The sequence below is a fragment of the Sinohyriopsis cumingii genome, chromosome 4 (genome assembly GCF_028554795.1).
Source record: "Sinohyriopsis cumingii isolate HCF-2022 chromosome 4, ASM2855479v2, whole genome shotgun sequence".
Classification (NCBI taxonomy): Eukaryota; Metazoa; Mollusca; class Bivalvia; order Unionida; family Unionidae; genus Sinohyriopsis; species Sinohyriopsis cumingii.
Window position 1 is genome coordinate 65,828,587 of NC_142964.1, and position 72,089 is coordinate 65,900,675.

General features: G+C 37.9%; 1 protein-coding gene across 4 annotated transcripts; it reads left to right on the forward strand.

Annotated features, from left to right (window-relative positions):
- Positions 1-21,491: 21,491 nt before the first annotated feature.
- LOC149801362 (uncharacterized) lies at positions 21,492-59,155 on the forward strand. 4 transcript variants are annotated; one of them, XM_089955426.1, is made up of 9 exons: positions 21,502-21,585; positions 28,328-28,467; positions 38,385-38,493; positions 40,870-41,029; positions 43,543-43,824; positions 44,283-44,813; positions 46,625-46,725; positions 46,972-47,967; positions 51,731-59,155. In XM_089955426.1, the coding sequence occupies exons 3-9, from the start codon at positions 38,413-38,415 to the stop codon at positions 53,063-53,065; spliced, it is 3,486 nt and encodes a 1,161-aa protein (XP_089811552.1). In that variant the 5' UTR covers positions 21,502-21,585; positions 28,328-28,467; positions 38,385-38,412; the 3' UTR covers positions 53,066-59,155. The 4 variants fall into 4 exon arrangements, with proteins under 4 accessions (XP_089811551.1, XP_089811552.1, XP_089811553.1 ...); XM_089955427.1 differs by lacking the exon at positions 28,328-28,467 and adding an exon at positions 22,875-22,899 and having other exon boundaries at positions 21,507-21,585; XM_089955425.1 differs by lacking the exon at positions 28,328-28,467 and having other exon boundaries at positions 21,492-21,585.
- Positions 59,156-72,089: the final 12,934 nt, after the last annotated feature.

The window sequence follows — 72,089 nt, forward strand, 5'->3', positions numbered from 1 at the left end:
CTCCCTGAATAAGAACACTTTCATTAGAAGAATACTTCTCTGACAAAGGCGAAGTACCTGACAATAAAAGACTCTGAGAAGCTCCTGTGTCCCTTAAAATGTTAATAGGGATAGCATTGGACGAATCAACCAAGATTGATATAGAACCCTTCGATATGAATGGTTCATAATTCTCCATAATAAAATCAGACTGGGGATTATTAGACCCAACAAAAGTATTGCTTTCAATACATGACAGTAGTATATGGGGTAAGATTAGCGACAATGGGAATTAGCATTAAAAACACCCCCTGGGTAAGATTAGCGACAATGGAAATTTAACATTAACCACCCTGGGTAAGATTAGCGACAATGGAAATTTAACATGGGCAAAAAACCCTGGGTAAGATTAGCGACAATGGAATTTAACATTGGAGAAAGGAAAAAAAGGAAATATCCATTTTAGCGACAAAGGCATTCGAACAATGGAAAAAAAATATCGATTCTAGGGACAAAGGCAATTGAACATGGGGCATAGAGTTTGAGTCTGTCTAGGGACAAGGGGAATTGAACATGGGAATAGAGTTTGGGTTTGTCTAGGGACAAAGGGGAATTGAACATGTTAGAAAAAAAACTACTTTAGGGACAAGGGGAATTGAACATGGGATTTTAAAAAAAAAAAAAAAATAAAAAAGGGGTAGGCAATCGAAAGGCTATCTCTTTTCGAGAAATGTGGGTGGCCCTGAAAAGGGCCTTTGGGTTTCTTCTTCTTCTTCTTCTAACTCCTCCACTTCTTCCACCAAGTCCTCACTTTTTCCATTATTCCTTTCTTCTTCTTTTTCTCCTCTGGCATCCAGTCTGGATGGCCCAAGGCTCTAAACTTTTCCTGGACTTTGATCCAATTCTGATTTAGCCTTTCAAAATCAGCCTGTTTCTTTTTGTTTTCCTGATCTTTTCTTTCTTTATTCCATCTCTCTTTAATCTTCTTTACCTCAATCTCCATCACTTTTCTCATCAACTCCTCTCCTTTACTCAGTCTTTCCTGACCTCTCTCCACAAAAGAGCACTCTGTCCCATGTGACATATTTTCAAGAAAGCACCTGACTTTGCTTGCATTGTCAAGTGCTTCCTTTAGGCTTCCCACTCTGACATAGGTGGGATTTATCATACCTCTCAATCTCTTTTCCTCCTCTTCTATCATTTCTGCTATCACTTCTTTTGCTACGTTTAGGCATTTAGCGTAGTCCAGATACTCTGCTATCTTCCATTCTTTTTCTAGTCTCTCCACTACATAGATACCATCCATTATCCAATTGTATATATGTACTAAATTGTTGAACAACTCACTTGCAACCACCATCTTCGTTTTTATTATTCCGTAGAATCGATTGAACATCAAACCTTGTGGGTTCTTATAGTTAAAGTACGGACGTGAAGGAAAACATCCCCTAAAAACATAAAATTGATCTTACCTAGATCATGACCAAACAACGCGCGGACGTGAAGGAAAACATCCCCCTAGTTTTCTCATTTCATATAATATACTATCCACATAAGTGAAGCAACAATAAAAAAAAACCAAATCTACTATTTACACACGCAAATCATTAAAACAAAATCCATAATCTACTATCCACACAATTGTACGTGAGCGGTTACAAAACCCAAACTATACTCTCCACATACGCTAAGAAACAATAAACAAACCACAAATCTACTATTTACACAAGCAGATCATTAAAACAAAATCCATAATCTACTATCCACACAATCGTACGTGAGCGGTTACAAAACCCAAACTATACTCTCCACATACGCTAAGAAACAATAAACAAAATCCATAATCTACTATCCTCACAATCGTACGTGAGCGGTTACAAAACCCAAACTATACTCTCCACATACGCTAAGAAACAATAAACAAACCCATAATCTACTATTCACACAAACACAAACACACAAACACATACACTCGCACTATGAAAAAAGAGTCAGTGTTTATATTCACACTACCCTACCTACACACATTGGCAAATTGATGGTTATTTCTTTTCTAGAGTATTGGGTAGCCCTGAAAAGGGCTGTTTTTTGGAACTTCATGGACACCTGGTTAATGATGGCACCTTCCTGGCCTGGCGCCACATACACATCTTGTTCTCCAGTTGCTTTTTACTTTTTGGGGGGAGAGAGCAGAGGGAGGATAAATAGCTTCAGAATCCCAATTTTCTGTCTCTGGGATTCTGAAATTTCTTCTCTCCTTTTCCTCCTCTTCTTTGTTTCTTCTCTCCTCCTCCTCTTCTTTGTATCTTCTCTCCGCCTCTTCTTTGTATCTTCTCTCCTCCTCTTCTTTGTTTCTTCTCTCCTCCTCTTTCATCCTTCCCTCTTCCACAATGGCTTCCGCGGCCAGTTCGTTCAACAGGCGCCTGGCATAATCCAGATGCACATGAAGTTCCAACAGTTTCGCTAGTCTGGTGTTCATTCTGGTGTTGATCAATCAACAAGGGTAGCTGGACTGCCGAACGAGTTTCAATTTATACTAAAAGTGCGGACGTGAAGGAAAACATCCCCCTAAAAACATAAAATTGATCTTACCTAGATCATGACCAAACAACGCGCGGACCTAAAAGAAACACTCACTTTTTTATACTACCCATTCCTATTCTAAAAAATTTTTTCATTAATCACTTCAATATACTATTCACATACGCAAAGCAATCCAATCAAACCCCCCAAATCTACTCTCCCCACACCTCAAACAGCCATAAAAAACATGATCTTCATCTACTATCCACACCAACGTACGTGAGATGTTACAAACACAAACACACAAACACATACACTCGCACTATTAAAAAAAAGAGTCAGTGTTTATATTCACACTACTCTACCTACACACATTGGCAAATTGATGGCTATTTCTTTTCTAGAGTATTGGGTAGCCCTGAAAAGGGCTGTTTTTTTTTGGGGGGGGGTTGTTTGCTATGGCAATCTTTTAGTTTCTAAGAATGCGATGTCCTCTGAGGATAGACTTTCTGGCGATAGGTCTGCTTCTTCGGAAAGAGAAGAAGAACTCTTTGGTGTCGATACGACAATCGACAAAGCCTCTGTCAGGTTCAGGTTGCTGCTGCTGCTGCTGTTGTTGTTGTTGTTGCTGTTGCTGCTGTTGTCTCTGAAGTCTGTACTTCTCTGTCCATTCTTCTTTCTCCCTGTTCACTTCTTCTCTGAAGAGCTCTTCTATCAGGTCTTCAGTAACTTTTAACATTCTCACATTCTCTATCTCTTCTGGCTTCGGTATCAGACTGTGTCTGACCCTATGCAAATTCACGTAGGCTTCGTTTAGCTTAGCTAGTTTGGAGCACATCTTCGTAGGAGGATGAGTCGACAATGGATGGTTAGACTGGAAACAACCCGGTTCTTAAAGTCAAAGCGCGGACGTGAAGGAAAACATCCCTCTACGGTTTTCGAGCCGCAACGTTCAATGAGTGTCATGAGAGGGATAGTAATCATGCTTCATCCATATCGTAACTGTGTCTGCCAGGTATGTAGCACAGTAGGAGACCAATTGCTGTTCTTGTTCTGGACATCTCGACTTGATCATGATGTCCTTTTCGTCTTTGTCTTGGGATTCTCCTTCCACGGTCTCCTCACATTTCATGTCTAAAGTTTCTCCACTAGGCAAAGAGGGATAACAGTCTTCCATGGCTTCTAATAGTCTAGAATGACTTCTCTCAAACTGTTGATTTCTATGGTATTGTCAAATTCTGCATACAGGAGGACGTTCACTGTGTGATCTGGAGGTGGATTTGCAAACTGAAGTTCCACACGAATCTGGCCCGATTTTATAGGGTGGAAATGTCCCTCGTCGCTGCCTTGGTCTGGAGTGAAATCAAAACCCCACAAAGCATAGCCTCCTGCATAATCGTCGTACGAAATACCGTGACTGGTGTTGGTTCCTAACTGTCCCGTGGCTTCGTACAGGGACAAGTACGATCTCAAATAATTCTTTGCGACACCAAAGTTGGGCTCCAAGGGTCGGGTACACAAGGTCTTGCCGTCGCGACTGACTTCGATCTTGGACACATTGTAATGTTGAAAGTCAAAAGGATTTTGATCGTGGGTTCCGTTGAAGGCTGAATTCCTGACGATACCAACAATCAAACGCTTGGGTAACTGTCCTTGGAACAGATGATCTTCGATCATAGATCGCTGTTCAGCGGGAATGGTGAACGTTTTCACTTCTACGCGTCGTATCGGCTACTTGGCGGTCGTTCTGCTCAACGTCTGATTGACGTCGTTTCCCACTTTAGGTAACACTTCCACACGACGCACGTAAAGTCGGGCTTCTTGAATGATAGTTTTGTATTCGTTGGCATGGGCCATCAAATGGAAAGCGGCACTGCTACGATTCAGTCTCAGACGGATATCCACCCCGTTCAGCAAATACTTTTCTTGTAACCACATGTCCAAATGCAAACGATCCATTAGTTCTAAACTTCGCCCTTACAGAATTTTCTTACGACGGTCGTTAAACCCCACATTGTGAGGATTGTCATCTTCTGTCAGGACTGTGTCGCTAAACGTGCCTACACCTGCCGTGTCAGGTTTCCATACCACGCAAGAATCCAGATGAGTATTCTTGGCTTCTTTTCCGCACGTCAAGAGATTTTCCAAGTAGGCACGATATGGGTAAGTATCCATGCTGCTGCTGACCAGTTTGTTATTCAAGTACAAGTCCATTTCGCTGAACAAGGAATGCATGAAATTGTTGACAGGAGCTACTCTAGCATCGCCTCCTGGATTGGTGTTGTCCGTTTTGATCACTTTCACTTTCAAATACAGGTAGCTGCTATTCAGATCGATGTAATCTTCGGGTTGTCCTTTGATTTCAAACTCGATGGGAGCGGAATCCGTCAAAGAGGAGACGGGATGAAATTCCACCCATTGGGATTCTTGCATCGTCATCATGGTGGGGGGCATGGCAAAGAGATCCAGTTCCGACTTGGAACAAGCACAAGACTCTCGGTGCATCATTTTGTTCTGTGTCTCAATAATCGAAAACGTCTAAGTCTCGAACGGTTCTTCTTTTCTTTGTCTTTCTCGCTTTAGACGTGTGAAGTCTGGTGAAAGGGTGTTTTCTTCGTCGTCTCTTTCTGCCTTGTCCTTGCTGAATGCTTGACTCGGTAGCGTGCAGGGCATTTATAGGTGTTTCGCGTCGGTCCGAAAGGTCTTTGCCCGTTTGCAGCAAGACATTTTTGCCTGCCCTCATGAAGGCTTCTTTAGGGTTTTGTTTGTCGATGATGACATTTTGGAGAAATTCTTTGCCTTGCGTCAGTACCGCATCTTTCAAGGCGTGCAATCCGCGTGTCACCATCGGTTTCAACACCGGGGCCACCGAACGAAAGGCCGATTTTAACATATCTCCTAAACCGTGTCCTCGCTGTCGAGCAACCCCTCGGTACACTGGATACATGACTTACGGGTCGTGAGAGAACCGTTTTCGAAAATGGAGTTTCACCGTGACTTTTCCTTTGGTGAATGGAATATTTTGTCCCAAATCTCCTTTTATAGCAATGTTGACCGTGTCCAAATACGACTTGCTGACAGGCAAATAGTGAGGATGGACAAATTCGTGGTGAACGTGATAAGTGTTTCCACCTTCCTCGTCAGTGACCGTGGCAGAATCCACTTTGAAAGGAATGACACGCAGTAACGGCACGGAGGTGTGTCCCACCACGTTGTACTCCACCACATCGGAGTACACAAACATCAAATTCAGTCCTTGGTTCAGTTCTACCGGGGCACGAAATATCTTGCTAAAAGACTCGTTGTCGTAAACGATTGGTAATTCGTTTTTCTTGAGCATGGCCATTATCATGTCCATGTCTCCGCCCAACATGTCAAACAATTCAGGACAAAATAAAATGGACAGGATTTTACTCCCGTCAAATTTCATCAAGAAGCGACGAGCTGCGTTGTGGTATTCCATGGTGACACTTTTTTTGACACTCTCCAAAGCTTTCAGAAACACGACATTAAATCTGGAGGTTATGGTGCTCACCAAATGTTGACCACTAAAATAATAGCCTGGAGGAATGAACAAGTGATAGGTGGTGTACTTTTGACTTTTTGTGCCAGGGGTTTTCTTGTCATTTTGCCATAGGTATCCAAGTACTGTTGCAATTGTTCGTCATGAACTTCCACATCAAAAAAATTTTGATTGGGAAGGACATTGAGGACTTGCGTCGGGTGAATGATTTCTACTAAAGCCACTTCCCAATGGGCTTCGTGATCTAAGGGGATGGTCTGAGGTAATTTGGCCGTGTAACAGCACAACGTGTTCTTGGGAAACACCTCCATGGAACTGTCACTGGGTTAGGTTAAGTAAAATTGGTTTTGGTGACTCATAATTCCAGAGTTCTGTGGCTGTCCGAGGGGTTACTGGACGTCAGAGGCGTGTCTCCGCCCAAAATGGGGTTCTGGTTGTGGTTGTTGTTGGAGTGGTGACTGGCACTGGCACTGGACACAAGGTTCCCGTGGTTCCCGTTCGAAGAGAATTTCAGGGATGGATTAGGAAGCAGGTAACCAATGCAACTGCTCAATAAAATGGTCCACAATTGTTTGTCTCCTTGTTGCAAACTCAAATTGGCAATGGCTGCCCCGATGACACAATACACCACGAAGATTTGGCAGAAAAAGACGATTTGCGTTTTAGGCACACGTTCTCCACACCACACCCACAAGGGTTGTTTTTGTAAATCTCGCACAGAAGAACTGGGTGAAGGAGGAGTGGTCGACGTAGCTGCGTCTGTGTGAAAGGGCATGATGGTCACTTCTTTTTATAGTCGATGACTTGCGAAGCGTCGATCCAAGAATCAAAACTGGGTGGATATCCTTTCCAACGTACTTTGACTTCTTTGACACGTCGTTTGCCTACTTTACGGGTTCTGCGTTCGAGAATGCGTTCGATGTCGTACACGTCGTCTTCTTTTTTGGTGACACGTTGTAACTCGGGCAAATAAAACGTTCCTTTGAGCACTTCTCCGTTCATGTCTTCCAATTTATAGGCGGCAGGATGACGGCCATGCACTCGTCCAGTGACACGAAACAATTCGGTCGTCCAGTTAGGTAAGTAACCTTTGTCGAAAGTGCGTTTGGTTTTGCCAATGCGCACCCAATCTCCTACGGTCAACTCTCCACTTTTCTTGGGGACAGCCCTCGTCGGGGACGTACCAAACAGGCGCTCAAACACCAACACTTCGTTGTCGGAAGTCACTTCTTGCGGGGGCACGTCCGATGCTTCGATGGTAAGATTGGTTGTACGCTTGCACCAGGTGCGGTAAGATGTCGATGTACTTCAGAGTGTGGTGATGCGTAAAATATTTCCACATGCGTTCTTTCAAAGTGCGTTGAAAACGTTCCACGATGCTGGCTTTGGTTTCGGGATTCTCGGTGGTAAAAAAATGAATGTCACGTTTCTTTAATTCTTTTTGGAAAGCTTGGTTCAGAAATTCGGTGCCTTTGTCCGTTTGCCATCGAAGAGGGTGACGACCACTTTGTTTCAACACTCGTTGCAGGGCTCGCACTAACTCGCTGCTCGATTTGGAAGTCAAGGGCACGACCCAGGCAAATTTGGAAAAGACGTCGATGACACAAAACAAATATTTGTAGCCACGATTGTAGCTGGCCAAATGAGAGACATCGGCTAAATCGGCTTGCCATTGATGATCGATGCCTTCCACTCGGGTGCGACTTCTGGCAAACTTGCGTCGAATGGGTTTGTGTAAAGTGTAGGTAGCTTGTTCTTGTAACCATCGTTGCACTTGAGGTAAACGGAGACTTTTCAATCGAGTTTTGGCAGCACGATACAATTGTTGAACTCCTGCGTAACCTCCAGGATGAGGGGGATCGTAGAAAATGCTGGCTAAGACTTTTTCCATTGTTTTGTGTTTGTGTGTTAATAAGACACCCACTCTTGTAGGATGCTACTCTTTTTCTCTTGGGGTACTTTCTTGGATTGCAATGCTTTGCGTGTGCGACCGGCAATAGGTGTTGAAGAGGAGGATGTCTGAGCGGGGGATATCGGTTCTTGTTTCACTTCTGTCTTCACTTCTGTCTTCACTTTCTTTTTCTCTTGTGATGAAGAAGGGGTGGCCATCATCTTTTTAATCCATCCAATTCTGGAGGTAGGTGGTGTTGTTAACTTGCGTACTTTTTCTGGTGGAATTTGAAACCCTTCTTCTTCTTCTCCTTTTTCTGTCTTGGTCACTGGTAGTGGTGGTACTGGTACTGGTACTGGTACTGGTGATGGTGCTGGACTTTTCATCAAGGTCTTAAAATCTTTCAGAGTGGGTAGAGCTGTTTCGTCTAAAGCTTTCTGGTGAAAGAGTTGCAGTCGTTGCAAGAGTTGACCGTACTTTTGCGATTTTTCTGTTTCGGACAAATCTTGGCGATCCATCAAGGACTGCAATTCGTGTTGCAACCGGGACATCTCGCTCAAATGGGGATTGGGAGGTAAATGCGGGGTGCGTTGTTCTTGCCAACGATGGTATTCCATCCATCGTTTGTAAGGCACTAAAGCTAGTTTTCGTCCTTCCATGGGGTTGTCAGGGGTCAATTCTGAGATCTTGGGACTTCCGAGGGCCTTCTTATCTTGCTCCCACCAGTCCTCCCAACATGGTTCCCAAGACTCCTTTCAGTAAGGGACCTAACAAGAGGGGTAAAATGCTTCCACGTTGGACCAACATCTTCTTTTGACGAATGGGAATTTTCTTTTGAACCATTTGGCGAAGAACGTGACGATGTTTGCCTAAGCATTGTTTCTGGTGTTTGGACAAAGGGATCGTGCCTTTCAAGACGTTCAAACAGCATTCGCACACGGTATCGATGACCTCTTTGGAGGCCGATTGAATGAGTTTTTTTCGTAGGGGTGGAGAAGCTTTGGACAGGACAGATAAAATGTTCCCATGTTTAACTAAACGAGGAGGCAGACCTTTTCTTTTCTTTCCTTGGGGCTGTTTAGCAGAGGGATGTTTTCTGGAGGGTGACATCTTTGAGTCTTCAGCAACAAAAACACTGATACCCCTACTTGGTCACAGACCTTTTTTATACTGGAACGCGTCGCCACTGATTGTCTTTACGTCGTATCAGTTTGAGGACAGGCATGACACGTCGTGCAGGGGTACGTAACGGACTAAATCGAGCCAGTTCTTGCTTGGACAAATCCAGTAAACTCTGTAACATGCCCGATCTTTCTTGGACTTTGATTTTGGGAGAAGGTACTTTGTGAGCAGCAGCCACTGCCACTAAATTGGAGGGTCCTGCCACTGGGGAAGTTCTTCTTGGGGTCATCAACGGAGATGTTCTTGGTGTGATCAACGTCTCCACGTACTCTTCAGTTCTGGGTGTCATCAACGGAGAAGTGGATGAACTTGAGGCTGCCGAAGACGCAGTCACCGCCGTGGCAGGTCGTGGTTTGCGAGTGTAAAGTTGCGTCCTGGCCGAAGTGCCTCTCTTGCGACTAGTTTTCTTCTGTGGACTTTTCTATTTCTGGGGGCTTCTTTTCTTTTTCCGGGGTGGCGTCTGGTAAGCGGAGGGTCCCGCCACTGGAGAAGTTCTCCTTGGGGACCTGGTCTTTTTCTTCTTCTTGGAGCTTCGTTTGACTTTTTTCTTGGGGAGAAGTTTGGGGGCATTAGGATCCCATCTTAAGAGAGAGCGAATGATGACCCCTCCTAGAGTACCGCTTCCTCCAGGTTTCAAAATGATTTGTTTTTTGGTTTGAGTGTCGATGCTGGGATCGGCCAGTTGGGTCAAAGCGACTTTGTTTAAATAAAAAAAAAGCGTTTGGTTTGATGAGGAATCTGAATGATTCCTTGGAGTAATTGACGTGCCGTCACCGTGAACCATCGTAAGACTTCTTTGAGACTAGCTTCTAAGACACGAGCTCGTGTTTGTGGATTTTTTTCTCGACTGATGCCATACAAGGCACGAATCAATTTGACGGGAAGATGCGACTGAAGGAACGTCATGTTCAAAATGTGTGTGAGAGAGACGAAAAGGGTCTGATGTTTTTATAGATTTTTTTTGTGGAGTGAAATTAAGTCGAGGAAGGAGACGTGTACAGGACAGGCCCTCCGTCTTGGCATCAGTGGTGAAACAAGTGGGTACGAATTCGCAAATCCTCGGGGGTCGTAGGTTTCAAATCGACGAGTAAATAGGCGTGTGGAGTTTGAGTGGCATCGTCGTACGCCTGAGTCAGCCAAGGTGTCCCTAACTGTTTGGGTAAGACTTGCACTTGCGATTTATCTCGAGGGCTTTTAAACAAGACCACGTAATGCGCATTGAGACTGATGGTGCGATGGGCTTTACTTTGTTGAAACAAATTTTGGGTGATGTAAACGACACTGGCATTACGATGATGCCCTTTGCGCGTGAACCACAGTTTAATTTCTTCTTCGTCTTCTCCTAACATGTCGTCAAAAATGACCAAATGGGTTTGACGGGAGTCAGAGACGATGCCGTCGTCTTCTTTAGGAATGCCTTCCACAAACACGATGGAATCGCCTTGACTTTCTCTCAAGAGGCTGTACGCCGATTGCCACTCTTTGTAACACCACACGATCCGCTGAGGAGGTCGATCGATCAAATGATGTTTATGTTCGATCAAACGTTTGACGAATTTGGTTTTGCCTGAACCGCTAGGTCCTGCAATGAGCATGTTAAAGGGATGGCGAAGATACAAAGCCTCCCAACTGGCACGATCTAAGTGTTCGTCGATGACTTTGACAGTAGAGGAAGAGGGAGCAGAGACAGCAGAGGTAGCCATAGTGTCTTGAATGTCACTTGTGACACGAAAACAAACAAGACGAGAGTTTATATACTTTTTTTCAGAACACGTTTATTGAATGTTTCAAACATGAATACGAAAGACAAAAAAATACATAAAAGCCAAAGGCTTAAGTACAAGGATAAAAGGCACATGATAACCATCAACGTGGAATAAACACAAGTGTCTGTACAACATGTTTTGGGTAATGTTCTGACCAGTTCTATAGGGGGTAAGGTCACACAAGTGTCCTCCCGAAAGGGTCTTTCAGGCCTGTCCACGACAGTCCTGTCCTGGGTGACGGGTTCTTCTGGCACCGTCACTAACACAGGTTGAAAAGTCGCAAGGCTCACAATCGCATTCCAGTTCAGAAGCCCCACACTTGAATTGTGCCTGTCTAAACTTGTTTTGTGTTTCTCTGAAAGTAATCATCTTGTTCGCTCGGTCATGGTAGTCACAATGAACTATTGATCTTGCCTAGGGTTCCTTTTTATATACAGACCAATACCGACGTGTCCATACGGTAAGGTGAAATGATTGGAAAGTCGCACTCGCTTCTGGTACACGATTTGATAGACTTTTTCCAAGGGTCGACTGACGATGTGGTGAGTGGGTAAACGTACAATCTTGTTGGGTTGGTAGGTGGTCACTTTAAAGTTTCCATCCTCTCCCGATTGCAAGGCTTCTTTCAATACCCCAAAGTTCACCACACGACTGGTACGATAATTCAGAGTCAATCCTTTCACTTTACACGTCGTGTGCAATTCTCCTTGTGGGTCCCGGTATTCGTAGCCGTAATTTTTGGGACCACCACTGACGAAACTTAGAATCTTGTCGTCGGGATGCTCGTCTGTCCAGGCTCCTAAACGGTCTCCTTCGCTGTCAGGGTGCTGTTGACTCGGGTGATGGATGTAAATGCAACTGTCCGTGTCAAAGTACAGGACACGTTCCCCTAACAGTTCTAAAGCTTCGTACAATTTTAAGCGAGCATGAGCTGTCACGTAAGCCGCAATGATGACATTTCCAAAGGGGTCGTCTTGTACAAAGTCCAGATCTTCTTCGTAATTGACCAAGATCAAATCCTCGCGAACGACGTCCACGTGTTTCATGTATTTGGTTTTGTCGTGAATCATCTGAAAGTAGCGGGAAGGTTCTGTCAAATATTCCGTCTTGGGTAAACACGGTCGTTGTGCCATTTTACCCCACAAGCAATTTAACATCACTTTGGCAAACGACCGCCTGCCTTCGTTTTTCTCGATGTGGTCTAAAGAGATGCCTTCTTGTTCATAGTATTTCTCTTTGAATCTCTTTTCATCTTCGGAAGTGTGACACCAGAAAGGCACGTTCTTCCTGGGTGTGCTGACAAGGTTGGTCTTGGTTGTACGTTTCGGCACAAGTACGGCACAAAGGAAACATCAGTTTGCCTTGGCAATGGAGAGGTAAGACGGGATGGTATAGGTTCGTGGGAGGCAAAACTTTACACTTGATCAAGCCTTCGTATTATCGAATGTTTTTCAGGTCGATGTGTTCCGTGAACAATTGTGGGTGCCCTGCAGGAAAGCGACAATATTTGCACACGTAAGGATACAGCGAACACACGTCCAAGTATTTGATTTCTTCTCCTTTCTCTTCGTCGGCTTGGTACAGCAAACAGGTGGCATTGGTCCTTCCTCCGTACAAACTATCCCTCGGGTTTAGGGGGTCCATCAGCTTGTAACTTTCCACGGCACGTTTAAACTCGGGATCGGTTTTCATACGGTGATCGTACTCGTGTTCCCACATTTCCACCACTTGGTATCCTTGCTGTTCTAACTTCAGGCGTCGCTGACAAGTGTCCTGGTACAAGTCTTCCATGGTTCGTTGTAAAAACTGATTTTTAGTGCTACGATCAGGGTAACAGACGGGACATCCGTGAAATAAGCAACCGTTAAAGTCGTACATGATCTTGGGGTTTTCTAAGTCCCAGCCATCGACCGAATACGTTCCGATGGTCTTTTCGCCTCCTCCGTTGCGGGCATGCTGAATCCATTTCTCTTCCTTGTCGCACAAGTAATGTAACCAGCGTAGGGCTTTGATCGAGTATTGACGTTTGACAAAGTGGGTCGTTTGAGGACTGATGACAGCCACGGTGTTTTCAGGCATGAATCGTTGTCGATACACTAAGGAACACGCTTTGGCAATGGTGCAAGCTTCTTTCAAAGGATCGACCCCTCCGTGTTCCATGAACAGTTCTCGAAATTTTCCACAGCAACGCCGTAAAATGTCCACGTCAGAACGACAATACTTTAGCATTTCTTCCTGAAAGTCGAAAGGGTCGGAGGCGTGAGTCTGGTACCAAGCGTAGAAAACTTCTTGTTGTTCGGTACGCATGTTGTCGGGGTCGTAATAGTGAGCCTCAGGCAAATGGGGTAGAACGGCGTGTTGATTGGCTTCCGTATTGAAAAAGTGTGGAAAGTACCCTTTAGCCATTTCTGTCATTCCAAAAGTTTTAGGCATTCGACTCAAAGGCATGGCCAAATAGCTCATCGAATCTTTAAACTGCACTTGTCCCACTTGCATGAAGATGATTTTGGCTCCGTTCAAAGTGACTTTAGGACGTTCGGTGCCTTGTTCCGTATAGTATCTGAGAAGAAACTGTCCATCGTATCCGGAGAAATTGTGAGCCATCACTGTGGCATGACGATGACAATCTCCGTAACGTTCGATGTCCTCTTGGCTCCACGTCTTGTCGATGGGATCTAAGACCCATTGGGCAAAATCGGCTAACGTGTTCGGTCCTCGAAAGATTTTTTCACGCCCTCCGGGAATCTTGCTGCAGTGAGGGCAATGACTGAAGATAGGTTCTTGAATGCACTTCTCGCACGCTCGATGAGCCACGCAGAAATTAGGAATGTGAATGCCAGTCTCTTGCATGCATTCGAAATCGATAAAGATGAAATTGCCTTTCTTCTTGTGACCGTCCTCTTTCTCTGGTGGGGGTTGGTATTTTTGCACGTAGCATTCGTGTTGCAGGTCCACGATGTGGTGACAAATGTGACATTTTTTTTTCCTGAACATACGTGTGTCTTGGTACTGTTGGTACGTAGGCCTTGTCGACACGTAGGGCACAATCGCAGCAGTTGACAAGCACATTTCTGCTGTGAACCTTGCGTCTTCAGATGTTGTTGGTAACAGGCAGGGCTGACAAAGGTGCGCAGACAAGCAGGACAATGTACTCTTTCTTGTCCTTCGCTCAGACAGGGTGGAGAGGCCAAACATCCTGGGCATTTCCATCCGCAATGTTTGTGTTGCTCTCGATTGTTATAGCCATAGTCACATTTCTCACAGTAATAACTGTATCCCAGGAATCCAGTGATAATGGTAATGGTATCGAAATGGTCATCATGATAATAGACATGAATGTATTTTCCATCCTTAAAGTCTTTCCCTCGAAACAACAGAGGTCCGCGCATTTCTTGAGGGTGCACTTTCAAGATGTAGAGTGGAACTAGGACATCTTGCAATTTCTGCATCTCAGGAATGCCACAGGGTGTGTCTTTGGACAGTCCGGCTTGTTGTAACAGGAGTTCTGCTTCGTTTCGTTGTTTGGATCGGTCGGATCGTTGAATAGTTTTCCAGGTTCTTTTCCATTCTACCGTGTCGTTCTTGTTGGCATAGGTTCGTCCCACAACGATGGCTCGGGCTAAACACATCTGGTCTTGAGAATTGTGAATTTGGACGAGACTCTTTTTGGTGTTGCGAAGGTCGTTCACCAATAACACCTTATTGCGTTGTCCGGTCCCTTGAGGAGGAGAGACGTGGGCCATTTTCAGTGTGGCTTTACCATCGGTGATGTCAAAGTGGTCATTAGATTGTTGTACGTGTTGAATCTTGTCCATGACTTTGGAAGGGGTTAGTTCTGCGGGTCTGCTAAACTCGATCCAAACAGGGGATTTCAAACTGTCGTGATCTATGGATAGTGTCAAGTGATCGTCTTCTTTGGGTTGACATTGTCGCTTGAGTGCGGTGAGCAAAGAATCCCACATCTCGGTGATAAACCCTTCTGCTTTCTCCAAGGGTACGTCGGACTTGAAATCTTTAAACTTCACTGTGTAGGTGTAAGCCGTGGTTCTAAATTTTCTAGAGGAGCGCTTTTCCGTCTCTCGAATGAAATAGTACTTTTCAGGGTTGACTAAGGGTGGTGAACTTGGTTTAGAGGGTTCGGATTCTGGTTCACTCATGTCCTCTTCAAAATCACTGGCATGAATTTGTACCAAGACTTCAACTCTGGTACGAGGCGATAGATCACGTTTCTGCCTCTTTCTTTCTTCTTCTTTCTTCTCGAATGAATAGGATCGTTTCATCTTGAGTGCAAAACGTCAAATGACTCAAGTTTAAACACCATAGACTAATTTATAGTCATGGCAAACCAGCGTATATAAAAAGGGTGTGTGTCTTGTCCTTTCACTATTCATTTCACTCTCAAACCGAGCACAACGATGGAAGAGACTACCCAGATGGAACGTTTCATCAGAGCTTTGCGAGGGGTCATTAGAAAATTCTCTTCAGACCACCCCACGGACTACTCTCCTTCCTTTCGAGATAAAAGTCAAGATACTTGCTATATCTGTCAGAAGAAAGGGCATTGGTCTTCAGAGTGTCCAGACCGTCAAAAAAGAACAAAAACAGGGGCTAGAAAAGACAAAAGTCAAGATACCTGTTATTATTGTAAAGAAAAAGGACATTGGTCTCCAGATTGCCCAAAAAAGAAACAAGAGGAGTCGGAAGAAAAGAGGGATTCTTCAGAAGAAGAGAGAGATTCTTCAGAGGAAGAAAGCAGCCAGGTGAAGAAAAAGAAACAGGAGAAGAAAAGAAGAAGGGAAGAAAGTGAGGAGGAAGAGGAGGAAAAGACTGTGACGGTGAAGAAATTGAAAAAAAGAGAGAGTAAAAAAAAGAAACAGAAGAAGTGAATGTAATTTATAAAGTGTTCTGTTGTGAATTGTGAATTGGATTGTAACTACGGAGAAAAGAATACATTAATTATATAAGGTAAGTGTCTTTGAGTTTTGATTTTAAATAAGAAGCTACACTCACGCACTCATACACAGATATGTACTATAAGGGTAAAATGGGGGTTTTTTGTTGATTTTTTAGTTATTGGCAAATTGAAAGGCTATCTCTTTTCGAGAGAAGTGGGTGGCCCTGAAAAGGGTCTTTTTTGGTGTAGGGGTGAGTTTAAGCAATCAACTTTAACTGCCTTAAGCCTTTGCCACGGCCGAGGCCTACTTCTGATGATGATGATTGGGTTGAAATCACTAAGGGTGGTACGATAGGCTTAGTCACAGGGTTGGCGTGTTTAGCTCGGGAAGGTCGTATTCTCTTCGGTCGTGATAAAGAAGTCTGATACATTTGTTTCAGACTTCTTAACTCCGCTAAAATGTCCAACAGTACCGTGGCCGTTTGATTTTCACCCTCTTGTTTCTTTGCTGCTACTTCTTCTTCTTCTTGTTTTTTTTCTTACCTCTTCTTGTTGCTGTTGCTGTTGCTGTAGGAGAAAAGCTTGTTCCGCTTCCTTTTGTCGTTGCATAAATTTCTCCAATTCTTCTTTCTGTCTCTGTCTAAAATTCTCCACTTGCGGTAATGAAGAATGAGACGAAGGTTCCGGAACAAATTCTTGCGAGGTAAGAAAATCCACAAAATCCCAATGTACCTCTTCTAAAAGTAAGTCCGGGTTCCCTTGGGCGGTCTCCACTGCTGGTGCACCCCAATGAATCGTTTTCTGAGTTTCCGTCATGTTGAATCACTGTCTCGCATCGATTGACTGCACACAGGCGCTAGCGAATCTATAAAGACCACGTGACGTCACAGACTGCTCTCTTCGGATTGGATGCGGGCTGACTGAATGTTGTCACGCGTGTTTGGATTGGTCAATGAACTCAATCCGTTTCAATCCTTCCTCTCCCTATAAATAAGCGCAGTTCAGTGCATTGATTCACCTGTTCTCGGAGCCTCACGATGTGGACCACAGTTGAATCATCCACACTTGTGTCTTCAATGATGTTTAGGACGGACATACCCATGTATGTCCGATCCAAGTGGACTGTTGTTGATAGGACAGATACTAGTCTATGGATGAGAAGAGTTTACATAGAAAGACAAGGATGCCTCAAGAGGGTACTTGTGTATGGACCTGCAGTTAGAAGGAGTTTAAGAAGAAGAAGATGTGACAGATGCCGTCTATGTTAATATTAATATTAACATAAAACCAAAGGCCCTTTTCAGGGCCACCCACATTTTTCGAAAAGAGATAGCCTTTCGATTGCCTACCCCTTTTTTAATTTTTTTTTTTTAAAAAAATCCCATGTTCAATTCCCCTTGTCCCTAAAGTAGTTTTTTTTTTCTAACATGTTCAATTCCCCTTTGTCCCTAGACAAACCCAAACTCTATTCCCATGTTCAATTCCCCTTGTCCCTAGACAGACCCAAACTCTATTCCCCATGTTCAATTGCCTTTGTCCCTAGAATCGATATTTTTTTTTCCATTGTTCGAATGCCTTTGTCGCTAAAATGGATATTTCCTTTTTTTTTTCCTTTCTCCAATGTTAAATTCCATTGTCGCTAATCTTACCCAGGGTTTTTTGCCCATGTTAAATTTCCATTGTCGCTAATCTTACCCAGGGTGGTTAATGTTAAATTTCCATTGTCGCTAATCTTACCCAGGGGGTGTTTTTAATGCTAATTCCCATTGTCGCTAATCTCATCCCATATACTACTCATGACCGTGACCTTGCCCTCTTAGAAATATGAGCATTTGGAATAGGTAAGTCTTGATTCTGATGCCATTTTTTAATTTGTAGTAATCAGCAATAACGTGTCCTATTTTCTTGCAATAGGTAAACGTAGGGAGAGACAATGATCTTGAATCAAGCTTATCAGAAGCTTGATTTTTAGAAATTGTGCCAGTATGAGTTTTATAAGGGCTTGTATTAGCCTGAAATACCTTTCTTGCAGAAGACTGTTGGGTAGAAGTCTTATTTACAAAAGGAACTTTATGAGTTAAAGAATACTCATCAACAGCTCGAGCAGCATTTTCCAAGGTTTCAATCTGATGCTCGTCACGATAAGATTTAATGTCACTATGGACACATTTGTTGAAATCTTCAAGTAACACAAGTTGTTTGAGACTTTCATAATCTCGTTCTACTTTCTTGGCTAAGCACCATCTATCAAATAACTGCTCTTTTTCGCTAGCAAATTCGACGTCAGTTTGTCCAGGTTCTTTTCTATAGTTTCTGAATTTTTGCCGATAAGCTTCGGGGATTAACTCATAACCCCTTAAGATGCATTCTTTGACCGTATCATAGTCACCACTTTCTTGAACTGACAGTGAACGTAGAATATCACTAGCTTTACCAGTGAGTACACATTGTAATAACCGAGTCCAATGCTCCCTTGGCCATTTCAAATTTTCAGCAAGTGTTTCAAAAGAAGGAAAATATTTGTCTACTTCTTTTTCTCTAAAAGGTGGCACTAATCTAATATTCCTTGCAAGATCAAAACTTAAATTTGTATTTTATTTGAAGTATGAATGTGCTTTTCAGTTCCCAGTTCCATTTCTTTCATTCTAAATTGATATTCACTCTCTTCCTTCTCTCTTTGCATTTGCATTTAAATCTCTCTCTCTCTCTCTCTCTCTCTCTCTCTTCCTTTTGCACTTGTTCTTTTTGTAATTGCATTTGTCTTTCTTTCTCTTTTTATTCCGCTTGTAAATGCATTTGTTTTTCTTTCTCTATTTCCTGTCTCTCTCTCTCCTCTTTCTCATATTGTAACTGCATTTGTTTTTCTTGTAACTGCATATGCATCTCTCTCTCTTTCTGAAGTTCCAGCTTCCTTAACTCCAATTCCATCTTGTATTTAAATTTTAATTCCTCTATTTTCATGTCAAAGTTTGATATAGACTTATTGATCGAAACCAAAGCAATTTTATCCAAAACATTCTTTTATTCCAAGTAATGAACCAAAGTATTTCTTATTTCCTGTTTTAATAAGGAAGCTTTTACCTCAGAAAGATCGTATTTTCTGGCAAGTTGAATAAATTCATCTTTTTTGAAAAGATATAATTGTCCCTGGGTAGGATTTGAAAGAAAGATTTCCACTTTTGATGACATTTTAGAAAAAGCTTGCCGATTTCACTAGATATTGCAAAAACATGGGACATTCAAATTTTATAATAAAAAAAGGTTTTCTTAAATATTCTAGCCAAAATTCAAAATTCACGACGAGCTACCCTAGTCTAATGTTACGTGCTTAGGCTCGAATAAACAGTAACACAAGAAAGAGTAAAAACAACAAGCTTTGAAAAATATAATAATTTATTTCCCTGGAAAAAATGTGTACAAATGTTCTCCCAGCACATTTCCCACGATGAACCACATCTTTGACAGTAACTTTATGTCATCACATCGTGTACACACTGTACCATGTGCACACTGTACCACGTGCAATGCTGACACAAGTGAAGGTTGGACAAGTGAAAATCTCCTGCAAGAAATTTAAAGTAAACGTTCTCTTAAAGTGTGAAAATATTTTCTCTGTCCTGTGGATGGTCTTATGTCAGAAAAAGATACAATTATATCGAGAAGCCGAAGGAGTTTTAGTGATTGAGATACAGGTCTGTCGTGGCAGTGAGTCGGGGGAGGCATTTTATTCCCATTTCCTCTGTACATAAATAGTCTTTCATGTACAGATGTGCCTTTAACCAACAATCAAACTATCAATTCAAAATAAAAATTCAATTGAAAATTAACAGAGGTATACTTAGAGAGTCATGCTAATATTACATACATCGGTAAGGCCAACGCGTGAAGAAACCATTCGGGATTTTAAAAAAATTACTGATCGTAAATTCCTCGTTCACAAAAAGATAATCGGGTAATATAGATCATAATGTGTGGATTTTACTGTGGAGTTTGCCATGAAAGGTTGTCATGCACTGTAAATGAACGACCAATATTTATACTTAAAATTATTTTTAGTACGAAATGCAGCTTTAAAAAATAGGAAATTTTAAAAAAAAATAAAACGTAGTTCAATGTCCATCAAAGTTGAAAAAAGAAAGAAAATAATCTCGGCCTATGGATTACGGAAAATATTTTACCAAAATAATCCAAGAATAATCCACGAATAAAATTTTAAGAATCAAATCCAAAAATATTCCAAGAATAATCCACGAATAAAATTTTAGAAGTCCTAATAATAAAATGTTCTACTGATTTAAAGTTCGAGTCCCGACTAAGAATCCAAGATGGAAGACGATGACGTATGCTGCAACCTGTAGTGTGTTGAAGTCTACAGTTCCTTGAAGAAACAAGAAATATCACTCCGGTTTTGGAAATACGAATAAATTTTTTTATAAGAGCTGTCTTCGATCAAGAATTTCGTATGAGCACGCGTATTTTTCCAGGAACAAAATTCATCCTTTTGAATCCAAGTAATCTGAAATTACTCCAAACAACATAACACTTTCCAGTGTAAAAGCCCAGCTGAGATTATTTCTCCAAAACAAAGATTATATCGTATTCTAAAACGCAGTTTCGAAAATCCCCAAATTGCCGAGAGCGGGTGGGTCACGTGATCGTGTTTATATCACGTACGCCTAACAAGACCCTGTATAAAACCAATCATTTTACTCTAAGAAATAATAAAAAAATTGTTTACATCATTAACCATGTAGTCACATCATGACATCGACAGCAACCAATCATTTTAAAATAAAAATAGAACTTATTTACGTGGCTGCTACTAATTTTGAATCAAGGTCAGTATATAGGTCAAGATTTGGTGTTTATTAAAATGAAAAGTCATGGTCAAACTATTTTCTGCAAAAAGTATGAGTTCCTGGCAAACATTATTTTGACATATGATGGAATTTAAAAAAATAAAATGATCTTAAAACTTTCAAACAATTAAATCAGGTATAATTAAATCAAATATACATAACAACATCGTTGCGTCATATGATGGTGACGTGGTAATGATTTAATGGACGTGCGTGTGTCAACAGAAAGAAATTTGGCAAAGGAGTAAATTGTGAACAAGGAAAAAAAAATTCAAATCATCCTGTTATGATTGCCATCAAAATAAAGTTTGTACAGTAATTTAAATGTGTTCTGATTTTGTAGGGTACACTATATATACACTGTTTACTTTTTCTCAATCTTTAATCGAACTTAGCCTACATCCATGGGCGCTGGCAGTAATTTTTCTAGGTTTGGGGTGGGGTGGAGGGGCAAGCCAAATTCAAAGAAATATATTTATATCCAGCACAATGTTTTGTTTTGGTTTTTTTTTTTTTTTTTTTTTAATGGGCTGGGGCCGGTGTAAAGATTCACCACCGCCATGCGGACGCCCATGCTTGTATCACCTGCATAACTATATTTTATCGTATCAAAATTTAGGTGTTTTCCTTTCACTATTCGCTGATTAGTTACAATCCTATTGGTCTTGGCGCACGTGCTTTGGTCATAGCAACTAGCTTTGTATTGATTATTGTTTAGTTTCGCATCCACTTTGCCATAAAACTTTACATGTGAATATCACTTTTCTAACTTGAAAGTTGAAGCAATACGTTTTGAAAAAGCCACAAGATTGAAAAATATGTACATCAGATATATTTCCAATACACAAAATACGAAACCTTTATGACGTGTGTTCTCGAAGTCACGTGATTTGTGTTTATATTTCGTTTGTCAACAGAGCTCATCGATCAGAAGCAGTGTAATTTGCCATTTCTTCAGAACCACACAGGTAAATACAGAGTATGAATATTTCATGTGAATTTTAGTAGATCAAACTGCATGATATACAAAGTTGCATGTATCTTTTCAGGATTATACCATGTCGACGATAACACCAGAAATTTTTGCGTTGGAGCTTTCTCGTTTTGTTTTATAATGATAATCAGTGCTGACATTTCTGTTTCTCTTTTTAATGCATCCAAAAGGGAGTGTTTACATCATGATGTTTAAGTTGAATTTTTTTTGTGTCCACTATACAGTCGTAAAGTTTTGAACTTTATTTTTGGCCGTCATTGGGTGAGGGTGGCGGGAGTCTCGCTTTTGTCGGACTCCCTCAAATTTATCGTGATATCAAATGCGAGACAAAGGGAGAGAAATTGTATGTGCCTGACAACCATTCTCACTGATAATAAGAAGTTAAAACGGCATATTGTAAAAGTTGCGCACAAAATCACTTCCCTAATTAAATCCGTGACAACACCTGTTGACATCAAAATATCTAAAAGTTTCGTCCCACCTTATTTTTACGCTACCATGTTTTGACGCAGTGTAATAAACTCAGAGTTCTCGAGAGATCGCATCACGCAGTGACGTGACGATCTCAGCATTTTATCGACACAAATCAACACCGAGTCACACAGATTTTTTTTCTCTCTCAAAAATCCAATCATTATCACTTGTGAAATGAAACAAAGATACTGAGTACACACCTTACACTTCAAATGGGACATTGAGGCTGCAACTCGGCATCTAATGTCAATGTGACTTGCAGCTGATAAATCCGTCATTATACTGTTTAAAATAATGTATCGTGTTATACAGTTTTATTTGGATCTGTCAGTGCTGATGTTCAGAGTTGGTTCTTTGTGATTACAATATGTGCGAATTTAGCAGAAATATACTTTTATGATATATTTCATAATTAAATCAGCATCCTCTGCATTGCTTATTTACATAAAAAATATTAGCATGTGATGTCAAATAAATAAGCAATTACACTTTAACAGTAAGTTTTGAGTATTCCTTCAGAGAATCTTGATATTTATTTTGATTGATATGATTTTTAAAAAATGATAATGGTAAGAATGATAATAACTGAGACTAAATCCTTTAGTTGTAACTTTGTCTTCTGTCTCTTACTATTTACATACCTTGATATATCAGTTATGAATGATGCAAAACAGTTTTGAAGTTACATGAAACAATACATTCAAGGATTGTGGTTCTGCATATGCACAGTGTCAGTTAAGTTTGGAAAAATAGGTAATACAGTACATCAAATATTTTTTTTTATTGCAGGTAACCAGTTTCATTATAAAGAAGAGTAAGATTTCTCCCAATTTATTTCTTTCATTTTTTGAGACAGATACAGTATCTCCTAAAACCTAAATTATGATAAATACTTTAAAATCCATCATCAATGACCTCTACACCAAGTCGTTATCTGTTGACTGTAGTTCAGGCCTGTTATACCATTGGTTTGTCTGTTAATGACCTTATTTGGTTGAGAAATTAAACATTTTGGTTTTGTCTTTAAATGAATTTCATTTGCTTTTGGGATGGGTTAATTCTCTCTTGATTTACTTAATTGGTACATATATATTCCATATTTACCTGAGCCAGATCAAAGCCACAAATTTATGCATGGAATGAATGTTGTCATAAGTTATAGTGCTGCATTTAAGGTGAGTATGAAATTTATGGACATATTAGGCTATAAATATTATCTTATTAATTTTGTCATTCATATTTGTTACTGTATCTTAAAATAAGTAACAGAAAGACAGTAAAACCATCAATTTAAGTAAAATCAGCAACAATTTACTTCTAAGTTACAAAGTGAAACTTTAAGAAACAGAGCATTGTGAATTACATCCCAAATAATCCAAAATTTCCAATCACAAGACCAAATTATAGAATGTTCCAAATGAATTTAGTCTGAATTTCCTGATGTACCACAATATGTAATGCAGAATGTCTTTGAATGATTTCTCAATAATCCCCAAATAATAAGTTAATCCCAAGTCAATGAGCAATTAGTAATTCTAGTGAATAATTAAAAACATTAATTCCTCATATATCTGAACAGAACTGCAAACTCTGATGATGCTGTTGATTCCCAAGGATTGATATGATTCATGAATGAGTGAATTTGTTTACAAGGCAACTATACATTTTTCACATGACTTAAGAAGCAAAGAAATGTTCTGGAATTCCCTATATGAGTATTTTATAATTGGAAAGTTCCATCAACATGTAAAGAAATTTGCTTTTGGAATATTCTGAACTCAAAAAGCTATGTCAACATTTTGTTTACAAATATCTATTATCTGAAAGTACAATCAATAATTTGTTGACAAAAGTTAAGCATACAATAGTGATACTGTAACGTTTCTTGAATCCACTTATGTTCAATGTATTTATAAAAAGGATTGTCTCAGCCTAGCACTTGACCAAAAGAAAACTAAGTCACAATAAATAAAACATAACAGATTTATTTATACAAACATTGGAATCACACACAATACATGCAGTAATCCCATACATGTATATTGTTTACCCATCTGTGGGTATTGACCTGAACCCAATAGTGGAGAAGGTTATTTGAGGTTTACAATGACTTGATTCTACAATTTATAAATTACAAAACATCTCATATTGGTGGATTGTAGGGTTAGTGTGTTCCCATACATAACTTTCCTGCTAATAAATTTACTGTATTGCTTTGGGACTGTTACCCAGAATTGGAAAGAACATATTTAGAAGTTAGTACCTGTTTCCAGAGATAAGACATGTTAATTTGGAATGGGTTCCAGAACTGGACAAGTTATGGTTATGATACTGTTGCTGTGTTTTTTCCTCCAGCTTCAGTAATACCTGCAGCATTTCCATAGCCATGGTTTAGTATCTTTACTTTAATTACAACCGCTATTTTGGTGTTCTGTCTCTGAAAATCAGCCCCGATCTGCCAATGCAGATGTCATTATATACAAATATGTTAGCTAAAGGAAACTCGTCAACCAATCAAATGCTTGATGCATCTCGCCTCGAGATATAATTCCAATACCTCCACACTGATGATTGTGGTACTAAAATGACGTGCCTCAGAAGACAGCTTAGTTTACAAGAATTACAAATGTTAATCTTACAATCATGAAAGAAAGACAATGATACTTACCAAAGCAGGAATCAAGGTAACTATATATCAAAATATAAATATATGACATATTCAATATGTTTGAAAACAGACTTTAAACGTGGCAAGCTTCCATAGCGTGACAGCTTTCAGTTATGTGAGGGAATCTTCATTCCTTCACATCACCTTTCGAGGAAAGAATCTATTTGCATGCCTTTATTAGGTACGAACTAAATATTTGTTACAGTATACATAACAATATGCCATATGGTGGGTGTATATCTTTATAGCTATACATAAATACTTTGAAATGAAATGTTTTCAGTATTTTGACAGGAACTTTGAATAGCAAATAAAATGCATGTATATCAATTGTGGATATTTTCCATTCTTAAAGCTGCTGCATTTTGACTTTGAAAAATGGCAATCTTGCACAAATGGGTTTTGAGAAACAACCTTTTGTTTGTATAGGGAAGATGATGAGTGCATGGATGTGGAGGCACTCCCTCCCATCTGCTGGGGTGTTCTAGTCACCCCCCTGTCCTGGACCAGTTTCATTACTATTGTAACTCATCATTGGGAATAATTTGGGTTGATCCATATGTTCAGCTGATCCATTTTAATTGATCTGACCACAACAGAGATGGTGTTAACTATCAGATAATAGATGTTAGTAAATCTGATCCAGAGCTCACCAGTAGCACCTTTTTATTTTAAGGAAAGATAGAGAACTTTGTGGATATGCCAATTACATACTCTACAGCTGGTAGGGATTAATATCTCTGTTTAATTCAGAGTTCATGCATTTTTAACCTCTGACTTGTTTGCAGAAGGGGTGGTCTCACAAGACAGGGTTTATGTAAAGAAAAGTTTTAGAAATTGTAAATTAAGCAGTTTTTCGTAAAGATTTTGAGTTTGCTATGGGCTGTTGATGGTGATCTGCAATACAATTATTTTTACGTTGGCATATGTACAGCAGTGTCACAGGTGGAATTAGACTTCTGTGAGGTGTGTCAAAATAAGGGATATAATACAAAAACTTTCCTTCAAGGGGTTGTCTGGTTGAAAGCAGGCCAACAAGAGCATGGGGGATAAACCAATGTCATTAGATATCCGCGCTAACAAATATTTCATATTAAGGTGAAAGTAAATGCTAAGTGCATTAATACTGAGGACTCCAGGATTCAAGTCGTGCAGGTCATATATATGGAGGGGGATTACCTTCATGATCGACTATTTCAGTAATAAGTTCAGTTGTGTGGAATTTGAAAACACATGCCTTTAATCATGATTATTCACTTTATTTTGATCATCAGACATTCATATTCCTTGGAAGGGCATCATACGCACGACCCCTGCAAAAAATATGTTAAAATCACTATGTATCTTGGAAGTTTGGTTTAATGAAATAGTGAATGATAAAATATTGAACTGCAATATTTGTAAGTGCATAGTTGTAGAGTATTTGTTGGAAAGTATTATTTTTTTTACATTTTGTTTTCTTTAAATAAAGATTGCAATTATATAATCTCCAATGATATCATCACATTAATAGCAGTTATTTTTATGTCTTGCTACTGCAATAACAATTTCATGGTCTGTAAGGGGTGAAAAATGATGTCAGTGCAAAATGCTGGTTCTGGAATATCATTTGAAGTTCTTGCAACTGTGGAAATACTGTAGTAGATTTCAAATCTATTGATGATATGCATAGCATTTTGTTCCAATTTTGCTTATGATTCTGCGTTCTGCATTTGCATTCCATGTTTGCATCAAAATGCATTCATCATTTAATGTTTTCTCCAGGCTGTTCCATTGCTCATTTCTTTTCCAAGTAAAATTTGTAAAGGCACATATAGACATCAGCAACATGTCAGAAAACGTCTACAAAATAATAGCCTTATTGTATTATATCTTCATTGTGCTCAGTACTCAGTGCCATATGCTGGTTCATCAAGATGTATGATTTTATCACTCATGCAATCTGACAAGCTTCTCATTTATCAAGATTATTGCCTGTTTTGATAGAGCTGTGATAGCTGTTCATCAGGTGTTATACTGGACAGTCTGGTTTTTAGCTGGTTTGTCTCCTTAGCATGATCATTTTGTGTGTGTGTGTGTGTGTGTGTGTGTGCATTGCAATGTGCCAGTATTCCAAAGTTCCATCAATGGTTACCTTGACTGTGTTTGAAAGAAGAAAAATGGTATCCACAAAAAAGCTATATAACAATTTTCTATCATATTTGGTTATCAAACTTTGTGCATAGCTTGCATTTTGGATAAGGAATATATCTTTCAAGGTTAAAAAGGCTAGGGGTCAGGGTATTTGTCACTAAGACAAAAAGTGGTTTCTGCAGTTATTTAAGGTTTTCACAATTTACAGTGACCAAACTATGTGTATAGTTTGTACTTTGGGCAGGGAAGAACATCATCAGATTTGGTGTTAAAAAGTCAAGTGTCAAGACCACTGTGACTAAAAGAAGAAAAATTGTTTGTGCAAAATAAAGTTTTCTGTACCATCTGCAATACCAGACTTTGTGGATTGTTTTCCATACCATCTACAATAACAGACTTTGTGGATCATTTTCTGTACCATCTACAATAATAGACTTTGTGGATTGTTTTCTCTTGGGATAAGGAAGAAGCATCTCAGTTTCTTAGGCAAAGGTTCATAGATCAGCGCCACTGTGACTGAAAGAAGAAAAATGGCTTCAGCACATTACGCAGGTTTCTACATTACAGACCAGGACCACTTTGTGGATGGCTTACACTTGTGGTTAGAAAGGAACCTGCAGATTTTGAGGTAAAAAGATCAACAGTCAAATTAACTATGACTGAAAGAAGGTTTTGTGCAATAACTAAAGTTCTGTAGCAATGACCTGGGCTAAACTTTGTTGATGGCTTGCATTTGCTGCAAGAAAAAAACCTGTTGAATTGCAAAGGTCAAAGTCACTGCCTAAAAGAAGACAAATGTTATTTACCTGATAATATTATTTCTAGATCACAAACTTGGAAAAGAATTTGTGGAGGGCTTGCACATATGGTATGGAAGTCTATTGATATGGGAGTCAATGGTCAGGGTCTTTGTTGCTCAGTGAAAAATAGGTTTCGCAGAATACCTTTATTTTAAGAGTACTTCCTTAACCAAGCTTTCCGGATGACTGCCATTTAGAGTAATAAAGTAACCTCTAGGTTTATGGGTCTTGAGGTCAGATCCTGGTCATGGTAAGTATTAATAAGAAAATAATCTTTTTTTTTTTTCTTCCAGAGTAACATTAGTTCAAGACTGCTTACTGTGACCAAATTTCCAGGTCATTGCGACCCAATGGTGATTAATCTCCAGACTCAACCATTCCCTACTAGTTTATACATTGGACATTGGGTGGTCATTTGTGCCATTTGTGGTATGATAGGTTTTCATCTTTCACACAACAAACTGCATCTATAGCATATACAAAATACCACAGAAAAAAAGATAAAAGATTAAACAGTTGCTTTTAGGCTGACAGAATCAAGTGCACTCCAATCTGGTTTTCTGAATTGAGTGTGCTCATTGCCAAGAAACAAGATGATTATCTTCACTGGCTGATACAAATGTCTTTCTGGTTTTGATTAGCTTGGACACTAATTGAGAACACATGGTCAGTGATCATGTGTACATCATGTAAATAAGAACAGATGGACTCTAAAGCAAAACAACTGCTGCAGCATTTTGTTCCAAAAGAAGTGTATGGAGAGGAAAAAGATAAAAGGAATGTAAGTCACTGTAACATCTTTTCTTACAATTATTATCTTGTGGTTTACAGGTTAACATATCCCATTATTCAAGTTAAAATTTCATGTGAATGGTTTGAGCTTTATGGAAATTGGTCAGGGTATTCTTTGTGCATAATTCTGCTCCTCACCCAAGGAAATATAGGTTAGACTGACCAAGTTTTCTCCTACATGTACAAATGACTTTATTGTTAAGGGTTTAACCCTGCCTGAAATTTGCTTTGCTTCATGGCATAACTTCAGTTGCATGCATTGTATCTTTAAATAACTTGCTTAGAATGCTCCTTGAATGACATATAACATATCCATGGAATAATAAAGGTCACAATTACCCATGCAGAGTTGGATGACCAGTATCATGCGAGCCCTCACTTTTCATCCTAAAGTCTGGGAGAAACAAGAACTTGACATGTACAAGTAAAATATAGTTGCCAAAAATAGAAATATTGCTGGTGCCTCAAAAAGTCCATTATATATGATTCTATTTTGAATGTTATGACTAATGGTTAGTAATATTTATGTGCCGCAAGTTAATGAATCCAGTCCTAATGTCTGTACTACAAGCATACCATAGGCAGTTTGCCCCAGGCCATTTGCCTGTCAGAGGAACTTTGGTTTCATGGAGCTAATTTGCCATACAGGTGCATAGTTATGGCATTTGCTATTTGTAATTTATACAGAGATGCATGGTATACTGGGATACCCAAGTGTATGTATATTTATGTGTGTGTCACGTCGTTGTGTGTGTGTATGTGTGTGTGCATGATGCAGTCACCTTTTAACAACCTACATATTACTTTTAAGTGTGCGTATATAAATATATATCATGTACCTATGTTAGTATATGTATACCTGTTGGAAGGTTACATTAGGTAGGTTAGATGTGTTGTACTGAATGTCAGTGTTTTCATTGAAACTTTGCTGACCTAAATAAACACTGCCAAGACCACGTATTTAAGCAGTTTTTATATAGATGGTCCATTAATATTAGAAGTATTTTTTGGTCAAAAATATTTGGCCATTTTGCAGAAAGGCCAATTTACAGAGGGTCTTATCTAGGGAAGTTTCCCAAGGGCCAATGTCAATTGAGTGTGTGCATTTGTCACTAATGTCACTTTATACCCAGTAAGAATGTACATTGTTATATGGTGATATCAGTAGTTGGCAAGTTATGACTAGGTCCTATGTGGTAGGGATGGACACCAAGGTTAGTGTAAGTTGCAGGTGTAAATTTCATCTTCATGCCCAGTGAGTGTAAGTGTATATATACATTGTAAAGGTCTCATAGACTACCTTAGGTTGGGGTGGGGTGCTCCCAGTATTATCTTTAATTATTAAAGAAGACCCACCCCGGCTCGTTTTCGTTAGAAATTGAAGTAATGATAGAGATGCAAAGCTCCGAGCCCCCAGTCAGCGATGCTGACAGTTAAATTACTGAATATACAAAAGGTGGAATTCAAATAAAGAATAAATTTAATGCCATTCAATAACAGATAGTCCTTCCTCAAATGAAATTCAATATTCAAAACCCTATCACTTGTCTTTCACTCGACCAAGTGACGGCCTGTTTCATCATCTGACTTAGTGTGATAGATTTTCCCCCTGTGCTGTGTTTCTACTCATCTGTAGTATTTCTTGACTGGTATCCAGTACCCCTTCAGTCGAACAACCACGTCCTTCACCCTTCCACTTCCTCCACTTCTGTTCTCTCCTTTTCTTGTCTCCCAGAGACTTGGGACCAACTGTACCAGGGTATTTCCCTTCTCTGTCTCCTACAGCTCCTCTGGTCCCTAAAAGCTTCCTGTCCTAAGCTCCTTTGTAATTCCCAGAATAACAATGTTTCCCGCCAATTTCGAATGACGTCAGAGTAGCTTATAACTTCCTTATGTAATTCCCACAAGATGGCTTAGCAACTACTGACATTTAGTTCAAGACACTAGATTTAAACTTGCGATTCCAATGGTGGCCACACCTTGCTCAATTCTGAGTGGATATCGATTCACCCATGGTCTACATAATTGGCAGACATTGCCCCCTCCCCGGCAGTCTGTCAAGGGTGGATTTACGAACCCCACTTGATGTTCCTTTGAGCCCAACACCGGCAGTTCATGCCACTTACCTGTGAATCGCACGCAGCTATATAAGGCGCCAGTAACAAGTTCCTATGGCCATGTTATACACAACTGGCTTCCCATCCATCCTTTTGATGTTGGCTTACACTATCATAACATAAGCCGGCCAGCCAGCTGTGTACACATCACTTTGACACTCATTGTTCGCAAGGCTGACACTCGCAACATTTATGAAATGAATAATTAGCCTCAGGGTCTAGCATATACATGTTGCAATCTGGCTATTGTTCCTTACTTATAACGTGACATACATATAGTTATAAGGTGGGGACCTCAGTAGATTCTGAGCAACAGTCGTTTCATGTGTTAAGGGTCTGTAGGTTGGGATCAGCTTGAGTGTAGTGCCAGTTTCATACTTATGTTTCTATTTTCATGCACAGTAAGTGTATATCTCATTATAGAGTAGGGATCTCAATGATCTCAATTTTAAGACCCAGAGGATAGGGAAGGACCCATGGGCATGAGCTCGATGTCCCTATATGACATGTTGATACTTGCATCATTGATCACACGAACCAGTTCTCAAACATGTGAGATAACAATGCTGGAGTTATTTTGAATTTATTTTTATATGGGAGTAGGATAAAAAGAATCCCAATGTGTTAGTACAATCTCCACCAGTAGGACTAACATTGATCCTAGTTTTTTTTTCATATTTGGGTCTAATTTTTAAAAATATTGTACACATACATCTGTATGCCCATGCTTCTTTTGAAATCACTTAATTTGGATAGAAAAGAAATTGTAATGCCCAATAAGTAAATGGGGTTCTGCCACAAATTGTATACATGTATACAAGTACTATAAAAGTGTTACATGTAGTTTCAGGTGAAAAGGGCTGACTTGTGTTTTGTCTATCATGATTTGTCACAGACATCAGCAGGAACAGTAGCATGTATTATATGAGTTTTGTTGACGTATTTAAGTGTTTTCTTTCAAAGTTATTTATTGACAGAAGTACTCTTTTATTGCATGTGGTACATAATTGTAGTTTGGTTGTTTATTCTTAAACTGTTTCCTTTCTGAATCAGATTCTCTTTGCTCATAGTTATTGTACATGTAGGGAAACTAAATAGCATTGGTATGTATGTATTATTGCTTGCTTTTGATTTATCCACAGCATTACATTGTGTGATGGGTTGTTTCCTGTATATCTACTGTAGGAAAAGTCATATATAGAAAAATATATATAGATTAGGGGTGAGTATCACCAGAATTGTCATAGTGATAAAATACAGCACCTGCTGTGCTGTGACAAGTATTGCATATAACTTTGATTTCTTTTAAATCTCTTTTGAGTGAGCAATAATTGGAGATAGGCTCCTGTATAATCTGTATCTTTAACTCTGATTTCAGTATAATTTAATAGGACTGATGAATGTAAGCTATCAAGTTTGTTGTCCCATCTGTGAATTTTGCCTCCACATTCCCGACAAATGGCGTGGTTATCAATTAGTTTTCCATCTTTCCTGGACAATTTTAGCAAAAAATTCGGCTTGATGAGCTGTTTTGCTTTTTTATTCAGCACCAACACATACAAGACTTAATGCTACATGTCTGCCATTTTGGGTCATTGCTACGCATCATGCTGAATATAATGTGCAGTTCAGCTATTTTTCAGTAGACACATCCTTCAGAAGTCTTTTTGTTATCTTTAAGACAGACATTGAAAGATGGGAAAAAATGAAAATAATGAAAATTCAGATAGAATATTTTTGAACTATAATTATAGAAATAACAGCAGCACTGTTTCATTGTTTCATTAGCAAGATAATATACCAGATAAAGTATCATATTTGGTCCCAGATTAGCTGTTGATTCAGTTTTAGTATCTCCCTTACATACTTGTTTTCTATCAAAACTATTTTGTAAAAAGATTTCAGAAAACTGGACTGTATCATTTCAGCCATTAACAGTATTTAATGCTTAGTCTACTGTTTCAGAATTTTTTTTATTAGACTTGCAGCATTGAAAATATGTAAAACACCTGATTGGTGGGCATTCCAGACAAATCTGTCAGTAAAGTATTATTTAGTCAGGTTCTGTGACATGTGTCAAAATATTAAAATTAATGTTTGTTGTGTTTGCCAGCATCATTTTTAACCCTCCTGACCACATTGAAAGTCATGTTATCACTATTTCTCCTGAATGAATGGTCATATCAGCATGGGGTTTTCACTGAAATACTTATTATGATATCAGGTTGACCATAAATGGGGCCAATCTGACTTAAATATGACTGCCACAATGGCCATCTTTAAAATCTTGGCTTGCTGGTCATATCAACCTTGTGCTTTCACCAAAAGACTTCTTATGATATCTAATTGGTATTAAGGTGCCATCTGATATCTAATATTGCCACCATGGCATCCATCTTGAAAATCATGTTGTTGTTTCTTCTCCAAAACAGAAAGTCATATCAACATGATGTTTCCACTATGTAATGTTTTCTTGGTCGTAAATTAAAAAAACTGGTATAAGTTGATATCCATTATTTCCGTGACAGCAGCTGATTTGTAAATGTTATTGCTGAAGAATATAAAAGATGCTGTCAACACTTGGCAGTTTGAAGAAATAAATGGTTTTATCTTGAATTCCTGGAAAGTCTTTTTAATAAATTTGTATTCTAAAAGATGGAATGAATTTTGGTTTCTGCATGTTTAAGGTTTTGTATATGGGTTTAAACACAACATCTTATGCTGGGTAAGATGGATTAGAAGATGGATAGCATAATGTACTGCAGGGCAAGTTTGATTGTCAGAGATTAATTGATGGTTCATTTCCCTCAGCATAGAAGCTTTGTGAAGGCAAAGCTATACATGCACTTTAGTCTTACAATGTAAGATGTATACCCTGACATTTATGATGTGGAGGTCCATGTCTTACTGTCAGCATAAACATTCTTTTTTTAGCAGGCTTCCCTGTCAGCTGACTAAGGCAACTAGAGGCCAAAGTTTTAAGAATATCTCAGGCTTGAAAGCACATACTGACACAGTTGCACAGATTTGTCTGTAATTGCCTTATTTGGGACTAGACTTAATCTATTGTCTTTTTCCTGATGGAACAAACTCTTGCCACAAGCATTTTGTCCGTTTTCAAGTTCTGTTAGCAATTAGTTAATAAGATTGAATGTTTGGTATGTTGGTTGTCACACAATCACAACATCAGTTGGATATTTTCAGTTATGTTAATATTGTAGAACAAAGGTCCCATTGGAGTTTCACAGTACATTTTTTGGGGTAATCTCAGAAGGTTCATTTTTTTCAGAGTATATATGAGGAACTATCTCCATTCATATGGAAATAAATCTCATATTGGGTGTTTGAACATGAACTAACACGGGCAAATTAAAATTAGTACAAAAGTTTTGGAAAACCTTAACCGATTCCATACCATATGTAAAAAAAAATAAAAAAAATATGTAAAACAAATAATTTCATACATTTGAGAAATCATTTCACACATCTGAAATAACATTTCACATAGGTTAAAAAGGTTTTTACATGTGAAATAAAGGCATATTGTTTCAGATGTGAAATTCTTTCTTTATTTATGCAAAATTCTTTTTCTCATATGTAAATATTTTGTACAAATACAATTATAAATCGTTTATTTCACATATGTAAAAATGAATTTCCCAAATGTGGAAATATTTTCACATGTGTGGAAAAGAATTTCAACTATGTGAAATTACTTTACATATGTGAAAAACATTTTTATATCTGTAAATTTCCTTTCCACTAATGGAACTATTATTTATGTATGTAATATAAATAATTTATTTCCTGCACATTTATGTAAAGTTCTTTGTCACATATGTGAATAATGGCTTGGAACATTTTCCACTCATGCAGAAGCTAATTAAGTCCAGGATCAACAATATTGATTTTCATTTTCAGTGTTAATCTAAAATTTAATTACATACATTGTTTTTCATGTGTTATTTTTGTTGTATTGAGTAATCAAGTGACATACATTGATCATTGTATATTCCACTTCCTTGTCATCTGTATAAAAAAATTTCCTTTACTGTAAGTGTCAAAATAGGTCAGTTGTACATTATAACCACCACCACACCATTGTACATTTATAAGATGTCTCAAATTTTCAGTTGTCATTTTGATTTAAGCAGCAACTGCTCATGTCATAAAAAAAAACATAATCCTAATATGAACATTACCTAATAGAGTTTGATGTGTTAAATTATTGATAGAGAACAATGTAGGGATATGGATAAATTGATTATATAGCCATATATTACCTCTATCATATTACTAATGTTTGTAGACTGTGGTGAAAATTGTATATCTCAGAGTGGCCAACTACACACAAATGGACCAAATGTGGCCTGTGGGTCATTTTTTGTGTGGCCTGCACTCATACAGAAAGTCAGTTCTATAATTTCTTAACACTTTTTTCCCCCACCCACTGTATAGCAGTTATGTAAAGTTTTCATCTTGTTTTATGTGAATTTCACCCTTTTGCTTTTGTACATCAGTGAGAAGGAGGGCTATTGAGGGGTGGGGTGGGGAATTTTGTGGAATGTTTGGCACATCAGTTTATGCTCTTTTATATAACAAAAATATTTCACAGATAATACTAAGTATGAAGCAGGGACTCTACAGTTTGAGATTTATGATAACAGTAATGGTGTTTTGGAAAGAAGCAATTTATTAATTATGCCCAACATTTGAATTAGAATACCAAAATGTTTGATCTTTCCTATAAAGCTGCAAAAAATTGTAATTTAAAATTTATTTATTGCATACTGTTTGATTGGTATGAATGCTTCGTTGTTCTGAATTCATTCAGTTAAGTTGGGCCTTACTCTGCAGTTTTTGTTTGTTTTATAAAACATATAATCAACATCTGTACATCTCCCCCTCCACCTCTTAGGAACATAAAGGAGTTTTACAGGCCAAAAATTGGGAGGGGGTGGGTCTCTCTTACTTTATTATTCTTTATATACTGTATTTGTTTTGATACCATAAATTATTTTTATTTTTTTGTGTACTGTATGTTCTGGAAAACATCTTTTTTGAGTCATAGGTTGTGGAACACCTTTTAAATCATTGGAAAATTGCATGTCAGAAAATAAACTTCCACTGAATTTTTGAATTTTTTAAAATAAAATTATGTACTTGAGATAAAACTCTTTAATCCACTGCAGCATTGTCTCAGCAACACAACCCTTCTCCTGCACACATACAATCCATTCTTTCAGTGCATGAATATTTATTTTTTAACTTTCTCATACCATGAAAAATTATCATTAGAGGCAACACATCGCCTGAAGATGAAACTGCAAGGACTAAAGTCAGATTCTTTTTCAAATCTGCACCAGTCGTGCTAATTCTCATACTTTTGACCCCCATCTTATTGTCAGTCCATCCATCCAGGAATGAGATCAAAGTACACTAGAATTTCATCAGTGTTAATTATCATATTGTTGGTGAAATCATCTGCTTCTTTTCTGGCCTTCATGTACTCATCAAATGATTTTATTTTCTCCAAATCTTCTGGGTGACAATGGGTCATCGATGTCCATGCACAAAGTACTATATTGTGTCACTTTTAAAATTGTTCAGTTGTTTCAATTTATTTTCAAAATTCCCATGAATACTCATGAAAAGTTAGCTTCCATATCTCGGACGTCTTTGTATATTCAAAAAAAAAAGTCGGCACATTTAAAAGAATCCAAAGTCGGCTGTAGAGGTCGGCTTGCTTTGTAATAAAACTAACCTTTGTCTTTGATGTCCTGTCAGTAAGTTCAAAGAATGAGTTTACTGCTCGCGGCCAGTTGTGTTTATTCACCACCCAGGCTTTTATGTGCTTGGCATCTGTAGTAATAATTAATGCAAACGGGCATTGATGCCTGTTGGTAATATCATACACAGCAATATCTTATTTTAATAATACGTTTGTAACCCATGCTAGAAAAAGATTATCACTTGCACTCAAGTGAATGTGTTTTCAAATAATGATTTTTATTTGTGAGATGCTGTCACATAGTTGACCTGGATATAATTCAGTCTTGGTTATTTTGCACCTAACATTGTGTCAGTACTCATGTGGTATCTATTTTTGTGTGGCAAATAGTACAGATCCTCAAATTCAGCAGGTCACAACCCAAATTAGGGTCATGAGAAATATTTGGAGGGTCGCCAGATATTTTTCTTTTAATGTGGCAAAACTTATCAAAATGTGGAAATGGGGTCATGAGATAAAATATTGTTTAGGGTCACAGCACAAAAAGTTTTGGAACCAGTGCTCAAATTGTTGAGCTCCAGCTTTTTATGAATTACAAAGCACTTCTGCTGTGTGGATTGTTGTTGGCTATCCTTATTGAGTCGATTCATTTATCTCTCCATACAGTGCTAATATCATTAACATTTGTCTTTAGCTGTGAGTTTCCTTCACAGTGTTGGCCTGTATCTTTATAAATTAATTGGATGGCAACAACTGCTTAGGGGTCATATTCTGGTGACCCATTTTATTACCATAATCACCAATTTTATCAACAAATCAGATGAAGTCTTATATCTTGGCATTTGGGAGACTGAGCAGTGTGGCTGGAGATCATCAGTGTACACCAAACAATTTGAATCACTTTCAGATTTTTGAAAGCTGCATTTCCATTGGCTAATTCAATGGTCACTAGAACATGACCCCTAAGCGGTCACTGTCAGATCATCACGAAGGACAGTGGAGATCTGATTTTAAATAGATTGAGACATAATCATAACATAAAACCACTGGCAAGTGACAGACAGTTCTTCCCACAGCATACTGTTGTATTTTTCCAAAAATTTACCCATGACACACATGATAGTAAAGAATACCTTCAGCTCACATTCCTGTAGATTTAGAAGATTTTAAATGGTAGTACTTAAACAAAGACTCAGCAATAAACGTTTAACATCAAGTTGGTACCACCTCTGCTGGCAGTAGATGCCATGCTTACTGTCTTGCATTTTTCTTCAAAAAAGGTGATACAGTGAACAACAAAATCTTATCCCTCAGTAAGTTCTCTTAAACACTGGCAATTGGTTGAAGCTGGTTTTGTTTAAAAGAAGACTATATTGGGGCCTTCACTGAGCAATTAGCTCATAATCAATAGCCATCATCTAGATTAATATCAACAAACAGTGCATGTTTGCTGTAAATTGCCATTGCTGTAGGTGTGTCATGAGCAAGTACTGCACAGCTAGACATCAGTATTTCTTTGATCTATATTTTGTACTGTTAGTGTTTGCCTTTAATTCAGTTTCTTCAACAGGACAGTATCCTGCAAATATTGTGCCATGTGCCCATGGGCTGTCAGATAACTCATGGTGGTATGTGGGTGGCTATCATAAATATTGTATTCATGTAGCACAGTTGGCAGTACATGTATATTTTATTACATGTATATTTCATAAGGAAAATATTTTGTAATAATTCATGACATTAACAAAGGGGGAAATCAAAGTTAAAGTTACTACCAGTAGATTTCTATATTTTAATACTTTCTGAGCTGGGGCTACTGATACATGTATTAGTCTGGTGGGAAAACATCTGATTTTGAAACTTGTTTGGTTCTACACTGTTGCTTACAGAGACATGTAACTGCATACAGTATTTATATCCAGATCAGAATGTTACAAGGAGTGTTATACTGTTCAGACAAATGCCCACATGTTCTTTATTTTGCAGTCTAGGAATATTGCCTTCAGCAATTTTCTGGTATCATTGATAAAGCACTAAATGTCACTTGTTTTATTGCAGCCATAAACAGATCTGCTGATTCAGCAGGATGTCCGACACCTCGACAGACAGTGATGATACCAGCTTGACTGACTGGTCCTTAGTTGACAGATATGGGCATTTGGATGAGGTAGGTACAATTAAGACAAATGAACCATTCTTATTTTCACTAGCAGGTGTCCAGACATACTTCTACTTTGAAATCGAAATACCATTCACACCAGAGTACATTTTAGAGTAAAGCAGAAAATTACAGCCTTTCTTAATTATCATTTGAAATTTAATAATGTACATTGTTAATCTTACAGAAAATCTAATCATTATTTAATTTGCAAAGATGATTGTATTTTCATTTTGAGTGACATGTAACTGTGGACATAGAAACATTCATATACCCAGGATCTACTATTTCTTTGGGAAACAAGCATGTATGTATATGGTGTGGACCTGGTATAACATATCAGGCAAAAATGATTAAAAACACACCTTACTGATATATCATTTGTCTTGACCAGACATTTATTCCATTCTTATTCTTAGCTGTTAGTGTCATTGCACCTTAACTAATAAATTGCAGCATGTAAGCCCTGTGTTTTTTTGCAGTACAATGCATTCAGCATTAAATCATTTATTTGTCTTCTCATTTCCTTAATTCCAATTTGAAATATATCTATATGTTTAACGAGCAAAACAGTAGCCACCATCAAAATATACAGTTGCTTTATTCAATATCAAAACACATCTGTGTGTTTATCTTTGCTAAACATTAAAGACATTATTAGATACCATATATACTCACCGAGTCCAACTGCAAACTGCACACACCCATATCTGCCATTGCATAATATGGCATCAGATTTGGGTCTGTGTAGGTTGTTAGGAGCAATCAGGAGAACAAACAACAGAGATCCTGATCTGCAGTCTTTATATTGGTATATGTCAACTCAATCTGCGTTCCAAAGTCTTTTCCGCAGTCATTTAACCCAGATATTCTTAAATTTAATGTGTATTATATGAATACTGATTGAATGAATGCTTACTTTGCTCTTAACCAGTGATCAAACGGTTTGAATAAAAGAATGTGGTATCAAGTGCAACATGATGTTTTTTTTCCTTTATTCAAGCAGTACAATGTCAGTCATCTGTATTCTATTTCAATGCCAAAAATACTCCATTTGTATTTGTGCATTCATTTTTAAAAGTACATCTACTGTACTTACTCCTAATGTGGACACCAGATGTGCTTGTACTTGTACTCCTAAACTTAATAAATCAAAAGTAAGTTAGAAGTTACTCTGCCACATGTCAGCTGGTTTGAAATTACAAATTTATGTCACAGGTAATAACATCACAACACAACTTGCAGCTTGCAGTTGTTGGGAAGATAGGGGTATCAAGTCAGATTGAGTTTAATTATGTTGCTAAGGCATCCATGATATACATGTTGGTAGATTTGTTATTCCAGTACTTTTGTGGCTATATTATTATAGGCTATGTCCATCCAATCATTTGTCAGTCCTTTGATCTGTGCATCCATGCATTGGTCAGTCTGTCAGTTCTTCCTCCCTCACTGTTGGATGGGAACCTGGAAAATTGCATGTACAAAAATTGAGTGAGGGTGATGATGCTTGGCATGAGGAGGATGAGTTGATAACAGCAAAGCTTTTGGATCTTGTATGCAAACCCCCATTGGAGGAGTGTTTGGGGTCACACTTTCATGGGTGATAACAAGAACTCCATCTGTACTGATTTAGAAAAAGAGAACGATCATATTTCATGTTTCATTAGGGCATATTGATGACATTGAAGGTTTTGAATCCTGAACACAGCTATTAAGAGGTGATGGAGTTGGTGGAGGTTGATGAAAATAAATAAAAGTATTGATATTTGTGATGTATTCCATTTAAGTATTAATAATATTTTAAGTTAAAATATCTGAAACACGAAAGTGCAGATAAAATAATATGCGACACAGCTATTTTGAATGATGCACCCTCAAAACTAGTATTAGATAATTTATATTCCGGTAAACATTTTGATGCAGAATTATTCTAAATGTTTTAGCTTTGATTGCTGTTGTTGTTATAGGGTTTAACACCATTTTCAGCACAAGATAGGCTGTACATGGTGGCCAGTATAAATGGTGGAGGAAGAACCCAGGAAAACTCCCGGAAAGAACCACCAACCCATGAGAAGCTATTGGCAAGCTCTCTCACATATCCCCATTGGCCGAGCCTGAGACCTGAACCCACACAGACAGATGTGAGATTCCAGTGATCTGTAATGGTGAGCACTTTAGGCCACTTGGGGCGCCCAGCCTTGATTGCATGAACTGCTTCAATTATTTACCACCTATACATTTAGCTCCAAAACATAGAATAAAATAAGACAGAATTGTTGGTTTGTTTGTGTTTTTCAATATTTATCCATATCCAACCATTTATATCATTTTATTCTTCAGTAAAGCTGTGTTTACTAAGTACAGTTACCATATATTTCTTCCCAGAGTGACTCTCTAAGCACAGCCAGTTCAATTGAGGTATTGGAAGATGATGAGGAAGAGATTGAGGATGATGATGATGATAAAACAGCAACTCCCATTCAAGGGAGAAGCCCCATTGGAGTTGGACCTGTTTTTGTCCTTCGTCTATCGAGTAGAGAATCAGGTGCATGTTTGGATATACATACTGTCAAGTTGATGATAAATATACTTAATATCAGAAAATGTTTGTGAGCATGGAGTTTTAGCAGATGTAGTTAGCTTACTTATTTCCATGCAGATTTTATGTCCACTGAAGTATGCTTGTTATATAAGTGCCAATAACCACAGGGGCAGATAGTTCCTTAAGTTTGTAATATGGGTTTGAAATATTAGTATGGTGCTATTCTCCTGATGAAATATCAGCAAATAAGCTGATGTACTAGTGAATAGTGCTTCCAAGAAATGCTCATATCAATGTTTTGTGTGCAACTTTATTTGAGTATCCATCACTGTCAACAGCTACTCATTTAATCTGCTGTTTTTTTAACTTATATTGAAAATAAAGTGACAAAACTTCATTTATTTACTAGGTGTAGCATGCAAGCATACAGAACATTTTGTATACATAGGGTGTAACTATTTTAAAAACTTGAATACTTCCTAAGATGTTTTAATTACAGATATGCTCAAATTAAATATTTGCTTTAGTTGAATGACACTCAGATTTGATTTCTGATATCTTTAAACATGATTGTCATTACAAAATAGTCTTTTGAATAAAGTTGTGTTGAAGCTTGACTTGTTTGGCTACTGTATCAGAATGCTGCATGTGTGATGGCAAGCTCATTGGTATACAAATTTTAATAGTTGGAGATTTACAGATTTATTCTAAATGATATACTTGAAACCAGGCAGCTTAAATTTGACACTAAGAAACATTGGACCAATCTAAATTCTTAGTAAACAGATTTAAATAAAGCGAGCTTCCATTAAATTAAATCCCACATATTATTGTATTAAAGGGAAAATAGGATAAGCAAAGGTTGATTATAAATGCCTGGTCAGTATACACAATTCATCAAAAAAGTAAAAATTATGGATATGAAATAAATATATGCTGACCAAATTTACTTCTTCCATGCCCCTTCCTGACCCAGATTTTGTTCTTGTGAAAGATTACAGTTAACTCCACACAGACTTAGCACTACTTTTTTGGTGGATATGGTGGCTTCATTATCAAAAGAGTTTTAGTGTTGAACTTTTTGCAAATTACATGCAGTGTTGATACATGCATGAATGTAGGTGTGTCACCAGGTATGGATATCATGGACTGTTAAGCTTGAGGTTAACTTTCCACTATCAGAAACTAACTCAAATGTAACGTAATTTTTGTTTGATCAAAACACAATCTCATCTCAAGCACACTAGTTTGTGATTTCCACGCCAGGTTTTGCAGAATGTTTGTTATATCTTCTTTATAATAAAAGCCCTTTTATGATCATGATGCATTTTGTTAAAGGTTGGTATTCATTTAGGAATGATCAACATATACAAATATTAATGGATTATTTCCAGATACATGTTTAAAAGAATAATACATAATATAAATTTATAGACATTAATACAATAATTTCTTAGTTTAAGAACATAATACAATTTAAAATAAGTTCTAGCTTGTATTATGGTAGGAAAACAGATCAAAGAAAGTTTAATGAATTAAGAAATAAAACATACAGGTATGTTCACCTATTAAAGGATGATGTATTAAAGTCTTAAACCCACATTCAATAAGGTCCTTAATATTGGCAAGATTAAGGGCTGGGATGGAACATAAGCCTTAAATTAGTACATCTTATTATATATAAAAAAACATTCCTGTAGAGGAGAACATTGATAGAAAAAGGCTGTCTGTTTTGTGCAATTATCTTTGGCTGTTCATTGTTGGAGGAATATGTATGATTGATATTGTATATAAAAATTTAATTGCTTCCATCCTAACTATAGACATTCTATTAACATTACATTACATTCCTTATGCTACCAAGTTTTTAGCCAGGCATGTTCTTTACTGAATGTTAGCATTCTGTGGTATATGCTGTTTCTCTGAGAAACATTTGGTTTGACAGATTTATGCGAATTTCTAAGTGGAATAATTAATGGAGCCATGCGCTTTTTTCCCCCTGTGCTTTTTTTGAAGAAAATAAAATATGGGAATATGTTATCCTATAAACTTATGTGTGTCTATGCATTTGTATATGTGTGCATACATTCATGCATGTGTTTCCCACAAACCACTACAGTGTGAGAGAGAGAGAGAGAGAGAGAGAGAGAGACATACAGGGATAAAATTGCAGGTGGTCTTTAAATGCATATTATGACCTTCTGTTTTGATCCAACCATTAAGGAGAGAGTTTGTGGTGGGTGAGTTACTTGTAGTGGCTCACTATTGGTTAAGCATGCTGGACGTAGAAATGAAGGAAGGAAGGGGGGACAGGTTTCAATCACATCCAGACTTAGTAGTGTCTGCTGCCTTATTGTGTCTCTGGGAAAGCACTGATGTTTGCCTTGATATCTAAGCTTTCATGTGTTGTCAGTCAGCCATATATGTATAATTGGAAGGTAGATACAGAAGTGAGGCTAATGTTGCTTTGCTGCAAACTTATTATTATTTTTATAATTATTATTATTATGCTACAGTAAAAAGGGATCACAAAAGTGAAGGAGATGCAGCATCTATGACTTCATCTATTACCAAGTGTGCATCAGCCCCAGCCAGTATAGAAATATGCTCCCACTTGTCCTCAGATTTTAGAGCATTGCAAGAGAACACAACTGCTATGATTAATGAGACAGCCAGTCCAACTCCAAGATCAAGTTCCTTAGAAGTTGTAAAGAGAGATAACTCTTTCCATGCTGACGATCCTTACCAAGTTGAGGAAATATTGACCTGTACAGATGGCACTAGTGAGGGACAGGATGGTAAGAATGACGACATTTTCATATTTACCAACTTAGTAGAGGTAACTTCTTGCAGCTGATATTAAATGATTTTTTTTACTTTGTTTGAGTAAGTACTTCATCCATTGCATTATTTTGTCTTCATAAAAAAAAAGGTTTTACCATACATATTTCACCAGTTAATTGTTGTTTGTTATAAAAGTTTTAACTTCATTTTCAAAAAATATTGCCATAAGTTTATAATTTGAAGTCTTGACCACAGAAAAGGAATTTATCCAGCTTTTCAAAAAGAACATGCGACAGAGAAATTTTTATCAGGGAAGGCATGGGTCATCAATTAGCAAGTCAGATTCATATTCAGTGGGTTCTGGGTTTTGATCTTGAACAGGCCAGCCTTGGTTGACAAGGCACTTTACATCCTTTGATTCTGCACTAAATACTCTTTGATTTTTCATCAATAACTCAGTCTCTACTTTTAGGAAGGGAAACAGTTGACCCCACTGAAACTGCTGCGATTGAATCAGTCGGAAGTCCAGATGAGAGGCAAATAAACCTGTCTGATTTCCTGGCCCTTATTCCTAAGACTGTTCCCAAGACTGGAGATGAGGTTAAGCCATTGACTATGACGACCTTGGAGGCTGAGGTTAAGATGGAGTCTCAGAGTGAGATGAAGACTGAGACTGACATGGAGTCTTCAACTGTGCTGGTCACTGAACCTAGGACTAAGGCTGAGACTCCGATTCTGACTGAAGACATCACTGAGGCACAGAGAGAGATCAGGACTGAGTGTGTGAATGAGACCGAGATTGGGCTTCAGACTGAGGCCAAGAACAAGACTTCAGATATGCTCATTAGCCTAAACATGCTCAGTGAATTTACTAAGAAGATGTGGTCTTGGCTGCTGGGTTACCTCAATGGCAGTCTTGCAGAGTTGACCTTGAATCACCTGTTTTATTCGCTGCTTTTTTTCATGACGCTCACAGTTGGGATCAGCATCGGGTTTATTGTTGGTAATTAATCTTTATTCAGTCAATCCACAGCAAATTGGTTGTTACTAATAAAGCGTAAGTGACCAATCATCCAGTAAATTTCTTCAAATAGAAGCGAAATAAAGGAATCTAGAGAGAAAAAAAAATAGTTACAAAGTGTGATGAATTTTTTTACAAATTTCCTTCTGATTTACTCTCCTTTAAAGTGTAATTATGGTGCAGTGGAACCTTTTGACATTATTACCTCCCTTTGCCACTGCTTTCCGCATCTCATGAGATAATGAATGGTTTCAGAGTAAAATGGCATTGTTCCATTTAATCTCATAGAGAAAACAAATTTAACAGTTGAATTAATAAATGAATGGACAAATGAAACAAATGATGAATGAATGAATGAATGATTCATCAAAAATATTTAATATGGTTGAATGAAAATAAACTGCAAAGAGAGAAATAAACAACAGTACATAAGATGTAGATTTTTATGTACATATCAAAATCAGAATGATCACCATCATTAAAAAAAATCTTTATACTCATTCTTTGCTTGAGAAAAGCTAAAGCTAAATAGTATTTGCTAAATGCATGTTTCTTCTAAGGTTTTATACGTGCTAACACAACAGCCCATCACATGGTACGAGGCACTGATGTTAGGACTAATGTTGCAAAAGTAAAGAGCCAGGGCAATCATTCATTTGTAAGATATTTAGAAGCATGGTGGGCTGGTTGTAATTTGGAAAACAATATTATTTGATAATTGCATGGAATAATGATAGGAAATGTCTGACGTGCTGACATTGCTAACACTTGTTACATTTTGTCAGCTCTGATTTTATAGGTACTGCATAATGGCTGATTAGGAACAATTTGGAAAAGTGGTGATTTGCTGTTTTTGCTTCTGATGTTACGTAATCCCGATGCTTTTCAAAGATGAGGTGGGAATTATGTTACCCTGCATGGTTGGACATGTGTGCCAGCATATGTAATGTCAGCCACACAACTCCTAATAGTGTTCTTAAGATAGTTACCATATATACTTGCTTATAATTGGAATATAACTGCAGACAACATTGACCCTGATCTGCCATGACATAATGCGCCTGCAGATCAGGGTATGTATTGTTCTACAGATTACTCCTTACAAAGTGGACAGACCCAGATTTGTTGGCACATTATGCAGTGGCAGATCTGGGTCTGTGGAGTTTGCAGATGGACATTGGAATATGATTGGGAGTAGTCTGTTAATGTGCATAGTTGTCTTGGAATTGGGATACATCTGCCAAGTTACAGAGCTAGAGTGTGTGGATTTGTAGGTTAGACATGTATGCATACATGAGTAAAGGTGTTAGAGTGGTTAGTGATAGCAGAAAATTGTTTGATTACTGTTGCATTCCTCCAGAGTAGTTTTTTTTCTCTACATTGCTGTACATGTTGTCATGTTCTTGCCTTACAGTTATAAGTGTTATCACTTAAATAGTAATAAAGGCGTCTCTTTATAAACAATCTGATAAAATGTAAATCCAAGACTGAATGTTATGAATGATAAGACTCAACTAAAATGTTGGTAGAAAAATGTCTTCACATAGTGTTCTGTTCTCATAATGCCACACTGTCATGAAAAATAGTTTTATGAAGGGTATCAGCTCTTGTGAAGGAAAACATTATAAGTACATACTATTTTCATATTGAGCAAGGTGACCTTTGATCAGGATTAGTGATCTTTTGAGAGGAGGTTCTCAAGAGAGGATGGGGTGGAGACACTGTGTTATTACTATTGGGCTGCTTATACATTTTAGAAACTGCATTCATACACATGGACGTTTTCTTTACAGCATTTGAACAGCTGAAAGTGCATGAAAAACACCAAATAAAACATCACCTGATCCATAATGATCTGCAGAGATGTCAGGAAATGGAAAAAGAGACTAAAAAGGTACAAGATGACAATGATAATTTTGGCTTGATATAAAATCTTTAGTAATATTTTATCTGCCAGTTGTTGGTATATCATTTTGATATATCTTGTGTATGGTACTTATTCTCATAATATTAAATGAGATTGGTTAGAAAGGAACGTAAAGTTACTACTTTTTTCAATATCTCTTCACTGACTGAACTTACAGTATATGAGAACAAGATAGTTGATTAATTAATCAGTAATATACTGTTTTAATTTTAGGACAGACTTACAGCCATTCCTGCAGGTGACATAGAGTTACGCTCTGTCAGTAAAGCCATTCCAGAGTTGGAATTACAAAAGGAAGAGAAGCCAGATTCAGTGTCACGATCTGAATATGATCATTTATTAGCAGATCGGCCATGTCCTATATTGGTCAAAGAACGCTATTCTCCTGAGGAACAAGATCATACGGAGAGAGGATTTTGTTACAGACAGATTCATAGAGTTGAAGATCAGCCTTCACACGTGGATACAAAAAATACAAAACCTGAACCTCTTGTTCAAGACCTAGTCCAAACTGATGGTATGAAAAATCCTGAAGCTTTTATTGACACAGACCTCACAGAATTGGACACTTTTGACAACTTTAATGAAAAGGTTGTAGATTTTCCAAAATCCCAGATTGTTGCTGTCAAGGAGTACAATGAAAAGAATGAAACAAAGAATGTACATGATTCAGATGAAAATGTCAATGTGATGGTGAAGGAGGCAGGTGATAATGATGATAGTGGAGTGGATACAGAAGTGGATGAAGATGAAATAGAGGATTCCACAGACCTCAGTGATGATGAAGAAGATAATCATGAAGATAATTATAATTTTGATGATGATGATGAAATTTATGCTGATGAGGATGATTCTGTGGAGGAATATGACTCAACATATAATTACAAGCCTGACCCTAGTAAGGCTCATCTAGACCCAAAAAGGGACAGTATTGAGGGTCAGAAAACTGGAAGGAAACTGGACAATGACCATAAATCGGGCTTTGAGTCTTCCTATAGCTACAATCCTGATCCAGAACATGCCAAGCTTAAGTTGGAAACTGGTGGGAGGCAAGAGGAGGAGAGCATAAGATATGACAAGAGAGACAACTCTGTGGGACCAAGTGGAAAGAGAGAAAACAAATGGATGGATACAATGCTGGATATGTGGAATAAAACAAGAGCATCAGTAAAGAATGTCACAAAGCAAATACAAGAAACATGGCAGCAGGTAAATAACCACAGTAGCAACTTATTTGTTATACAGTCCTCCCTTGTTATAATGCTTTTCATGGGAACCATTAAAGCCGAAGAACACCTTACAGGTATTTTATTCATATTATTACTAGTAAATAATGAAATAGAATCCACAAAGAAAATCCCTTATAAAACAGGCTACTTTATACTGGCGTACCCTGAAGTGAGGTAGTTCTGTAGCTACATTGCAACCTGTCTTACAGAACTCTTAAGTATGCAGCATATTTGTATATTTTATGCAAATTAATAAAAATGACTGAAATTGTTTAATACCTTTAAATAAGAAGTTAATTTTAAGAATTTAATCCTTAGTTGTCAAAGTATTGCAGCTGCTGTAAGCACATTCAGTATTTTATGATTACAAGACTCATTCACTCAGTGTAAACTCTACTATTGGGGCAAATTCTCGATGTTCCCAACAGGTTTGAAATAACAGAACTTGATGACTTGAGAAGATTCAGATAGCACCATAAAATCAAATGCATGCAGAATTAGTCTCATTCACTAAGTTGATTGATGCATTCTAAGAGGCTCAAATAATGTCTTGATGATTAATATTCAGTTTGTTATTGTTTTTTGTTGTTCACAAAACAAACAATTGACTGTTAACTAATGCAACGAACTCCAAACCTCGAAGTAAAATATCCAATTTATTAAATTATTATTGAGACCATTGTCTTTAGATAACACAGGGATCAGTTATGAAAACAATTTGCAAATTACATCTACTGTTTGTAAGATATATTTTGGTTATTTATGTCTGTCTGTCTGTCTGTGAATAGTCAGCATGCTTTAATCATTGCAGCTGTCTGGTTTTCTTTATACAAGGGGCACCCATCATAACTTGGGCAAATTACACTTTTTGTGTGAAATATCGTCTACCTAATAAGATTTTGTACCTTGTCATAATGTAATAACTCATAGCTTTTATACCCCTACAATGGGAATATATAGTAATCATCATGTTTATCCATCCATCCTTCTGTTTGTCCATACTTCTATCTGGACTCATTGGTGCAGCTGTTCCCATATGGTAAATATTTTATGACCATCACCCAGTGATGCACATATCAATCTCTTTATTCCAACAATTTTTTCCTGTCCAGTTTATGGACCAGAAGAGCTTGCTGGATGGACTGTTGACCATTGTCTTTGGTTTGTCTAACCGCTGTCCATCAGCACAAGTTTGTTATTGCTACTCCTCTTAAACTAGACTGCCTTGAAGCTTTACACTCACATTTATTCCAAGGTTTAGATGTTTCTCAATGAAAATGTTGCCACACAGACAGACAGTATGGCCTCCTGAGTAGTCATTTGTATTATGCCTCCTGAATGGATGGTGAAATCAACATAGGGTTTCATTAAAAGACTTCTTATGATATCTAGTTGGTCTTAAATGAAAATGGTGTCTATCTGGCAACCATTATGGCTGCTATAGCAGACATCTTGAAAATCTTTTTCTAATGAAAATCATGTTAGTGTGATAAAGTAGACAAATAAAATTTGGTGTGTATGTTTTTGTACATATGTAGATGACCAGATTAGATTTTCATCTCACTACAAAAAACAGACTTCATGGGGTATACAGGAGTCTTCTCATCCATCTGTCATTAGTTCGTTTCTTAATATCTTGCAGACCCATTTAGATATCTTCATGAAACTAATTGTATCATGGCAAGACATTGTGTTGTAAAAGTTGGAGTCTGTTTGATCAGTATTTTAAGAGTTGGCAAGTTCAGTTGAGATCTATACACATTAATGAGGATTGAGGCTAATGAGATGGTGGGAACTGAACCTGCAACCTTGTGTCCTTGAGTCAACTGCCATAACTGCTGAGTTACTACAGCTTCCTTGCTGGCAGAGGGGTGTATCTCAACAGTGTCTAGGTTATGACTCCCAGGGAGGGCTGTGTGTGGCTAAGGATAGACTCAGGAATCCATGCTGACTAGTTATTATACTAGATAAGCAGGGATCGTCCTGGGCTTCGCCAATGTCGCAAATTGCGATTTTTTTTCCTTATTGGCGACAAAAATATCCCATCTGGCGATTTTTTTGGCGACATACTTTTTGGTTATTTAATTTGTACATACAATCATGGATTTGGACTGAATAAATTTAAAGCCAGAACGAAAGGAAGCCATAAACTTGACTAAGCAATGCATTGGAATCAATCTGTTACACAAACGATCCTTTGTTCTTATTGACAACCCTATCTTTACAGTGCATTGTTACATCATAATCTGCTTATGCTGACATCTGGGCTGAGTACCGTATGCTGCGATACAGTCAATCATGCTACCGCGCTATACCTACAACTGACCGACTTCTGAAGACGCGAATAGAACAGATACAATTAATTGTATGGCTAATCCTTCTGTTTTTTTTATGCATATACCAATACAATAGTTTTGCTGAACCTTCATAGAAAACTGATAACCTTTGAAGTACCGACTACTGTGTATAAATACAAAGCAAATGGAAAAAATCTCAATCACAATTACATCTGTCGCCAGTGCAGCATTTTACTCATTGATCTTTTCCTTTTGCCATCAGTCCCGTGTTACGGCTGCAGAGACTTAAACTCCGCAACAAGAAATAGCAAAAAAAAACAAAAAAAAAACAGTTTTGCATAATTAATAATAATTATTTATTTCTCAAAATACCGGAGTGAAAGAATCCCTAAATTGGGTGTGAATTTACGCTTGTATATACGGTCCAATATTGCCAGGTGTTGACTCGTGTAAGTTTCATGCGTGGGAATGGAGATCCTATTTTTCTTGTCGAGAAAATTTATACAGCATTCAGTGATCATTCTTGGGATTTAGGAAGCAATTCGCTACAAGCTTTGTGAAGCTAGCCATAAAGGGGGGGGGGAGGGGGGGAGGCTGCTGAGAGACTACTGGTGTCACCTGTCAGCACTGAGGACTGTGAACGTGGATTCAGTAAGATGAACCTCATAAAAACTGACATCAGAAATAAGCTCTGCATCTCATCTCTCGAGAATTTAATGAGAATCAGCATGTACAGATGTGAAAAATTAGACTTTGAAACTGCATTCAACAAGTGGGCAGCCCTAAAATCACGACGGATCTTCATGTAACACTTTGTAACATTTTGTTAATGCTTGTTGTAATTAAAGTATTAACTAATCCATCTTTTGTAATTTCATTGCCTGTTACATTAATAGACTAAATTAACACTTGGAAAAATGTACACTACTTCTTTTGGCAACACTTTTGGAAAATTGGCGACAAAATATTGAGGTTGGCGATTATTTTGGCGACAGCTTTTTAAAAGCCAGGACCATCCCTGGATAAGTGTATATAGTCACTGGGTTGGCTATGAACAGTGTTTAAGTTATGATTTAGGGCCTAGTCCCCAGGGGCATTTTGAGATCTATGGTTCAATGCTGGTTGTATAAATGCCATCCTTTTATGCCTAGAAAATGATCTGATATATTTTGGCTAGGAAAGAAAATAAATTATACCAGCATTAATAGATATTGTATCAGCTTGTGCACCGAGCTTTAATATCAGTATGTGTGTGAACTTGTATTCATAAGCTGATCATCTAATCAGGTGAACATTTTACACCCACTTGGGTCTCATGTTAAAATCTTGATTATATTAGGTTAAAGTTCTCTGTATGGTCACAAGCCCCTAATGAAATCCAATCTATATCAGACAGCAAGTGTGTGTTATTCTGTTTCTGGGAATTCTTTTTTTTTTTTTTTGTAGGTGAAGAATCTCTCTGTAGATCTTTGGGAGAAAAATCAGCCCTATGTAGAGAAACTGCAGCAGAAGCTTGGCAGTACAGTGGAGAAAGCCAGTCAGAGTCTGCAGAAGAAGTTCCAAAAGGCCACACAGAAGATTCACAAAGTAACCAGAAGATGGTTCAGGAGTAAGGACAACGATGTTGATGTAGCCGAGGATGACAGTTATGAGGAGGATGCAATACATTTGGATCATGCAAAAACATCCAGAAGACCTTTTAAGGAAGAGGTAAAGAAGGATGGTGAGCCAAAAACAACAAAACAGGAGAAAAAGAGAGATCAAGCTGAGAAGCCTCCACTAGAAAATGCCCATGCCAGAAAACCAGAGCTAGATAGAAATCACTTTGAAAAAAAGGAAGAGGGCTTACCTCAACACAGGCATGATACTAAATTTAATAAAGACCATGGCAGCTATGGAGACTGTCAGAGGGGAAGGAGACAGGACACAGCCCAGGAGCACTGTGGCAGGCATTTCAAACATGCTGAGAATAAATTTAAAAGAGCCTGCAAAAAGAATGTTCATATGCTATTCAGAGATGTAAATAAGGTGAACAGATTTTATTTATCAAAATATATGAACTTGAATGCAGGAGATCAGATTTTTGACAGTTTCAGCAAATTCAAAGACCAGTTTGGACTAGATGTTTTGACTGATGAGATCCAAAAATGGTTTAAGTGTCAGTCAGATTTTTGGGAAATTTGGGGAGCATGGTTGTATGGTGATCATAACCATGATAGTCTGCAAGGAATTCGGGATGAGAAATGCACACAGTACTTAAAATGCTGGCAAATTGAAGAGTTGGATCCTTCATATTTTGCTGCCCAAAAGTGCCAGAAGGGAGATTTCAGGAGGAAGATGAAAAAGTTATTAAAGGACCCATGTGCAGATTATCAGCCAGAAAGGACTGTGAATCCAAATTGGGAATCTAAGCCGCTTGATAAACCACAAGTGCCTCAATCTGAGAAAGATGGTGATCATTCTGAGAATAAAAGAGAGAAGAAACGAATTGATCTGCACAGGATCAGAAATCTGCAGAGGGAAAAAGTAAACAAAGATACTTCTGATTCCAGGGATGATGAAAAGAAAAATGTAGAAGGAGACTGGTATCTACAGCTTGCTAGCGAGAGAGAATACAGTCGCACTAAAGCAGATAACTGGTATCTTCGACGATTGGAAAGGTCACATGAAAACCTGGAGACAGAACACAATGTAAAGCAGGAATCTGATTGGCTGTTTGAAAGGGCAGCAAAAAGGCAAATTCTCAGGGCAGACAAGTACATCAAAAACATGGATGAATAAATCCTTGACTGTAATCCATGTAGATTCTTAATGGTAATAATTCTATGTAACACTTTTGTAATGCTTTTTCTCCCCATGATGAGACCAAAAGTAGACTAAAGGAGAATCATCAATAATTATCAATAATTAATTTGGTCATAAAAGACAGTTATCAAATTTGAGAACTCCTTAATTGGCAAACCTGATTATTTAAGGCATTCACAGTGAAGTTTTAAAACTTCTTCAAGACCACCGTTTGACCAGTTTGCATGTAATTTTAGAGGGAGCATTCTGGCATTGAGGCCTTTCAGATTTCTTTATTTGATGCCAGTCAGTTATCTAATATAGCTGTCATTCCTGAAAATAGAATAATCTTGAACAATCATTTCTCTTAAACCATTTAAAAGAATTTGACCAAATTTTGTAATTTAAAAAAAGCATACTGACATAGAGATCTTTCAGATGTGTAACATTGATGCTGATCCACTGTCATATATGGCCACCATTACTAAAAGCAGGAAAACCATTAAACGACTTCTCTGATAAATATTTAACATATCTTGACCAAATTTACATAAAACATACTGTTGTATAGGCATTTTAACTTTGTACAAATGATGCCACTCTGCCATCAAATATTGCTGCCATTACAAAAAAATAGAAAAACCTGTTGATTTTTTTCTCCACACAAAAAAACTGCAGAAATGGGTCAAATTTGACAAAATGCAACCTGTCATTAGAGCTGTGCATTAAATAAAAATGATGCCAATCTCTATTAAATTTGGTTACTGTTACTGAAAATAGAAAAACCTTAAATGACCCTTTCTTACATCACTGAACAAAATTTGACAGACAACACTGACATGAAGGGCTTTCAGATATGTACAAGTGATGCCAGTCCACCAGTAAATATGGCCAACATTACTAAAAACATAACATTTAAATAACTTTGTCTACAAGAAGTTGCTCAATAGAATTTGATAACTTTGTAAGAAAGTACCCTGGCATATAGAGGTCTTTCATTATTGGAAAATGATGATTATACCCTATCGAATATGGATAAAGATATAAAAGTACAGAGAAATGTAAAGACAGTTGTTTCTTAACACATAAAGTCAACAGCATTTTTGAAACTTTGATTACAGAAAGCATCCAGCTGATTCAGATTTCTTGCCAACTGCTTGTACATTTGACCATTAGGTTGATGTCAGCCAGGTGAGTCAGATTCACTTGGTTTCCTTGTTTGTTAAGTGTTTTTCAGCTGTACATACAGATTTGACAAAATATTCTTTTAAAATAGAAAGTTTCAGAGAGCACTGCATTTCAGGATGTCATTTGAGGAATTCTCATTTATGTTTAAGGCTTTAGATTAATACTTGTGATTTGCAAGACTGTTTGGAATACTGCACAAGAGATAAATTATGCACCATTTTCATAGTTGTCATTTTATAAGATCTCATTTTGAATTTAGAATATCAGAATTCAACAATTTGATGATGATGATGCAGTGTTCTCCCCAGGCCAATTAATGTTGTGATCCAGATTAGCCTTCAATGTTTTTGAACATGTCAGTATGATATACACCAGTGCTAATATTTTGTATAACCTTTAAATATTGTTTGGTTAAATAAACATTCTGACACCTAAGTAAAAGCCCCATGACTCAAAGACCACACCTTTTCTTGCTGTTTATTGGGCATGTAATTAAGATAATCCAGGATAATTACCCACTCCCCTTAGCAATTATCTTTGTACCTCAGTTGACCCACCTGCTGGCAAAGAACCTTGATACTGGCTCAGTCTTTCCACTGATAAAATTACATGATCAATCTGCAGTGATGAAATCTACTGTTATTATGTGTTATATTTGTCATTTAGATTACCAGCTCAATAGAAGTAATACATAATACCATGAAAGTTAGTAAAATCCTTAGTGCTCATTAAGTAAAATAGACACCACTCAAAATTACCCAGCATCCAGCTAGTCACATGTTGATCTGGCTTTAATGATCAGCTGCATAGTTCCTAGATTCTGATTCAAAGAGCAGCATGTCTCCCTTGAAAGAAAAGAAAGATCCTCAGAAATAAAGGCAGTGGAATGGTCTAACATGAAATAGAACATTTCTGATCCTTATTATGGAGATGGTTGGATTGAATGGTAAATTCTCAGTATTGCTGTTTTTTAGTTTAGGTCTCTTTAGTAACATTTGAGGTGGGGATTGGGGATGGAATCATGTAAAATTCACTGTTACAATGTTATTTTTGTTTTTTTAGTAGCACATGTAGTAGTAACATCTGTTTTTGAAGCTGTTGTTGTTTGTTGTCATTATTTTCTGGAACAGGAGACAAGAAATATTTTATGAAGAAAAATGGCATCTTATCCATGAGTTGCTCTTTTTTTTCTTCATAATATTCTCTAAACAGAAAATGATTTTCTTTTATTTTTCAATGTTTTATATTTAACTTGTATGTTGATAACATGATTTTAAAACATTTTGTCTTACTACCAGGTGCTTACCCTGATGTAAAAAAATCCTGGGGAGAACACTGATGGTGATGATGATGATGTTTCTGGTTTTGCCTTTGTAAATACTAAAATTTCCTTGAGATGATAATTTCTTCTTTGGTTTCAAGTAACAAACTATTCCCACATACATGTATTCTACTTACATGCCATACATGCTTGTACAAGTTGGATCCATCTATAAAACTGCCTAGACTCAGATCTGCCATCGCATAATGCATCGACAGATTTGAGTTTATGTTAGGAGTAATTAGTCAGGCAAACAACATAGACCCTAATCTGCTAGAGTGTTATGTATGGCAGAGCAGATCTATGTTGTGTGCAGTTGGAACCAACTTGCACTTGAGTTAATGGGTATAACCATCATTTTGCAATTCTGAATCTATCACGCAAAAATAGCTTTAAGATTTTTTGACTGATTTCTTGTAATGTTACTGAGAGATAGAGAGAGAGATAGATGCCCTTTTCCATTTACACATAATTGGAGTTGGAAATATTTAACTTGCACATAATATGTTCCACTCATATGATGCAGCACAGTTAAGCTTTTGTTTTGTTAAATTCATTTTGTTTGTTTTTATTATGTATATCATGCTAAGAATATATCTTTTAAAAATGCTTATGAATTCTTCAGTATGAAATGGTTTGGGAAATCGTATATTACTGTATATATTCGCATACGAGTTGCTTCCAACTGCTAACAATATAGACCTTGTTCTGCTGCCACATAATGCGCTGGAAGTTCAGGATATATCTCTTTTGTTCTACTGATTTGTCCTAACAAACTGCATGGCCCTGGATATGTTGTGCATTGTTCGATGGTAGATATAGGTCTATGTGGTTTGGATTTGGATCTGGCTTGTACATGGGTATAAAAAGTAATATTTTACTGAGAACTATACTTGCAGCAATTTGATCAGCTTTGTTGTTATTGTGAAGTAATAATAGATGCAGTAGAACATTCCTAATCAAAGCATACTGGAGACAAGAAAAATGTTTATCTGCTTGTATGTGCATTGTTTCTTTAAAAAAACACATTGACCCAGTCTATATGGTGTAACATAATGCACCCACAGATCAGACTATGTTTTTGTTCATTTATGGTTTTATGGGGATGAATGTAGATCCTCATTTGCATCAGAATTATGTTCACGTGAGTATGAAAGATCATTTTAAAGTTAGTTAATGACAGAGATGGAAATGTTAACCATGGTTCTTTTAGATATCTTACTGTTGTTGTTTTTGTGCTCTTTATTCTCACCATTAAATATATCATTACTATTTCTGATATGTTTTAATTTAATTTCTTCTTGGTATAAGCAGTCACTAATGTAAGAGGTATTGGTTATTTTAATAATATAATTATCTGTTTAATCTAAGTATTTGTTACCTTAATTTTACATTTTGATATCATTGTTATTGCAGAATCATTCAAAACTTTTTTATTCTCATAGTGTCCAGACATAGTTGTGAAACTGTCTGTAAGGAACTGCAGTGGCTTAGTTGTTAACATACTGGACTCAAGCTTGAAGGAGCACTAGTTTGAATAAGTCATCGTATCTACCTAAGTCAGTGGCTGTGTCGAATCCCTGAACATGGTACCCAACTCCAGTTGCCTTCGCACCATACACACACAACTTGAATGTGTTGCTGTTTTGTAAAATACCAAACTGAACTGAATGGGAACTAAACTTGAACCCAGATTGAAGGCACTAAAAATGCTTTGTCCTTTAACAGTGGACACAAATATAGAACAAGAGAATACCACTGTGACAATGATTCTTAAATATTGCTATTTTAACTCTAAAATGTCAAGTTATATTTTGTAAGATTGACTCCAGCCAAATGATAATATTTTGTTTTGTCTTGACCTTCCCAAATATGCTATTGGATGTGTTTAATAGTTCAGATGTGCCTTTATCTCACTCTGTTCACATCAAGTACAAAGACCAGTGTTTGTCATTCTGCTTGTTTTCAGATATACCAAAAACATCCCAAAGATGTAGGTATAATATGGTCTGACTTTGAAGTTTTGCATCCATTTTAGGCATATATTCATCATTAACAGAAGTACTTTTCACTTGATCCAAATCTTGCTTAATTTCTTTGAGATCTGACTTTGAAGATTGTGGTTTCATTTTTAGCATATATTCATTATTAACAAAGATACTCTCCACCTTGATCCAAATATTGCTTAGATTGTTTGAGGTATATCTTCGAAGTTTTTGGTCTCATTTTTAGCATATATTCATTATAACCACTTTAATGGGAGTATTGCTTAATTCGTTGGAATTGCTACAAAAACAGCTTGTACAAGTATCATGTAATGGTCATCTAATTGCAAGCAGCATGGGGACAAGGCTGTATAATACAGACAGATTAAACCTTGTTTTTTGCATTGACCTTTCTCACTGAAGTATCAGATACTCTGAGACTGAGCACTCCATTCGGAAGCATCCATGCAATTCTAATGATGGGCGCCACACATAGGGGCAAAGGTGGGGCGGCCCTTTCCTTCCACCCCTGCCCCCCAGAATTTCACCTCTAAACATGTTTTGGCCTTTATCCATAAAACTTAATAGCTGACCACTACATATTTGCCTCCCCATGAAAATAATTCTGCAGGCACCTCCGATTCTGATGTACAGTTGGTATACTTCAGCTGTTGAATGAAGGGCTTAGTCTTCCTGCTTTGTGACTAAACAAGCCTTTAGGAAGCATCTGTACAACTCTGATGCACAGTTTTCATGCATATTCTTAGCTGTTGAACTAAGGTGAATAGGTTTCCTTGGATATAGATCTGAGATACTTGGGAAGCAATCAGATTATTTCAGACAGCAATCAAATCCTGACAAGTAATTTCCTCCAGCACTTCCATACAAAATCCAATATAAAGATCATAAAAGTTATAAAATGTCTTGTCTAGCTCTCCTTCTATGCAAGATCTTTAAGAGTTTAGAGTGTAATTAATCATGTTATGCAATTATATCTTTAAAAGGCTGCAAATATTGGACTAAGCTGAAGGAAGGGAAAAGGGAAAATATGGATAGTCTTAATCTCTGTTGGAAAATGTCTGTGTTTTAACAAAAGGCAGTATGGAACTTCTTTAGCTGGCTATATGACTGACTTGTTGTTTCCCTTGTTTTTAAGTTACGGAGTTTTCTGATTATCAGTTGCATTATGGCATACAGGTTACAGGAAATTTTCAACAGTGGTCTATTAAAGTTTAATATGAAACATCCATACATACCTGCCTACCCCTAGATTACCTTCATTTACCCTATATCTAGATCTGCTACCACATAATGCTCCAGTAGACCAGGCCTAGAAACCATACAAATCTGAGTTAGAGCATGCAATTCTGTTTTGAACAATCAGATATGAAGTTACTGCTGTAGAAAGGAACTAGTTTTGGTTTGCATGTTATTGATGTGATGCAGAACATTAAAAGACTAGATAAATCTTGCATAAAAGGTGAAGAATGGCAAATTTTACAGTTTTAAAGGTCAGTGCTTATAAACCTGAGTGGACACCATTAAAATGAAACATAATGTATTATTATTATCCCATTAAACAACATAAATCTGTCTTTTTGTTTTCATTTATAAGGTACTGTACAAAACGCTGTAGATAAATGAAGAAACATGTAAAAAGATGAAGACATGTAGAATGTATTTTATGATTTGAATCATTTGCATAAAAGAGGCATTTCAGTCTAGAAGACTGGCATTTCACCTGCTGGCATCAGGTTGTTTTCGACAACAAGAAAGCATATTTATTATCATCATATCTTTCGGGAAATTCTATTTGGCAGCAGAGCATCAGTTCATTATAGAGTCTGTTGTTTATTTCAACATGCACACACTCAATTATCATTTAGTTAACTACGAAAAGTGAGCTCTGCTTTACTTTTAGCTTTTGTCTAAATGCATTTACTTTATTAATTGGGTTTTGAACCCTGCTTTTCTGTAGAACAATAAATATTGAGTCTAGTCATCCCTCCATCTATCCCACTTATGTTGATGCACAGTGACTCTAAATTTATATTGAATTTCAACCAGTTCTGGTATGCAGATTTTTGTGACTTTGTCATCGTTTAGTATAGTTATTGACCCAGATTGTCAGACCCCCCGACCTTCGTATCTGCACAATAGCTACCTTAATTATCATTAAATTTAAGTCATAGTTGGAATGCTGCTTGAAATTGATTGGACTTCTGCATCATTGTTTGCTTTTTTGAAGAAAAAGAAAAAAACCCGCTCATTTCCCGTTTACATATCAGCTACACGTCCATAATTTGTTAGCTCACCTGCATCCGACTGCTTATAACGGACTTGAAACAGAAACAACAAAAGAAAGGGGAGATAAATGAGTTGAAACGTGCATAGATTTTGATAATGATGAAAGTATGACAGATATACACACACCTCGTTCTTTCTGGTCCATCCACCCCCCACCCACCCCTGCCCCACTGCCAAAATAAAAAAATTTGGGATGTATTTAGGAAGAGTTGATGTGCTATGCTAACAATACTTAAATGTGTAAGTTTTATTCCACTATTGGGAATATTTCATTTACATATTGTCTTATGAACTATTGAAGTACCAATGTTGTAGGCCGATAAATCAGCCCTTCATTGTGATACTAGTTTCGCTGTTGCACATAAATTACAAGACATCAGTATCAATAGAGATTTGGGGGATTGTATTATTGGACTATCAATGTTGCCGTTTCATGCAAAAATTTGTATGAACAAAATCCCTGAATAAGTTGCAAGCAGGGACACAAGATTTGATAACGTCACTGTTGAAAACAGAAGCCAACTCCACACTATGTTGGATAGGCTTTGTGATATTATTCTATATTACTTTGTACCTTATATAAATAAATTGTATACAAAATGAAGGAAAAAGGACAAGAACATTGTGTATGTGTACAAACTTGTTTAATTTAAAAATGCGGACCCATCTATCTCACTCTTTTTCCTCTCAAATTAATTTGTCTGCCCTGTGCATATGGAGTTATTAGATTAGTCAGTCACTTCCAGAATTTGTCGAATGCATGATGTCACTAAGTTTGAATTACTTCTGAAAAGAACGGAATTAAAAGCGACTTCTGCGACTGAATTGAGAGGTCACACCTCTTATTTGTTAACTGAATTTTTGAACGTTATTTAAACCTAACATCATGATTTTTTTTTTAAAAGAATGGTTAATCTCATATCAGTTTTTAGAAAACAAACAAACAAATCATTTAATTCCTTTCAAACTTTAGTTGGATTTGAAGAATGATGAAATTTATGGCATTGGGGCTTTAAAGGTCTGGGCCAATGGTGTCTTCTGGATTAAAAAAAAGGGTTTATTATGACATATTCATTGTGCCATTTATTACGTAAATACAGCCTGGAAAAATATATAATAATCTCCCTTCGTCGTCACCATCATCATCGTGCTATTGGTCATCGTGAGCATTATTCTTTAACTTATCACTGTTTGAAGTGTCTATAATATTTAAATTTGTTTCGAGTTCATGGAAGTGCGTAAGTCATGGACAAGTTGAATGCTATCTATAAACACCTATTCTCCTGAAGTTTGTAAAGATCTTTGAAATTAAAAGTTTCACGAAAACTAGCAGGAAATAACCTTTGGAAGGCAACTCGTTCCTACGAACTGTTTTATATTGGACTTCATTAAGTGGATACTGACCACGATTCAGTGGCATTGTCATTAAAAAGCATTTTTTCCTTGTGCGATGTATGTTTCCCCGTTTTTTGCGGGCATGTCTGGAACGTTCAGCACGAAAAGAAAGCAAAAATGGTTTGGGGTCCCTAATAGAAATAACTATGGTTTTAAAGATGCATTAAAAAATAACTCTACATAAGAGATTATACAAATGTTGTAGTATATGCTTCAAAACAATGATTTAGTTCCTAACACGAGAACACATTTTTACCGAGAATATGTTGATGATGCAAAAAAGTTTTAAAGACGAAAGCAATCTGTTTTGGTTGGCAGGTGGTAAGAAAGAGTTATGCGATGTTTATTGCAAGTTACCTACAGTAGTCTTAAAAAACAAACATTTTCGAGGATACTTGGAAGCTTTTGTTTTTAAAAACATGATTCGGGACATTCATAGAAAAGCAAAGCAAAAAATGTTTTAATTGTACTAAACAGTTTTATGTATAATTGAGGGCAGAACGGTAAGGCATTTTTTTAATTCCTGTTGTATCCAACTTGAGCGCAATTATTTTCGGTATACAGAGGCAGATGTGTTCATCATAATGATGGTTACATGTAAGCAGATTAAGCTCAGATCTGATGGCACTTATGTATTTGTGTGTGTGTTGTACGCGAACGAATACGGTATTATTATTTGGTGTAACTAATGGAGTACAGGTTATCTTCAGCTGTAATTCACCTGTTATGGATTTTTTAAAATAAAATTTTCTATTATTAGTGTGGAGAATTTCTTTCAGATTGAAATTTAAAGCACATCTCCTTTACGAAAAATGAGCGAGTGGTCTGACATTAGGTATGTTGTCATTAGTTCACTGTCCCTCGAGTGTAATACGTTATGGTTCTGTCATCTCGTTTCCATTCTAGGTTGGTTGGTTGGTTGTTTTTACTTCTAGCACTTTATCATGCACCCCGCCACCCTAAAAAACAATCAATAGGACCACCCAAAATTAAACAAATATAGTTAGCATGTTATATCAACATCTTAGGGGACCTAAATTTCTTTCGTTAGCAGTTGCTTATCTTTGCTGTTTTAGAACCCGAGCAGCAGAGGATGTGAACAGACCTTTTGCTAGAACGTCATTTCTGAAGAAAAAACAGCTTCCTACAAAAACGAAACAAATTCAATAACGCCAAACCGAAGCCTCTAACCTACCGAGAGTTTCTCTAATTGGTTTCGTTTATTTGTTACTTTATATTTATCGTTTGTATTTTTTATAAATTTGTATGTGTGTTTTGTTTACCGGCCGGACGTTTCATTGAGGTCGCACCCCCTCTGCTGCTATAAATGTACGAGTAATTAAATCAGTCTCTCAACCAGATATTTTATCAAGACCTATACGATATCGCGATCGAAGATCATGCAAAGTTGTTATTATTATAAATCTGTGTGGAGTAGATTGTGCTTTTAATCATTTCCATCTCCCCACTACACCAAGTGTGGTGAATATTTTGCAGAGTATGTGTATCGACTCCATTAAACGCAACTAAAATATTAGTTATCTCTGATCACTTTAGGTATTTGTGTATATCGCAGAGTAACAAATCACTTCTGTGTTTCTGTGTCTGCCTCGATAAAATATTCTTGCTAGATTTGATTGTTTGTCCAGCATTACGTCGTCATATACTACTAAATTATTAATAAATCCATCGAGGACATCTACAGACGGGACTTCATCAATATTGGTGAGAAAATTAATAATATCATCACCCTCTTCGTCCAACAATAATTTTGCGTTTTCATTAAAATCTTTAAGTCCATCGTAACATCTCTGATCATCAACTGACAGATCTAGTAAACGCATCTTATCCCATTTGAGCCATCTGATTATCAAATTAAGCAGTAATTGTGTTTTACCCGATCCGGATGGACCTATAATTATCATTCTGAGGGAATTCTTTACTGCTGAAATATGTTTGATTCTTGTTTTCATGTCACTGAGAAATCAATGACATCCATGTTGTACAAATATAATAAATCATATGAATTTACATTGCGTTCGATGTAGAGCATCCACCCCCACAACTGGATTAACAACGATAATAACAACAACAAAAAAGAGTGCACTTACAGGTAAATGTGTAAAATGTGGTACAAATAAATATAAATTTATTTTGTCTTGTATGACAACAGGTGGTGATATCGCTACTTCATTAGGAAAATTACCAAGAACTCCATAGGTTAAATACAGAGGAGAAAAACATCTTCCATTATATAATTATTGTGGTCCTGGAACTCGTCTTGATATTCGACTTAACGAGAGAGATCAGCCAAGACCTGGAGAGTATCCAATAGATGCTATTGATCAAGCATGTCACGTGCATGATGTAGTAAAGATCTGCAACAATGACATATTGCATATGTAAAGCTGATTCACTCGTTAAATTCTATATTAAAAAAATATATTGGAGAATCATTAGCTATTTGGTTGGTATGATCTGCGATGAAAGGTAAACTAGTTTTAGGAGCCAGTAATTAATCAACCGATTATTATAAAATAATGGAATCGATTTAGTAAGCCCAAGAGGATATTGGAAGGGTAGAGCAGCGATTAGTAAACTCGGCTGATGCAGAAAATGTTAGACGTTCTGTTGCTACAAAATGGTTACCACCACAAGCAATATAGCAAATTGAGCTACCACCACCTAAAAAAATTCAGCATGCACATTTTGATGTAAGCAATCTTAATGAAGTTCATTATTCACAAACGATGCACTTGAATAAGTATGCACAACTTTGTGAGGTGGTAACGATGGCGTCTTTGAAATAGCGTCAAGTACAGCAATTGCTTCACGGCTGCATATTGATGGATCGGTTAGTGTTTATGTCGGTAGCGTTGAATACCAAACCGGGGTTTTGTACGGCGTGACATAGCTGATGAATTCCTGCTGTGGAACTAGCCCATACGAGTCAAAATAAATAATTCCACGGGGATCAATAGCGTATGCTACCCAATGAGTTTCTGCACCGGTACTATTATCGAGATTAATAATACCCTTCTCGGTGTTGTTTGGTCGCTGCGGTAACTGATCGCGCATAAAAACACCTCTGAAGTTTTTTGTTTTTAATTGTTTAGCAGCATCAAGTAGATCAAATTTTGACAGCGGCGAAATCAACGAATTGTTCCTGGAAGTCTTAGACCCTTTCCCAGAGGATGAGTTCCTGTAAGTCTTAAGCCCTTTCCCGTTGCTTTCTTTTAAATGCCGTTCCAGCAGAGGTTCCAACAGCACCTAACGCAGCTGCTTTTGCAACGGCTGGAGCTTCAGCGGCTATCAGCGCTGGTATTTCCGCAAGTAACGGAAAGATACCTCCGGTTTTAGCGGCGTCGTTGATGGCTCCGATGGAACGTTTACAGTGTATTCCAGTTTTGGATTGTTTGGCTTTATTAAGATGTTTAAGCTGACGTTCCGTCAACGACAGTTTATTTTCACCGCCTTTGATTTGATTGTTTTTTAACGTTACTGTGGTTCCGGTTTTTTGGGTTTTTTTTATTGATGCGCATTGTAGTTTTTTAATCTGACCAGGAGTCAGACTGACACTAACATGATGGTATGATGACATTTATAAAATACTCGTGTTTTTAAATAGTTACATGTTTTCCACTGGTGCATCAATAACTTTCATGCGACCACCAACACCTTCAAGCAACATTACTGTGTCGCTAAGTATGACCGCGATTGCTATGCCACCACCAGGAATAGCCAGTGGACCAACTACTGTCGCTGGTATTCGAGCTAAACGAGCTCGGAAGTGTATATCAACGACAGATTGTCTGAATATATCCAAGTGTTCCAACGAGAAATAATGGATTGGATGCAGTGTTGTAATATCGCACTGAGATATCTGCAAACCAGTGTCAACTTTCTGATCACGCCCCATACAAGACATCGATCGATGATATACACGTGTAACATGATTGTGTTCAAAATCCAGCAATATTTCTTCAGAAGGTTCTTGATGTCCGTTTATCCTCAAAGCAACTTCAGAAACTCCAAATGAGTCAAATACCATTGATTTTCCTTCCTGTCTGTTTACTCTTGCATTTGCCTGAAGCGCAACAAATATATGTCGAGGTGCTGTCACTCCCTGCAGTGATGATATTTGCCACGTAAACATCCCAGCGGCGATAACGGGGGCACTATCTGTGGTCATTGTAAACCATGATAACAACGACTTACCGCCTGTGGTCATGAAAGAAAGTAATCGCTGTTCTGCAGCAAGCGATGGAGTCATTACTGGCATCCATAGTGATAGTTTTGTTAATATTACTTTACCAGGATCAACTCCAGCAGGATGCCATATTGCATCACTGTCAGTGGGTTTTCTAACAAGTACTACTGTGTGTTTAGCGCGAAACATAACCTTTCTAACATTTCTACAAAATCCAAAAATATGTGACAGTGTAATCGCGCACGGCGTTTAACATTGCTCGACGTGCAGCAAAACCAAGTTGAATTATGGACTAACATTTATGACCACATGCTCTACATCTGCATCATCGGCGGGGGCAGTGTGCTTTTTTTGGTCGCCTTATAGTATATTGATTACCATTAGGGAAATCAGTTGTGTCTTTTGCAAACATCATCGTTGGTCCGGCTGATCTCGTGTAATCGTGTAATCGTCGGAGTACCTTGCAAATCCAAGTATTGTCGTGGCAACATCAACGTGTTCAAGACACAATTCAATATTTTTTCCGTCAATCATATAATTAGCACTGTTAAATAACGCCATTCCGCCGTTGTTAACAACCCCAACTCGATCTCCAGCTCCCAGCTCTATATGCTGTATCATCTGCTTTTAAAAGTCTACCTTAATTAAAATTCGATAAATGCCTCCGAGGGTAAGAAGTGTCTACTTATATCCTGAACCTGTAATTCAATTCTTCCACGTGCGTCAGGTACACGCGCCTCATAAGAATAATACTGATAATCGCGCACAGACTCATCTTTGGGAACTGGTGCGTCCATGTCAAATGCCGTGTCGGATATGCGCTTGAACAGTTTTATTGTAGTTGTTGTTCTCTAACACGAAGACCACTTCCTGCTATCAAATTTGCAGTTATATTTTTGTTTCTATTTCTTTGGCGGAAGGTACACCAGCCAACTCTGCTAGTTTTTGATTTTCGGCCTGATTTATTATTTTACTGACATCCACGGGCATAACCTCAGTGCTTGGTAATTTCACTGGTTGTGGTTTTCATCCTATTAATCGTGCTATTCTGTCTTTGATTGCCGTGAACGCTTTACCAGCAACGTCGCTGATTGCACCCGGAGCTTTTTCACGAATAACATCAATGGATTTCATTGATAATTGTTTCGCGATTGGTGCTGCTTTTGGAGTCATCCTTGCAAATAATCGCTGGATAACATTACCGAGTCCATCTCTGTAATACGCGCTGTAAAGGGGTAATCGTGAGTTTACTACTCTGATCATCACGGGTCTGCGGTGACTGTTGTTGTGCATGATCATCTTATTTGTTTTTTATTCGTTTAATCGCTGTAGTAGCCGTCCCCAATTTCATCAATAAGTTCCCGATAAACATTAATATCCATAATACAGCCTTGAAATAATCGTCGACAAATATCAGCTGCTTCATTGATTATATCCGGAGAATTATTTCCGGCTCGTTTTCCTCCTATGAGAACTTCTAGTCGTTGCACGTCATCGAGAATATTGTTAGGACAAGCAATAAGACCACTTCCCGTAAAACCGCTACCAGTAGGCACATCGTGAAGTTCTTCTTCTTCATCTGGATAATACATTTCTTCTTCCGTTTGTTGCAGAGGTGGAGGAAGTTGATAGGAAGGATCTTGCTGGTGTAGTTTTTGTTTTCACGGTACTTGCTTATTTTTGTTTCTGTTCTTCTCATTTCTGTTTTCGCTGTTGTTTTTTTGTGGGGTTTTTTTGTGCATCTCATCATTCAATGGTACTCCGCCTAAAAAAAATGTCATAACAAGTGTCTTGTTTGGATACTCGACTAATATCCCAGTTTATTTTATACACAATCAATCCATGTATCACGACTTATATTTTTAACATATTCAGGTTTTAAAAAATTATGTCTTGATAGATAAGTTGCAGCAGGAAACGAACCAAACTCTGCTACATCCTTATTACTTTTTAACATGCGTCTTTTTATTTCTCGTGTACCAACATCAGTACATTTTTCAGTAAAACAGATTTCCTTTGTATGTTATTCTTTACCAACATCTTTATCCACGACAGGGTCAACGACAACATCTTGTGGTTGGGGTTCTGGTTGTGCGGAAGCTATTTCAACTGGAAGTAGTCGTAAAATCTTTTTTTTGTTTTCTTAGTTCTCGCTGCTATTTTTTTTTTCAGTTTGCGCAGCAGTATGTTGTACAGGCACAAGTTGACCTTCAGTAGCTGTTGCAACTCTTTCAGTAACCATTGTGACAGGTTTAAACAACTGTTCAGCACCTTCTGCGAATTCAACCTGGGATAGTAGTAAATGGGGATGCATTAGGGACAATGGGACTTAGCATTAAAAACACCCCTGGGACCGATTAAGGACAATGGAAATTTAACATGGAGAAAAATCGTGGGTCACTTTAGGGACAATGGGAATTGAACATAGAGTTTGGGTTTGTCTAGGGACAAGGGGAATTGTACATGGGATTTTTTTTTTTTTTAAAAAAATTTTAAATTTAAATTTAAATTTAAATTTAAAAAAAGGGGTAGGCAATTGAAAGGCTATCTCTTTTCGAGAAATATGGCTGGCCCTGAAAAGGGCCTTTGGGTTTATGTTAATGTATTCATTAACATAAATGGCACCGCATTGGTCTTCTTCTTGTCCTTAGGCTGCGTCTCACTGTTGGCCCGTAAATCAGGACTCTTTTGAGGCATCCTTGCCTCTCCACGTAAATCCTACGTATTCGCAGACTGGTGCTTGTCCTGTGGACAACGGTCCACTTGGATCGGACATACATGAGCATGTCCGTCCTGAACATCATGGAAGACACAAGCGTAGAAGATTGCACATCGGTCCACATCTTGAAGCGACGAGAACAGGTGAATCAATGCAGTGAACTGCGCTTATTTATAGGTAGAGGTAGGATTGAAACGGATTGAGTTCATTCACCAATCCGAACACGCGTTACAAAATTCAGTCAGCCCGCATCCAATCCGAAGAGAGCAGTCTGTGACGTCACGTAGTCTATATAGATTCGCTAGCGCTTGTGTGCAGTCAATCTATGCGACAGTGATTCAACATGACGGAAATTCAGAAAACGATCCATTGGGGTGCACCAACAGGGGAGACTGCCCAAGGGAACCCGGACTTACTTTCAGAAGAGGTGAATTGGGATTTTGTGGATTTTCTCTCCTCGCAAGAATTTGTTCCGGAACCTTCTTTACCTTCTTCATTACCGCAAGTGGAGAATTTTAGACAGAGACAGAAAGAAGAATTGGAGAAATTTATACAACGACAAAAGGAAGCGGAACAGGCTTTTCTCCTACAGCAACAGCAAGAAGAAGAGGTAAGAAAAAAACAACAGCAACAACAGCAAGAAGAAGTAGCAGCAAAGAAACAGGAGGGTGAAAATCAAACGGTCACGGTACTGTTGGACATTTTAGCGGAGTTAAGAAGTTTGAAACAAATGTATCAGACTTCTTTATTACGACCGAAGAGAATACGACCTTCCCGAGCTAAACACTTCAACCCTGTGACTAAGCCTACCGTACCACCCTTAGTGATTTGAACCCAATCATCATCATCATCAACGTTACGCAGTCCAGAAGTAGGCCTTGGCCGTGGCAAAGGCATAAGGCAGTTAAAGTTGATTGCTTAAACTCACCCCTACACCGAAATAAAAAGGCCCTTTTCAGGGCCACCCACATTTCTCGAAAAGAGATAGCCCTTCAATTTTGCCAATAACTCAGAAAAAAAATAACCCACCCATTTTACCCTTATAGTACGGGTCTTTTTTGTATGAGTGCGTGAGTGTAGCTTCTTATTTTAAAATCAAAACTCAAAGACACTTACCTTATATCATTAATTTATTCTTTTCTCCATTGTTACAATACAATTCACAATTCACAACAAAACACTTTAATTAAAAGTTCATTAACGTCTTCTGTTTCCTTGTTTAGTCTCTCTGTTTTTTTAATTTTTTCACCGTTACACTCTTTTCCTCTTCTTCCTCCTCGCTTTCTTCCCTTCTTCTTTTTTTCTCCTGTTTCTTTTTCTTCACCTGTCTTCTTTCTTCCTCAGAAGAATCCCTCTCTTCCTCTGAAGAATCCCTCTCTTCCTCTGAAGAATTCCTCTCTTCTTCTGAAGAATTCCTCTTTTCTTCTGATTCCTCTTGTTTCTTTTTTGGGCAATCTGGAGACCAATGTCCTTTTTCTTTACAATAATAACAGGTATCTTTACTTTTGTCTTTTTTAGCCCCTGTTTTTTTTTTTTTTTTGACGGTCTGGACACTTTGAAGACCAATGCCCTTTCTTCTGACAGATATAGCAAGTATCTTGACTTTTATCTCGAAAGGAAGGAGAGTAGTCCGTGGGCTGGTCTGAAGAGAATTTTCTAATGACCCCTCGCAAAGCTCTCACGAAACGTTCGATTTGGTTAGTCTCTTCCATCGTTCTGCTCGGCTTGAGAGTGAAATGAATAGTGAAAGGACAAGACACACACCATTTTTATATACGCTGGTCTGCCATGACTATAAATTAGTTTATGGTGTTTAAACTTGAGTCATTTGACGTTTTTCACTCAAGATGAAACGATCCTATTCATTCGAGAAGAAAGAAGAAGAAGAAAGTAAGAGGCAGAAACGTGATCTATCGCCTCGTACCAGGGCTGAAATCTTGGCACAAATTCATGCCAGTGATTTTGAAGAGGACATGAGTGAACCAGAATTTGAAACCTCTAAACCAAGTTCACCACCCTTAGACAACCCTGAAAAATACTATTCCATTCGAGAGACGGAAAAGCGCTCCTCTAGAAAATTTAGAACCACGGCTTACACCTACACGGTGAAGTTTAAAGATTTCAAGGCCGACGTACCCTTGGAGAAAGCAGAAGGGTTCATCACCGAGATGTGGGATTCTTTGCTTACCGCACTCAAGCGACAATGTCAAGCCAAAGAAGACGATCGCTTGACACTATCCATAGATCACGACGGTTTGAAATCCCCTGTTTGGATCGAGTTTAGCAGACCCGCAGAACTAACCCCTTCCAAAGTCATGGACAAGATGCAACACGTACAACAATCTAATGACCAGTTTGACATCACCGATGGTAAAGCCACACTGAAAATGGCCCACGTCTCTCCTCCTCAAGGAACCGGACAACGCAAAAAGATGTTATTGGTGGACGACCTTCGCAACACCAAAAAGAGTCTCGTCCGAATTCACAACCCTCAAGACCAGATGTGTTTAGCCCGTGCCATCGTGGTGGGACGAACCTATGCCAACAAGAACGACACGGTAGAATGGAAAAGAACCTGGGAGAACATTCGAAAATCGAACCGAACCAAACAACGAAACGAAGCAGAACTCCTGTTGCAACAAGCCGGACTGTCCAAAGACACACCCTGTGGCATTCCTGAGATGCAAAAATTGCAAGATGCCCTAGCTCCACGCTACACCTTGAAAGTGCACCCTCAAGAAATGCGCGGGCCTCTGTTGTTTCGAGGCCAAGATTTTAATGACGGAAAATACATTCACCTTTATCATCACGATGAACATTTCGATACCATTACCAGTATCACTGGATTCCTGGGATACGGTTATTATTGTGAGAAATGTGACTATGGTTATAATAATCGAGAGCAACACAAACATTGTGGATGGAAATGCTCAGGATGTTTGGCCTCTCCACCCTGTCTGAGCGAAGAACCAGTGCCTTGTTCAACTTGTCTGCGCACGTTTGTCAGCCCTACCTGTTACCAACAACACTTGAAGACGCAAGGTTCACAGAAGAAATGCGCTTGTCAACTGCTGAGATTGTGCCCTGCGTGTGGACAAGGCATACGTACCAATAGTACTAAGGCACACGTATGTTCAGGAAAGAAAAAATGTCACATTTGTCACCACATCGTGGACTTGGAACACCAATGCTACGTGCAAAAATACCAACCCCCACCAGAGAAAGAGGATGGTCACAAGAAGAAAGGCAATTTCATCTTTTTCGATTTCGAATGCATGCAAGAGACTGGCATTCACATTCCTAATTTCTGCGTGGCTCATCGAGCGTGCGAGAAGTGCATTCAAGAACCTATCTTCAGTCATTGCCCTCACTGCAGCAAGATTCCTGGAGGGCGTGAAAAAATCTTTCGGGGACCGAACACGTTAGCCGATTTTGCACAATGGGTCTTAGACCCCGTCGACAAGACGTGGAGCCAAGAGGACATCGAACGTTACGGAGATTGTCATCGTCATGCCACGGTGATGGCTCACAATTTCTCCGGATACGATGGACAGTTTCTTTTGAGATACTATACGGAACAAGGCACCGAGCGTCCTAAAGTGACTTTGAACGGAGCCAAAATCATTTTCATGCAAGTGGGACAAGTACAGTTTAAAGATTCGATGAGCTATTTGGCCATGCCTTTGAGTCGAATGCCTAAAACGTTTGGAATGACAGAAATGGCTAAAGGGTACTTTCCACACTTTTTCAATACGGAAGCCAGTCAACACGCCGTTCTACCCCATTTGCCTGAGGCTCACTATTACGACCCCGACAACATGCGTACCGAACAAAGAGAAGCTTTCTACGCTTGGTACCAGGCTCACGCCTCGGACCCTTTCGACTTTCAGGAAGAA

Bases quoted from the DNA above. Each gene is read 5' to 3' on its own strand.
- LOC149801362 (XM_089955425.1), top strand. From the start codon at position 38,413: ATGTCCGACACCTCGACAGACAGTGATGATACCAGCTTGACTGACTGG. The intron at 43,825-44,282 runs GTAAGAATGACG...CTCTACTTTTAG, and splicing joins CACTAGTGAGGGACAGGATG to GAAGGGAAACAGTTGACCCC. The intron at 47,968-51,730 runs GTAAATAACCAC...TTTTTTTTGTAG, and splicing joins TACAAGAAACATGGCAGCAG to GTGAAGAATCTCTCTGTAGA.